Here is a 72,089-nt window from a genome sequence, read left to right as displayed (position 1 = left end):
TTCTAGATAATTATATTGTGAATATTGTTTGAAGTGTGATGTTACAGCTAGTCACTTTGCAAGAGGAGACTGATTATCATATTTAACCATGTGAAATAGTCTTATCATCAACTTCTCAGAAAATCTGAAATGCCATAGGGATGGGTGTCTCTCTAGCTTGGTTTGACAAAAACATCTAGTGATCAATATTTAACTCACTCTCAAGGTTTGTTAACAAACTTAGATGTACATTTTGTTTATCAACCACTTGGATGCAAAAATTCAAATGATATGTAAATCACAAAGTATGCTTATATTATGCTGGAAGAGGTTTTGTAACAAATGTCAAAAAAGACCAAATTCATTTCGTTTTTTGCCCTGACATCCACTATGAATAACATTACTTTGCAAGTCGACCTCACATTTCTACGACATCTTGTTGTGTTTCAATTCCTTAACCAAGAAAAATGCAAATCATTTGGCAAGGATTCTGAGAAGATATTGTTATAGTTTGATGGTGATGAGTTTGTAAGGAAGAGGGTTGCCTTATGGTTAATATTAGTTGACTATATTCCAAGTGTATTATCTTCCATCATGTCTTCTTGTTTAATCCTCTGATAATCTATCGTGGCTTCAGAATTAGTCCTATTCAAATGGATATACAAAATTGGCGCAACATTGGCAACACATCAACTGTGGATAAAGTTACCATTGAATTTATATAGAAAATTATGATTTGCCTTGGAGTTAACTTTTGATGATGTAATAACTTCACTAACATACAAAAAATGGAGATGTTTTAAACAATAACGTGCACACATTCCAGTTGTTCTACCAATGTTAATGGTTGGCCAAGTATTATCATATAGGCTTCCACTAGTAACTCACATTACCGAGTATTAAGGTTGGTTATGTCCAATGTTCGTCAGTAGCAAGCTTTTGCCATTAGGTCAACTGAATTTTCTTACATATATGTTCTTTCTTCTTAATATGTATTGTCCTTTTTTAATCCTATGAAAGATGCATATTGTTAATTTGTTGTCACACTGGTTCTAATAATTGGGGCTGCAGCAGGAAATTTTTAAGTCTAGAGCCCTTCAAGGGGATAAAAAAGTTCTCAATATTCTTTAAAAAGGATTGTAAGGAAGTTAAACTTTGGGACTGAAATGTGGTAAGAATCCTTTTTGGACTCTTGGTCCACCACTTCCTCCGTTATGGAATTTCATGTATATATATATATATATATATATATATATATATATATATATATATATAGATATATATATATATACCCCTTTCTTGTAACTAAAACATGAGAGTAAGGGGGCGTGTTAGAAGTGGTATAAGAGCTCCCATGTTCAACACTCGGGCATAATGGGCTCTATCATGGAAGGAATAAAATTCTAGAGATGTAACCCTAGAATATTGGGGACAAAGCTAATACCTGATCACAAAATTAAATAGTAGAAAGTTTGAACTCTTAAAGATAAGTGGGATTCAAGCTTTTGCACACTTTTGCTAACTATGAATATGAATAATTGTGGTGTCGATTTCAAAATTTAATATGGATGGAAAGATGCTTGTAGCATGATGGAAATTTTCATTTCATGTGTTAATTTTTTGCATTGACATCACTACTTATATGAAGTTGTGTACAACTCTAGTAGTGTGTTAGTTTTATTGTATTAGTGGTGTGCCTTAATACATTTAAAATAGGCATGCATGTGATTAAATATGTGGTATATGAGATTTTGGAAACACTTATGTCTCCCCTAGACATGTTATGTATACATATGTGGATACATTGGATGAATCCATAATTGCATGATTAGTGGAGCATTGTTTGGGAAGTTAGTAACTGACAAATGTTGGTTGGAGGTACTAGTGATAACACTATGGTCATGAATGGTATGCAAGTTATTACAAATGGAAGTGAATATTGATTTTTGTTGTTGTAAATTCTACACGCAAGGAGCTATTGCTCCGCGATCTCATGCTCGATTAAGATCACTAGACATAAAAAATAATGGATGTTAGTCCAATAAAAATTCCCAAACTAGATGGCCATACGTGCAACTTTGATGCAATTTCTAATGTTATAAAGGATGAGCAAGTATTGTTAATTTGTGGTGGGATGATGAAGGATTTTAACTCCTTAACTTAGGATTGCTAAGTTTGTTTTGTAGACTTCGAGTAGTTGACTGACATTCCTATCTCCAAGACCCTAGCCTAAGCTAATGTTGGTGTGCTACCAGCAAAAATAGAAGACGAGACTAGTCTATTTTATTATCACGTTAATTTTAAGTGGTTGTTGGTTAAACTGTTGGGATGCAGTGTGAAACTTAGATGGTGTGAATGACTCTTATTAGTAACCCTGATGCAGTTATATGCAAATTCTTCTTTTCACTTAAATGAATGCTAACTACATGAGGGTAAGAGTTTTTACACAACACACCAATTTATATTATAACTCACCTCTCACTAAATTATTTAATTGAAAATCCCCAAATTTATACAAATTTTAACCAAAAAACAAACTGAAAAGGAAAAGAAACTTTAAATAGTCCAAAGAAAAGTCCCCAAGCTAGAACACAAAGCACTCCAAAAGAATCAAAGCTAGGAAAACAAAACCAAAGAAAAAATTACACTCGAGCAATAAACAAGAAAACTGAAAGTGAGAAAGGAATTTGAATGTTAACAAGCTAGGGATGTACCACAATGGCTCATCAAAAGCCAATGTTCTACAAAGTTCAAAACTAGACCCTAGAGGCAGGAAGGCCTAAACAAAATTAAATGATAGTGATAGCAGACAATCAAGACACACCCAAATAAACTTTTCTAGATGACAACTAGACAACCAAACACAACATCACCAATTGTGATACAAATAAGCAAAGACAAGAGGAATCACTCAAACAAAAGTAATGAAAGGCCAAAGAAAGGAAACAAAGATGTAGATCCAAAATAAAAAACAAATTTAATCAGTCACTCAAGCAGCCAAATAGATCTAAAAATAAGATATCCCAATATGAGGACATTAGCCTCAACCAAACAAAAAAAGTCCTCAAATATGACCTTGAAGTACACAATCAGTGAAAAACCTCAATCAATCCAATCAATATGGCTTCAGACCAGAGATATATCAACAACTACCAACAACAAAAATCAACAATCCAATAGATCTTGTCAAAATAGGAAGAAAATGAATGATGGAAAGTCGAGACACAAGAAGATATCCTCTTAATAATGAAATATCCAATCCAAGAAAACTAGTCAAGAGAAACATATATGGAACAAACCCGAGATATAGAAAAAAGGCCAAGAACATGCCCAGATTAGGGGCTGGAAGTTTCAGAGGGAAAATTTAAAATTTTTAAGGTTAAAGATACAACCACACAGACGATTCATGCTTATTGTGGTTACAACTGTATGCTTAAAATATCATGGTAGTGGTATAAGCCTTACAAAGACATAGATAAACCTCTGTGCATGTAATTTGGGAAAAAACCCAATTTTTATAAAAAACTTGCACACAAATGGAAATAAAAGACCAATATTCAGAAGAAAAAAAATCCCAAAAACTGTTGCTAATGATCAGAAAAATTCGATAGATCCTCATAAGCCAGAATAGGAGAAAAACAAAGAAATCTTAAAGTGGAGCGGGCAAAGGAAAATAATGCTCTCATTGAAATCACTAGTTCCACTGTTGAAAATTATACACACAAGGAGATATTGCTCCGCAATCTCATGCCCGATTGAGATCACTAGACAACAAAAATAATGGCTAAGACAATCCAATAAAAATTCCCAAACTAGATGTCCATGCATGCAAATTCTATATAATTTCTAATTCTATAAAGGATGAGTAGTTACCTTTCCTCTTGCAAGTCAGTGTAGGGTTTTGGGCCTGATGCAAAATATTTGAACTCTAATTAAGAAATCATTTTCATCTTCTTTCGATCCAAATGTTTCACATAAGCACAAACAAACAGAGACAACAAGTGATCTTTCATAGAACATCGTCAACTCAAAACATCCATAAATTGCACATATAAATCACTATAAATACAACTATAAGGGGAAGGAACATAGATTTCATTAACCATATAAATAAAATTACATCAATATACCTCAAGCTTTCGTTCTCCTCTCCTCATCCCAGAAGAGTCTCCCCACTATAATGAAGAAGGAATCACAATAACATGAAGCCCTCAAATCTGAATCACAATGGCAGCATAGACTCTCTAAAGTTCACTCTCCAAACTTTGGGTATCCAAAACTAGCCTCACCCTCTAAGATGGCCCAGTATAAATAAGAAGAAGAGGACTACTAGGAGGATGAATGTAGATGATTAGGACCAAGAGAAGTTAGATAAGATTCTTAATAATGAGTCTCAACCAGATCAAATAGATAGGATAAGGTGATGAGTCAAGTTAATCTCCTAGGAACCAAAAATCTCTAGAAGAAGTCCCTCAACCGCATGGACAAAATGAGGAAACCTCAGCTATAACCACATGTAGAAGGTGTCCTCCGTGTGGTTGGAAGGTTCCAACCACGCGCACAAGTTGGGATCCATGTGGTTGTGGAAAAAACTGGGAAAAAGAGTGTATAATGCCCAAAAAAGTGTCAATAAGCATAATGACTCATCAGTACTAACCCTAGGGAGAAAAATAGGTTGATAATAGTTTCATATAATGGAATCATTTTGTGCTAACTTGATGTTTCCTACTGGATTTGTGATGCATTCTCCTTTGATGAATGTGAAAGTTTAAAAATGTGATGGATGTTAACTGACTCTTGAAGCTTATAGGTACTGCGACTGTTGGTTTTAGTAAGAAGGCTATATCTCTTGAAAGTGTTTTAAAATCTTAACTAAATGGTAAACGTGGTCTCGATAAAGAGGATAATTTAGATCATGCTAGTAGAATATATCGTAAATTGAACTCTAACATGTGCAAATGCAAGATGATAGTTATGACCATGTGCATATGTGTTCCTGAAATTCAACCCAAACTTGCATAGAGGTTATCTTTGGTTTGCAATCTATATATATATATATATATATATATATATATATATATATATATATAAATATATAGTTTCTGACAATCCTATGGATACATCATCAGCTTCAGGGAAATAGGTTGAGTTTACTTGCACATGGGAAGACCTAGTGATAGAGATAGGGAAAGGAAGTTGATTTTGTTACACATATGTATGCATGGTATGATGGTGGAGAGTGCCATGAATGTCAGACTCAGGACACTGAGTCAAGTTTTGGACTCTTTTACTTGATGATTGATGTGCTATGATTTTGAACTTTATTTGTGTGATTTGATTTATGGATATGCATGGCCATGCTATTTTTGTGTGTGGTTTTCCTTGAGGACTCCGATTATAGATTTTAATTTTTGTTTGTGATGTTTCCTTTGATTTTTCCTCTTGCATTACCTGTTGATTTTACAATTGTCCCTTGAGTTACATACTTGGTGTCCTTGGGGCAAGATGGTTAGGTGCAACAGACACTGCGGAATTCTAAGGAAGAGGTAATGTATGGTTCACATGGATAAGAAAATTAGTGAGGAAAAAAAGGTAATATGGAACACCATGAGGAAAACTAATGGAAACATGGAAATAAGCATATGTAAAATAAAAGGGTAAGTGGCATGTGATATGACAGCCAAGTAGGTTGGATGAGTCCATAAAGGTGATGGATAAAAAAATGGTAAAAGGGACTTCTCATAACCCTAATTTTAGTTGTACATGTGCTCTTATATTGTATACATGATTAAGTTGATATAAAGATGCCATTTTGACTAAGAGGCTTTGTCACAAGTCAATATCATGGAAGAATGATGGATGCACATAGTACAATGAGGAAAAATACACGTAGGAGGAGAAAGTTTTGTAGAATCCTATTATCTATTAGGTGGATCTTGAACAAAGCTATGGATTCCTGTATTGATTTGAAGGTGGAGGTATAAGCCTCTGGATTCCTTTATTGTTGTGTATATGTGCATGTGTCGTACATGTGTAAATGTGTATATGTTCTATCATGTGATATATGTGTTTGTGATATATGTATGTGGCATCATGTTATGTGTATGTGTTTTGGTGCTACACGTGTATGTATACATGTTTATTACTTGTATGGGCCTATGCATTGTGTACTATTTCTAGCTAAAGACAAGATAGCATCTAGATTCCCAATATTTTTGTTGACAAAAGACTACCTAGTATGGTAGTGATTACCTGGTTTGGTAGTTTCCATAGTCATGAGTAAGATTATATATATGATCATCAGTGGGTGGAGGTATAAGCCTTTGGATTCCCTTGATGATTCAAGGTGGAGGTGAACCTATGGATTCCCTTGATGATACAAGGTGGATCTAAACATCTAGATTCCCTTGTTACTTCATAAACCAATATATCATGACTGCAGGGTGGGTACCTTGGAAGTTATCCTAGAGGGTACCTAATGCCTTGGAGCAGCATGACGATTGAGTTGGTATCTTGACAATAGTCTGGAGGTTTCTTAGATCCTTGGAGCATCTACTTTGGATTGACACTTTGGCCGTGGATAATATGTTATCATTTGGGTGCTTGCCAGGATAGGCAATCAACTCCATGTGCATACAAAGAAGAAGTCATCAAATCAATAAGTATCAATACTATAGTGACCTTCTGAATTAATTAGACTTTGAGCATGATTTATGAAAAATTGGATTATTGAGCGAACTTGATGATATGTTCTAGTTTATGATGACTTGATTTATGCACTAACTTGGGTTGTTGTAGGAATTCTAGAAAATTCCAAGCTCACTGAAAGGATAGATGGCTAATAATGTATAAATTACATTCATTGCATTTTCCCTTTATGATGAGTCTCATGGGATTTGTGTTTCTATGGTGCATGAATAAATATGATATTGCTCACTTCAAATGAACAAGCTAGCCACAAGATGGAACAACAATAGTGCACAAGAGCCAAAGATTTTAGGAACATATCCATTATGGGACACTAGCACCAATGGTTCCAACTGATTTCCATAAGCATGTGATGATTGGTGGATAGTATTGAGGCAGGTATATTCCTTGGTTTTGATATCCCTACGATGTGAGGAAGCACAAAAGGGGGCATGACTAGATTGCCTAAGGGAATGGGAAGTAGAGAAGGGAAGGTTGGACGATAAATTGGCTTTGGTCATGAAAATAATTGGTTGCAGTTAGGCACACATTGAGGGTGTTCCCAGAAACAATGACCTGAGACATATACACTAAAGAAACAAGGAGTGCAAGGATAGTAGTGTTCGATATTGGAGGCATGAAACTATCCAAGGAAAGAGAATAAAATTCAAGTATGGACGACTACAAAAAAAGGGGGGACATTGGGAAATGGCTAAAGTTTAGGAGTGGTTGTGTGAGCCATTTTACATATATATTCTATAGTAAAAAGTTGAAATGAGTTGTATGTATAAAAATCCCTATCAGTTATGTTCAGTCGCTTGGTATTTTATTTTTATATTATATATGGCCATGGAACACTAGGGACAGTGTTCCCATAAGGGGGAGGGGTTTGTGATAGCCCCGATTACCTTTTATGTTTCTTGTAAAATTAAATAAATTAAACATGGTGTTTTCGCTTCAAATTGCACCAACAACACAAGTGTTGCAGGAGAGATAGAAGGCCCCCTAGAGACAGCTTCTGGGTTGATTGTAGACCAGTGCCTAGGACATCTTAAAGAGAGGAGTTCTTAAGAGATAAACTGTGACAGGTTTTTAGCACTCCAATTGTCACATAAAAAGGTAGTAGGATGGGATTGGTTCAATAAGCCTTCACTGAGGTAGCTTCAAGCCAACGCATGGATCCAAATGTTGGGAGTATATTGGGGCAATCTCAAAGAGAAATGGCTTCATCTGGTGGCCAACACCCAAAAATGAGACAAATCAATACTGAATTTGTAGTAATGGTGGAGAGGAGGAAGGAAGGGGGGGAATATATGCATAGGGATGTAACAAACAGAATCCTAAGCAGTAATGTTCCAGTCAAAAAATGGAATTCTATGTATAGGGCTGTAAACAACACAGAATCCTAAGCAAATATTTTCTAATATAAATATGGAAGAGGAAGGAGTTGGAATGATAGAAACAACAGAGTACTTATTGAGGTTTCAGGACTATAAAATGGGCACCTCTATCACCAAACAGTGTGAGAAAGGTTGTGCTCATACAGGTACTACAGGTTAATCCAATAACACAAGTAAATCTATAGTTGCTACAGGTACTGTAGGCTATTGAATAACACAAGTAAATATATAATATGAAAAGGCATTGTTCTCTATTTAGCAGCCAGGGTAAATCCATGAATCAGGGAGAAACCAACAATCTCATTACACTATTTCAGAGAAGGAAAAACAACTTATGAAATGAGATTACAGAAGGGAAAACATACTGCACATCGATCATGCTTGGAATCACCAGAGATTTTCATTCATCCAATATGAGTCCAACATACCAGTCCATAACATCCAGCACCACATCAGTCAAGTCCACCATGAATAAGAAAATAGAACCAAAATGGCATCTCAGAATTCGAACTGCTCGGGTGAGAAATTCTAGAACCAGCCAACCCTTGTTAAAGTGTTTCTTCCCCCTTTTTATAAGAAGAGGGGGAGCTGGAATTACAGTTTACAAAATATCTGAGCCAGATCTCTAGCTGTCTACTAGACTAGTTGTCTCGGTCCATGCAAGGCGTTGTTGCCCAAAACAATTACAATTGGGATTCGATCCCTTCTTGGAAATAAACAAAAATTAATGAATAGAGAAAGAAAATGGAAAGAGGAAGGATCAGGTGTCCCTCTGTTGTCCCTATGAAGGTATCTGGTCAAGCCACATCTCAACCGTGATGTGCTCCCCCTACTACTTGGTCGTTTTTTGTCAATTCTTCCTTTATTATGTGAACGACTGGTTCTATAGAATAAGGAGTGGGTCACTGCGAATGCCTATCGCGGAGTACGAATAGAGTGCGTCCAGGAAGTCCTTTGCCATGTATTGGAGTGGAGTTCCATGCCCAACCATTAAGTCTTGCTGAGGCTCCCATACTGGTTTCCCACCACACCATGCTTTATTCAATGCTCCAGTTGTCGAACCATACGCCTTTACTACCCTATATTGTGCTCTAGGGGCCTTTCTGTAATTGGGGCCTTTACCCTTACAGACACTGTAGAATGGAAAGTTTCAATGTTTCTTAGCCCCCTTGAGTTCAGCCCCTTATACTATTGTTTTCCTCATATGACCAAGGGCTGCGACCAGGGGCTTAGCCTTCAGGCGCTAAGACCTTTAGAATTGTGTCTGTGGGCCATTTTCCTTTGTTACTGAGAATTGCATCGTGGAGATATACCGAAACCTGCCTTTGATAACACCATATAGTGATACCTGCGATCGCTAATCTATGGGATTAGGCCCACCGACTGTATCACAATCACAATATGGGAGAGGGAGGGACCTTACATCTTTTTACATCACAGGCTAACAACCCAGATGCAAATTCCTCATGAGATATGTCAAATGTTGGGCAGTGGATCCCCCTATAGTATGTTTTTGGGGCTTGAAGCACGAATTTTGGTAAAAGTGTAATGTAAAGACCCCGCGAAATGCGGTCGCGGAGCGCGAGAGTCTAGGGTTGTCCGCCCTAAAACAATATAATTTAATGTATGGTATGTCGGCCTACCCATGTTCCACAGGCCATGGGATTGTATAAATAGAGCGAGGCTCTAAGTGTAAAGCAAGTCTTAGCTTTGAGGAGTCATATGAGTTTTGGGTGATGAATTAGCTCTGGGTCTATAAGTCCGAGTCATGGGTTGTAGTAGTAGGAAGAGGCTCTGCAGCTGAGTGCGTAGAAGCCTAGTAGAGTCTGCAACTGTGTGCGTGAACCCCTGCAGCTGAGTGCGCAAGGCGGAGTTGGGATTGTACTGGGACAGAGAATTAATAAAAGATAAGTTGATTTTGGAATATTCTGTGTCTATGCTTCTGTTATATTTATGCATCTCTTTACAGTTTATGATTGCACGCACTTGTTATGAATGTTGAATGATTAATGAGAATATTGGGCCCACATAATTAAGTTAAGATCTATAATAAAAGCACAGTAAGGAATAAGGATCTAGATAGCACCTCTTCGCGCTCTTTACAGAGCTATGTGGAAGCAGTTGCACAAGTTGCGAAGGACAGATGGCTGCGCGGAGTAGCGCAAGCGCACAGGATCGGTTCACGAACTTCCCAGACTTCATCAAGACATCCCTAGGGTGCGGAAACCTGGTTCCAACACCCTCCCATACTACCTCGGGTGAGACCTCAGTCCGCGCACCACGGACTGTTGCCGAAAGGGCTGGTAGTTTTGGGATTTGTTTGGCTAAATCACTTCTGAACCTGGGTTAGGCCCCAACAAGCCAACAAATGGTTCCATTGCCGGGACTGGGATCTGCCTAAGGGATGTCTGATGTCGTGACATTGGAACCCAACAAAGAAGGAAATTGAAGAGTGGTTGGAAAAGAAGCTTCATGAGTTCGTGACACAGGAAAACAGAACTCTGCAGGTATCCGAGAAAAGGTGGCTGGATCACTACGTGTATACGGAAATCCGCGAGATCTTCTTCTCATCCTTTCCTTCCAAACTGTACGAGTGGATCTCGAGGTTAGCCGACAACCAAGGAAGGTGTAAGCTCGACCAACCGTTAGTGTGGACTCCGGAGTTAGTGCGCAGACTAGAGGCATCAGAAGATAAGATCACGCAAGGTGTGGACCATTGGCTCGACCAAATAATAAGGGGGGTTATCACTGAGTTCACAGTAGACACGCCCGTGAGCTATAGCGAAGCAAAACGACGTTTTCTCAAGGGACCGCGAGGTAAGTACATTAAATCGTTAAATACTTGGATTAAGATGTTGTTATGTGAAAAGCGAGTTATGTGAATACATTAATGTTTGGAATGACGCGGAGCGGAAAGATCTACAAAGGTAGTGAGGGATTAGGAAACAGTTCCTTAATTTCACCTTCACGAGAGAGCGAGGAAGAGCTCGCTCGGGTCTCTCTGAGAAGTGCAGTCAGTTTGATAAGGCAGCGCATTCTACAGTTATCACCTCCACTTACGCCATCACCCGCTTCACCTACTTCACCTCCATCTTCACCAACTCCACCTCCACCAAACCCGCAGTTTAGCATGGCGAGCGTGATCAAGTTACCTGTATTCAGAGGAGTAGGGAATGAGGATCCGAACTAGTTCTGGATCGTGGTGAGAGCAGTGTGGGAAGCACATGGGGTCACAAATGACAACATTAAGAAGGCTACATTAGTGAGCTCGCTATAGGATCGTGTGTTGACATGGTATATCAGGCATTCCAATGATCACCCAAATGCAGGAATAAAAGAGATCCAGAATGTGCTGAACAAAGAATTTAGCCGGCCGAAATCAGAGACATAGTCAATCATCGGATTCAAAGAGATCGTGATGCTTCCAGGCAAAACCCCCTTTCATCTAGATCAGCGGCTGAAGAGTACAATCCGTGAGGCTAATATGACGCTCACAGATGCACAACATCGTGCATGGTTTGTGGTATCTCTAACACCACACCTGAGGACGGCGTTGTCGCAACAGAAACTTGCTACCTAGGCCGAAGCGTTGGAAATGGTGATGAGGTTGCATGAAACACCAATACAGGATCTGAGGCTAGGAGTTCAACAAATCCACGCGCAACTACAGAATCTCTGCCTGGAAATGCAGAGCTTGAAGCAGGATAGGGCACCACGGCCAAAGGCACGCGAGGAAGTGTGGTGCATAAAATGCAAAGGCCAGGGCCATGACAAGGACCACTATCCAATATTCGGAAACTACTTGGCAGGAGCGGGGCCAATGTCATTGGGACCGGAGGCACGGGCAGGGCCGAGTGTGGCACCCGCACTATGGTTCACAATCTGTCAGATAGGAGGAAAGCACACGACAGATAATTGTCATTTTTTACAGAAGCATACAACAGCACCCCAGCAACTGTTTTGTCATTTTTGTAGGTCAGTGGGCCACGACGAGCGTACTTGTCAGAGCTATGAGTTAATGATGGATCGAACCCCAGCCTATCGGATGCAAACAGAAACGTGAGCCCTCGACCCAGTGGCGGGAATGGCACGCAGTGGATTTCAAGGGCGAGGTCGAGGACAAGGAGGAATGGGGCCAGGAAGGGGCCGCGAATAGTTAATTTGTTACAATTGCAGAGGACCAAGGCACTACGCCCGTGATTATACCAACTCAACAAGAATATCTTGTTCATACTGTGCTCAGTTCGATCATGAACCAGTAGATTTTCCTACGTTGATCGCACACATGCGCGAGAAAGGAGTACTTCAACCTACTCCGACTCAAAATATTCAAATGATGAGGTCTGAACCACGCGAAGAACACCAAAATGTGAATATGGTGCTCAAAAGCAGTGCGACTTTAGGGGAGGATAAGGGGAAGTAGCCCGAGGAAGATACATGGGTTCACAAAGCCCCTACAAAGGAACTTCAGTCTGACTTAGAACGCACAAAGGAGACGTTCATGGAAGCTAAGAAGAGCTTCACAGAGGCCTCCACTTCAGGTAGTAAGGATCAACCAGAGAGAGGGATGGATCCTTCTATGCTTACTACCTTTTTGGAGACATGCATGAAATTTTTGCACGACAATAAGGCAGTTAAAGGACTACAGGAGCTGATAACTAGGTGCGCAGGGTCAGGGGAATCACGTGTAGTCTGGAAACTGGGAAACCATGCATTGTGCACCATGAGGGAAATGAGATTCATTGAGAAGATTGGCGAGTATGAAATGGACAGGTAATCCTAGACCTGGGTTCGGACGTGAATGTATTACCAAAGCAAACATGGGAACGTATGAGTAGGCCCGCATTACAGTGGTCCCCTATTTAATTATTGATGTGAAACCAATAGAAGATTTTTCCCATGGGGAGGTTGCAGGAGGTAACAGTTGATATCGAAGGCGCGAGCACACAGACGGACTTTGAAGTAATAGAGATTTTCAATGATAGCAATTTGTTTTCTGCGTTGCTAGGAATAGACTGGGCCACTGATATGAATGGAGTCATTAACCTGAAGAAGCAGAAGATGATATTCGAGAAAAAGTCCCTTCGCGTAGTAGTTTCGCTAGATCTAGCCGAAGGAGCACGCTACATCGAACCATTGTGCGACGATGAGCTCAATTGTATTTACTAGATAACGATGCAAGACAAGGATTGGGTGAACCCGACTACAGATGGGAGAATCTCATGGGAGCGCGACAGTTCCTGTACTTCAGATTCAGACGAAGAAATGAGATTGATTGTGCAGATTGGCGAGTATGAAATGGACAGGTAATCCTAGACCTGGGTTTGGACGTGAATGTATTACCAAAGCAAACATGGGAACGTATGAGCAGGCCCACATTACAGTGGTCCCCTATTTAATTATTGATGGCAAACCAACAGAAGATTTTTTCCATGGGGAGGTTGCAAGAGGTAACAGTTGATATCGAAGGCGCGAGCACATAGACAGACTTTGAAGTAATAAAGATTTTCGATGACAGCAATTTGTTTTCTACGTTGCTAGGAATAGACTGGGCCATTGATATGAATGGAGTCATTCACCTGAAGAAGTGGAAGATGATATTCGAGAAAAATTCCCTTCGCGTAGTAGTTTCACTAGATCCAGCCGAAGGAGCACGCTACACCGAACCATTGTGCGACGATGAGCTCAATTGTATTTACTAGATAACGATACAAGACCAGGATCGGGTGAACCTGACTACAGATGGGAGAATCTCATGGGAGCGCGACAGTTCCTGTACTTCAGATTCAGATGAAGAAGTAGAACGATGGCAGAACCGGCTGCACGAAGTGACAACGCTAAATTGCAACATGATGATTAGATCCTTGCATTGTGTGATGACAAAGGAAAGGGAACTGCCAACATATGATGGAGTAACAGTGGTGGATGAATTCCTGGACAAATTTGAAAGCGCAGTACCAGAATAGCAGCAATACGGTGCGCTGGAATGGACGTTGCATGCAACACCTGCACGATGTGTTATAGACATATTTGGGCACTGCAACCCCAATCACATATGTCCACAAACCAACGGCTTCTAAGTCCCTAAAAGTGTTGTTTTATACCCTAAAGGAGTAACGTCAGCTGGTTACATCATCTCCCAGAAATTTTCCATGAGAAACCACTCAAAACTGGTCAAAGCAGGACCATACAGACTGCCCAGTGCAAAGGGTGTGATGCATCTCACCTACCACATGCAAAAAGTGCGATGCATATTGGAAAGCCCTTCTGTAGGGTTCGATGAGCGAGAGTAGACAAATGGCACAAGCAGTTTGCTAGGTGGAGACCTTGAGAATCTTCTAGACGCTGCTCATTTGACACTTGCCTACCTGAATTCACCCAAGGATGAGTAAGAGATCATGAAATCTCCAAGTGAAACCAAGAACTATCAGAGACATGACACTAATCAAAATCCCAGAAGCTAACTCTCCCCCCTTACAAATATCTATAAATGGATCCCTCATCCCAGAGATCTAGAGGTTGGAATTGGGTAATTTGCAAAGAGGTGCTACTGGTTTCTCTTTGAAGAAATTGTTGGGTGATCTTGCTTTGTGTGAGGTGAAGAGGGCTTTCAATCTGGGAGGATGGCACTGGGTTAGACCAAGTGGTTGTAATCCTCTCTTCTACTACTTTTGCTAATAAAGCTATTTGAGTTTTCCTCCATATTCTTGTGTATCTCTGAATATTGTGTTCATATATGCATTTGTATGGTCAATATATATCTGATCCTATGTTGTTTACAGTGAAAGATCTCTATGCTTTGATGGTATTATGTTGCTATGAATCTACAGGTGCTCTTTGAAGCGGGACAAGTAAGGAAGCAGTGGCGAGATTCTGTCAAAGGGGAAAGGAAACAAGCAAGGAGCCAAGCAGAAGACTGAGGTTGGTACTCTCTGCTTCTTTCTCATCTCTCTCTCGTAAAGGAAAAACCAGTGACTTTAATCTATTTGTTTCTAAGATAGCTACCCGTCTTAGAGGGACTAGCAGCTCTGAATTCTGTGCCAGAGTGGCACGGAATTATAATATAGTAGAGGACCTGGCCCAATCGTCGTCCGCTATGTCGACACTTGAAGTACTACAAAATTGCCCCTCCCAAAAGCAAGCTTTATTATCAACAATAGGTGGGATTGACCCAGCGGATTCCAATCTTATGGCCTTTAATCATAAAGGATATGACCCGCAGTTACAAGCTCAACTCGCTTTCCTCATTCAAGGGAAAGCCCTCAAAAAAACTGTTCATCGAAAAATTATTGATGAGGGGGCATCTACATGTATTATGTCAATGAGTTGCTAGAAAACTTTAGGCTCACCACCCTTGTTGCGATCGTCGATGACGTTAAAAGCATTTGATGGATGAACATACACTCCATACAGGGCTTTAAGTAACTTGCAAGTCGAACTAGGGGGCAAAACAATAGAAATTGATGTTGAAGTTATCGATGGAAACCTCGATTACAACATCCTACTAGGAAGGTCCTGGATTTATGCTATGGCTGCCGTTCTATCGACATACTTCAGAAAGATTGCATTTCCCTTCCAAAGGGGAATTACAATCGTCGACCAACAAACATTCCTCCACAACAGTTCGCAAGTTACGGGAAGCATTCTGATGATCCACGGAAGCTCTCAGTCACTTCAAAATATTGGAGTAGGCCTACTAAAAGACCCTACATTGATGGGTAATTTTGCCCTACAGCTTTCGAACAACCTGGCGGAAGTGGTAACGGTGGGAACCTGCCAGGGAAAATTTTAAGAACCCCCCCTAAATTTACATGTATAATAAATGGGCGAATCTCCATGGTATATAGGAAAAATGGAAGGTGATTTTATCAATAATATGATATGTATATATAATTTTTTGGCGAATCTCTCACCAGGGATGGCGAATATTTTACTCAAATATAAAATCTTGTGTTTATTGAATACACAAATGAAATCATTGCATTTCTTTAAAATATCTTTTGAAATCAAAATTACCAAAATTACATATCGATAACCTAGTAGGTGTAGGATAAAATTCACCCGTGCCATTCACAGAAAGCGTGAGAAAAAACCTAATACTATATATAAAACCAAGAAAAATTCAAATTCATCACTTCTAGGGAAATCGTAACCACCCTGCCACCCTGCCAATACAAAAGTATGTTCCTGTTTGCAATTAGAAAAATTACCCAAATTACAATCTGTTTACTCCAGCATATGTTGGAAAGTTATAAAAGGATGACTAGTGCAATCAATCCATTCCTTTTAGCTCTAGATTTGTTTCAGTTTAAAACAGAAGTATACAAATATACTTGTCCAATCTCTATGCTTTAATCATTCACCTTAAGATGTTTTTACAATATAATTTCCTAAGTCTATTTAATATCTTCTTTATCATAAAAACCAACCTATATCCATCTTAACTCCACATCTACCACTCTTAGGGGGATGAAATCTATTTATCCCTCTGAGCACTTGGTAGACCAAGAATTAAGATGGATCTAAGAGGATAGAATTTCTCCTTTAAATAGTCTATGCTCACATGAATACCACGGTATTACCATGGGTCAATACCATGGGTTATCATAAACCTGGAGCTTAAAAATTACTATTAGTAATTTATAAAAATTAATAAAATTAATAGTTGATTTTTATTTTATTTTTTATTTTAACCAAGCTAAAATGTTTAACATACATTAAATTAAAACATCCATTTTTACTCTTGATCGGATCAAATATTTTTTCACTCTATGCTAGTTTGCATATCATGATATTTGATACCACTCGGGGGTTAGTAGATCCAGAGTAAAGATGGATCTATGCTGGTTTAATTCCCCCATTTAAATAGGCTACATTCCAGGTGAATACCATGGGTCAATACCATGTGCCATTTTGGTGAATACCATGGGTCAATACCATGTGCCATTTTTATTTTTATTAATACTAATATTAGGGTTAATAATGTTTTTTTGCATGGTATTAATAACAATCTAGTCCATGGTATTTGTCCCATAGTATTTTGCCCATAGGTTTCACCTAAATATAACGCATTTTTTGAGTGTCCTTAAATATAAGGTGACGTATGGAGTAAATATAAAAAAATGTTTTATTTGTTTACCATACCTCTCATTTATTTATATTTTTATTAATTTACCATACCTCTTTTACAAATATGGTATTTGGCCCATAGGATTCACTTAAATAAAACCTCCTTCTTGAGCCTTCATAAATAGAACTAAATAGAACGAGGGTTATGGACTAAATATAAAAAGAGGTTTTATTTATTTACCATGCGTCTAGTTTATTTATATTTTTATTTATTTACCATACGTCTAGTTTATTTATATTTTTATTTATTTACCATACCTTTTGAGTAAGTATAAAAAGACGTTTTATTTATTTACCATACCTCCACTTTACTTATATTTTTATTTGTTTACACCCTTGCATGTATATAAGGTGACTTGTGGAGTAAATATAATTTTTTTTTTTTTATTTACCATACTTCTCATTTATTTATATTTTTATTAATTTACCATACCTCTTTTATAAATATGGTATTTGGGCCTTTGGCCCATAGGATTCACTTAAATAAAACCTATTCTTGAAAATGTGCGAATGGAAGGTTGTAACTCCTAATTTCAAGGGCTAAATTTACCTTTTTTACCCTCTCCCTTAAAAGAACCTATTCTTGAAAATGGGCGAATGGAAGGTTGTAACTCCTAATTTCAAGGGCTAAATTTACCTTTTTTACCCTCTCCCTTAAAAGAAGGTGGGCTATTTGAGGTGATTTGTAAAAATGTACTATGATACAAAATAATCGCCCACTAAAAATTTAAAACCCCTTAATTTCGCCAAAGGGCGAACATTCGCCCCTAAAATCACCCCTAGAACCTGCAATATGGTATCTTCTATTTAGAAGATGTCCGAACACAATATTAGCATGGATTGTCACCAGGTGTTGCCTCCAAGCCCAATAGAAATATTGTAGCAATCAATGTTCTCGGCATGGGAGGAAAACCCCAATGAACACTCATCAAGCGTTTGGGTAGATAGGTCTAAGGAGTATGGTACCTCTTCAGATCCTTGGTCGCAAGTACATTCTACAGACGAAGGAATTGTTCAGTCAATGAACATACAGGGGGCACCATGGGAAGATTACCACCATCGTTCCCATCTTCCGGATTACAACGAAGATTACCCCGACAACCTTAATCATCCATCAGTCTTTGATTTTCTATCAAATACTGTAAATATGGTGGATTCCGAGCGAAATCTATCCAATATTGAAGAAACTATTGCCATAAATATCTCGACCAAACCAGATGTTGTAGAAAATATTCATGTCGGCAAATCTTGTTCTTCTTCAGAACTGGAAGTATATTACGCTCTCTTTCGTGAGTTTAGAGATGTCTTTGCATGGTCATATGAAGAAATGCTAGGCATTGACTCGAGCATAGTTGAACACGAAATTAAGATGTATCCAGATGTCAAACCAGTAAGACAATGGCTTCGGCAGGTGCACCCAAAGAAAGCCACTGCCATCAAGGCAGAAGTTGAAAAACTTCTTCATGCTGGTTTCATTTACCCAGTTCCTCTAACTGATTGGGTATCGAACATTGTTCCTGTGATGAAAAAGCAAGGAACAATTAGAGTGTGTGTCGATTACAGGGATGTAAACCAAGCTTGTCCAAAGGACAACTACCCTACACCCTTCATCGACCAGATAATTGATGAATGCGCCGGATGCGAAATCTTTTCGTTTATGGATGGATTTTCCGGGTATAATCAAATAAATATCTACCCACAGGACCAGTCAAAGACTGCATTTATCTGTCCGTGGGGCACATTCACGTACCGTAAGCTACCTTTTGGTTTAAAGAACGCAGGGGAAACTTTTCAGAGGGCAATGAATTATGCCTTCCATGACATCAAGAACATCATTCAACCATACCTCGACGATCTTCCGGCTCACTCGCGAAAGCAGACCGATCATCCACAACATTTGAGAGCAATATTTCTATGTTGCCGACACTACAAAATAAGACTCAATCCGCACAAGTGTGTGTTTTGCGTCGGTTCTGGTCGTTTACTTGGCTTTGTAGTTTCAAAGGACAGAATTCGTCTCGACCCATGCAAGGTTCAGGCAATCATCGATTTTCCTCCACCTTCAAATTTTCTTCAGATTTAGAAACTCCAAGGGAAAGCAAAATTTCTGAGGAGGTTCATTCCCAATTATGCCGAATTTGCTAAAGGTTATACGCGTCTTTTGAAAAAATAAGTACCATTCAACTGGGATCAAGGTGCGCAAGCTTCCTTTGATGCTCTAAAGGAATCCCTAATAAAAGCATCATTAATGTACACTCCTGATTATCAAAGAGACTTTAACTTGTATCTGGCTGCAGCAGATACGACCATCGCAATGGTTTTAGTTCAAGAAGACAATGGAATCAAACATCTTTTTTATTATTTAAGTCGAAACTTAAATGATATAGAAAGCAAGTACTCATATGTTGAAAAGCTAGCTCTCGCTATTGTTCAAGCAATACAGAGATTTCGACACTATGTTCTCTTTCGAAAAACTACCATTTTGTCAGATTGCAACCCCATGACTTACATCTTGTCGCGACAGTTGCTTGGGGGAAAATATTCAAAGTGGATAGCAATTTTGCAAGAGTTTGATCTAGAATTCGTAAAATCCAAATCAAAGAAAGCTCTAGTTTTCGTGGAGTTACTATGTGATTTCCCATCGTCGTCCAACGATTCAACATCCAAAACAACAATCGTGGATGAATCTTTGTTTCTGATATCTTCAAGCAATCTGTGGTATGGAGATATAATCATTTATCTCCAAACCCAAACATATAGGTCTAATACCTCTCGCTCAGAACAACGACGTACTCGATACCAAGCAAAAGACTACATGATCGTCGGTGATATGCTTTACCGTCATGGTGTCGATACAGTTCTGCGAAGGTGCCTCACCCACGAGGAGGTCGAAAAAGTCCTGAATGATTGTCATTCAAGCGCATGTGGGGGGCATCAATCTAGTTATGCTATGGCACAAAAGATTTTACGAGCAGGATACTTCTGGCCAACAATGTTCAAAGATTGCATAACCACAGTCAGAAGTTGCCATGCTTGTCAAATCTTTGACCACAAAACCAGAATACCACCCGCACCTCTGTAGCCAGTAGTTGTTGTTGGGCCATTCACCAAATGGGGCATAGATTTCATGCAATGTAACCCCACCTCGGCCGGGGGGCATGGGTATATCATAGTTGCAGTTGACTATTTTACGAAATGGGCCGAGGCGCTGCCTACATTAAACAACAGCGGCGAAATGGCCGCTCTTTTCTTTTTCAATCATGTAGTCGCCAGGTTCGGCGTTCCACAAGCTATAGTCACAAATCATGGATCGCATTTCCGCAATCACATGATGGTTGAATTGGCTGCCAAATTAGGACTGTCCCACGACAACTCTACTCCGTATTATCCGCAAGCTAACGGGCAAGTTGAGGCGATCAACAAAGTCTTGAAACGCATGCTGCAAAGGATGATTGGAGTCCATAAACGGAGTTGGCACCTAATCCTGTACTCAGCCTTGTGGGCATACCAGACATCGGTAAGAAATGCGACCGGGTTTACACCCTTTCAGCTGGTGTATGGCCTGGAAGCGATCTTACCAGTTCAGTGTGAAATTTCGTCTCTCAAGCTCGCAGTTGACCTCCTCCCCAGAACTTCAAAGGAAGAGGCTCATTTCTTAGAGTTAATCCAACTGGATGAAACTCGTCGTGACACCACCTTGGCTAATGAAGCACATAAGAAATGGGTCAAAGCACAATTTGACAAGAATGTCAAACCCCACGTTTTCTCAGAAGGTGACCTGGTCTTGCTTTACGATCAGGAATCCGATAAATTGGGAGCAGGTAAGTTCCAGTCTTTGTGGATGGGTCCCTACATTGTTAAGTGTGCATTAGCAAAAGGAGCCTACGAGCTAGTAGATTATGACGGGATTCCACTGTCGCAACCTCGAAATGGGTTGTACCTTAAGCGTTACTATGCTTGACTCGGCATGGTAACCTCTTCATATGCTTTTGTTACATTTTTGTTTTCGTTAAGAGTGATAGTTTTGGTTAGGTAATCCACTTTTGCATTTTGTTGCAGATGTCGAACCCATTGGAATCATTTGTTGGATATGCCGACGGGGCGAGTCGTAGTACGCGGAACCTATCTTCTGCAGCTTGGGCCATCTTTGATCCAAGCGGCGAGTTAGTGAGTTTCAGAGGGGTGTGTATTGGTCAATCAACGAACAACATCGCTGAATATAGTGCGTTGATAGAACTCCTCTCTGATGCCATCATGCATGGCATACGCTGACTTATCGTTAGGCTAGACTCACAGCTTGTCATTCTACAGCTTACAGGCATCTATTCCGTTCGGAATCTAGCTATCTATCGTATGTTCCTAAGGGTCAAGATTTTGGAAAGGTAGTTTGATTCTATTCAATATCAACATATTTCCATAAACTTAAACACATTAACTGATTCATTAGCAAATTATGTGTTAGATAGAAATTTGTAACATTTGTAAAAGGAAAGCATTTTATCAATAACTGCATCAGGATCATATAACTTAACCAAAATAAAACTCCGAAAATCAAAAATATATATATGACTGTTTATAGTTTGTACATAGTGTTCTGTGTCCAGGACAAAATCGGTCATATGACCCAAAAACTCAAAATGCAAGGGGGCACCCTAGTCTAATGATGCTGGTGATAACTAGTCACCGCCTGTGCAATCATGCGTAAGAGCCTAGTCCAACGGCTTGGCACGCCAGTGGTATGGCACTGTAATCTCAGAGGCAGCTCATCGGTCCTCACGTCAGGAATACCAAGGGTGAGACCCTCGATCTGATCCTGCAACACTGCAAGGGTCTTGGATACATCCAGGTCGCGAAGGATGGCCCTCCCTATAGCCTCTCCTGCTGGAACAGCAGCTACTGCTCTCGGACACACTACTGGTCGCACAGGCCCAATATCTACATAAGCACATGAGTTTTGATTAGTCTTGGTGAATATTTGAAGAACACAACAACATTATAAAAACAATAAACAGAGATATGGTCAGAGATTTTCACCTATGGTACCCCACTGCTCACCAGCCGGCAGCACCAAGTCTGGGTCACCCCGAAAGTCCATCCCAGCATATGGATACTCATCATAAGTCATCTGCTAATGGTTGAACCACTCGAAGAAAGCATCAGAGAATGAAACCTGTGATTGACCAACATTTCTGGCCATAAGGTCGACCCATCTCTGCATCCGTGGCTTAGTCGATAGTGGCAAGCCAAGTGAGATGTACTGGGGTTGCATAAGTGGGATCCTCTCCAAGGCGAAAACTGTTAGAATAGAACCATAGCCAAAGTTCTTATATATTTTGGTTTTCACCTTGGTGAGCTATTCTTTGATCACTGGAAGTATTGCATCACACCAGTTGAATACCTTGGGTTCGAGACATTCCAAGGCATACTGCATATAGGACCTGTTGGCCAAGTGAAGGGTCGTGCTACCAGCCAGTCTAGCAAAGGTAAATAAAATAGTCCTCAAGGACCGGTCTATGACATCTCGGATACTGATCTTTCCGTCCCTGCTCGGCTGAGATCCTTCTCTACAATATCGGCGAATATAATCCCTCACAGATTCACCCCCACGGGCGGAACCTGATAGTGAGAGAGGGGTGCCATGCCTCGATAAACCGGTCAAGAAATAGATGTCCTCAACAGTCATGGGGATGGATTTGCCTCTTATTTGGAACACTTGGTCGGTAGGATCCCATGCATCGAGGAAATATTGCAACAAGTTGATTTGTTGCCTCATGCTAGACATGCGGAAGAACTTGAGCAAGCCACAGTTCCGCAATGCAGTTACTGTACCCGGATCATGAAGGGAAACCATGTCCTCTTCTTCATGCTCATGTTCATGCCATGTAACAACCATTTTTTCTCCAATGAATCTCTGAAAAACAAACAAGAGAAGAATTAGGATCCTGATTTGGCAAAAAATAGGCAAAATTTCCATGAAAAATCAGTGCAAAAGTTTTCCTCCTTGCGCCCATCGCACCCTAGCTATGTACCAGGTGAGATGCATCCTAACTGGCCAGTGGCCAGCCTGGGATGCATCGCACCTTTCGATGTATACTAGGTGCGATGGGGGCAAAATGAAATGTTCAAACCCCAGGGGCCCAGAAAAGCAGGAAAACATGCTCAGAATTCAAAAAGGAAAGAATGCAATTGAAGAGCTCAGGTTTAGCTCCTACCTGGTCTAGACGGCGCCGAAAATCATCCACAGAATCTCCCAGAATTAGCTGATGAAAATCAAGGGGAAAGCACCTCTAGAGCTCCAACAGTCACAACTCCAAATGAAATGGAAAATGAGGGGTAAAAAACTATTTTAGGTTACTTTTCACGTAATTTAAGTAGGGTATTATATTTTTAACTCATTTTTCAAGCATATGTCCTCATTTCTAATAAGTTTGATGGAGCAATTGAATAGGTAGTATGACCGTCAAAAGAACATAGTGTTAACGGTGAATCGAATATCAATGACCATTATCACGAGCAGTTTTACGCGAAGTTCAAGATCGTTCAAAATTAAACCTAGCAATGAGCATATGTTCCACCAGAGTTCAAACTCATTAAAAAATGAACCCACTTCCGGTAAATAACCATTATGAATGATTATCATCAGCTTTTGAGCCTTGGTCGTGTTCTTACCATCACCTCCACTCTGTTTTAGCCAATCATTCGCCTCCATTTGATTATTTACCCCTTTTGAGGAACAACTGCGACGAGTGATCCTATTAGCCACCTTATTTACACTGCCGTGATTGGAAAGTTCCAAACCTTACCTGGAACCAGCTGCTATCTGAAAACATCACTCGTTCCTAAAAAAACGAGTCTCCTTTAAGCTCTTTTAATTTGACTTGTAAAATATGAAAAGATTGCCGAGTAATTGGCCTCTCCAGCTCGTTAAAGTGATTGGAAGTGCTATCCCTCCTCTAGATTTTAATCTTTTTGGACCTGAGGGATTATTACACAAAAATATCGAGCGTTTGTCTTTTTCGGCTCGTTAAAACTATCAAAAAGTCATCCCTTTTGCATTGTTTTATACTTTTTCGGACTTAAGGGATTATATTACGAAAAAGGAATATTGGAGTTTTCTTTCCGTCTCTTTTCAGACTCTCTAAAATTGAAAAGGACTGAGTTATCCTTGTCGTTAAACTCATTAAAACAATAGTGACAAACTTGTCCATTCAGACAAGAGCGAGTTTCACTGTCGCTAGGCTCGTTAAAACATAGCGACGGGTTTGCCCGAAGGGAAAATTATAGAACAAGCATATGTTATCCTCCTCAAGCTTGACAAAAATAAAGAGGTACTGGTCAGAAATGACTGGGGAAAATTGGGAAGAAAACTTGAAGAAACTTTATTGGTAGCAGGTCGCTCTTGAACATGACACTTTCACTCCATCACCATGATTGAGTCAGGTTGGGTTATTCCGTTCACCGGTCATATCACCATTGGTCCACCGTACCATCCACTTTTGGGGTTAACGCTACCAATCCATTTCAGTGTCGCCGATATGTTTAAGAGAAGTCACTCGGAGAATTCGCCTACCCAGCTTGTGTCTCATCCGCTATAATACCCTCACGCTTCATTCTTTCATGACCGCCACCATGAACCTTGTATCATCAGATCATTTTCACTTCTACAAAATCATTTTCTCCGTTCCGTGTCGTAGATGCGGGATCCATTAATGCCCTCCTACGATGGTTCACTTCTTGTCGACATCAGCTCATTACCCAAGAATCCGACCTAGGGACGACCCTTCCAGTACTTTGAAGCTTGCATGCCTCAATGGCAAGTTTCTCATTTCCGACGACAGGTTTACACTAATGGCCTTCGACCAAAAGATTTTGTGTGGTGTTCGACATCAACTCATGTATTCACACCACGTGAATTCTACTGCAGTACCTTCAGGGTCATCATCATCATCGGTGATTCCTCTCACGTCTGTTAACAGCTTACATTATTGGCTGGTAATCAAGCAATGTCCTTCCATGTTCGACATCAGAACATCTTTTCACATGGATCGACTTGTACATTCGGTCGAAGATTGAACGAGTTTTGAAGACCTCGGATCTAGTTTCATCCATCCGGGCTGCGATATATTTAGGAAAATAAATACATCAAATGTACATCATTGCTGCATAGATAATCATCCAAACTAAGGGATGATGGCTCTACCAGAATCATCAGTCTGCACACAGATGGTTGTCTGTCCTATGTACATGAAAATGAATTTATCAAGCTGAGCATGGGAATGCCTGCCTCAGCTATATCATGAAAATAATTATGAAGATAATGTATTGCATTGTATCTTATTACAGGTCACCTTCCAGTGCGAAAAACCTCAGATCCTCACTATAAAGCATTTCACCCGACATCAGAAGATTTACTACCTCATGCTTTAGGGGGCAACTGTTATAGACATATTTGGGCACTGCAACCCCAATCACATATGTCGATAAACCAAGGGCTTCTAAGTCCCTAAAAGTGTTGTTTCATACCCTAAAGGAGCAAGGTCAGCTGGTTACATAATCTCCCAGAAGTTTTCCATGAGAAACGACTCAGAACTGGTCAAAGCAAGACCATATAGACTGCCCAGTGCAAAGGGTGCGATGCATCTCACCTACCACATGCAAAAAGTGCGATGCATACTGGAAAGCCCTTTTGTAGGGTGCGATGAGCGAGAGAAGACAAATGGCACAAGCAGTTTGCTAGGTGGAGACCTTGAGAATCTTCTAGAAGTCGCTCATTTGACACTTGCCTCCCTGAATTCGCCCAAGGATGAGTAAGAGATCATGAAATCTCCAAGTGGAACCAAGAACTATCAGAGAGATGACAATAATCAAAATCCCAAAAGCTGACTCACCCCCCTGCAAATATCTATAAATGGATCCCTCATCCCAGAGATCCAGAGGTTGGAATTGGGTAATTTGCAAAGAGGTGTTGCTGGTTTCTCTTTGAAGACATTGTTGGGTGATCTTGCTTTGTGTGAGGTGAAGAGGGCTTTCAAGCTGGGAGGATGGCGTTGGGTCAGACCAAGTGGTTGTAATCCTCTCTTCTACTACTTTCACTAATAAAGATATTTGAGTTTTCCTCCATATTCTTGTGTATCTCTGAATATTGTGTTGATATATGCATTTGTATGGTCAATATATATCTGATCCTATGTTGTTTACAGTGAAAGATCTCTATGATTTGATGGTATTATGCTGTTGTGAATCTACAGGTGCTCTTTGAAGTGGGACAAGTAAGGAAGCAGTGGTGAGATTCTGTCAAAGGGGAAAGGAAACAAGCAAAGAGCCAAGCGGAAGACTGAGGTTGGTACTCTTTGCTTCTTTCTCATCTCTCTCTCGTAAAGGAAAAACAAGTGACTTTAATCTGTTTGTTTCTAAGATAGCTACCCGTCTTAGTGGGACTAGCAGCTCTGAATAGACACTAGATTTCTTGATAACACGATGGTGGAGTACACATCAGGAGACCATTGTAAACTGGCGCGAATGTAGAAGGCGGATGCACTTGTGGTTTGGAAGTCTCCAATGTCAAACGAGAGCTAGGCAGCTAGGACGAAGCAGTTTGCACGCCCACCTGTGTCGATGGGTGTAGACGTGTGCTATGCAAACACATCCCAGACTACAGATTGAAAATCAGAACCAAACGCGGTGACGCACACCACAAATATTCCACGACGGAGCATTCAAAAAGCTATGCGGAATCATGAACAGAGTTCACTAGGCGAGACGAACTGACTGGGACCTGCACGTACCAGAGGTTCAATGGGACTATAGGGCCATAAGAAAAAACCAGAGAGAGAAAATTACCCCAAGACTAACGAGAAGAGATGAAACCAGGAGAGCAGAGAAGAATCCCCATACCACAGCTCCCGCAGTTGAGACAGGATGCGAGGACCTGGGTAAAGGAATCAGACAGTTACAGGAAGCCATTCGGTGAGGGAGCTTGAAACTTTGCAAACTCGACGAAGATTAGGTACCACTAAGGAATAAAAACATGACATCAAACGAAGAAATCAGCAAACTGGAAATAGAAGTCATGCAAGCAAGCTACGCTGAAAAAATAAGCATGATGGGACAAGGTCTAGCCAGCCATACTACTGCATTAGAAGAAGTTGTGACCCTACTACCATGGCTGCGACCCCACCTTACTAAACAAGGGAGTGTACCATACAAAGAAGAATGTGCCACACTGGTGGACGCAAGGGTAGTTGAGGGGTGCTTGCGGCCCGGGCTAGTAGGAAAATTGAAGCCTTGCACCGGGGGTGTGACCACCTGACTATTCGTAGGAAGCACAGTCTCAGCATTCCAAGCAGTTGAAAGAGAGCGCGAGACTATAAAAGAGTCTATATGGGAGATGCGCGAGCCGGAGGTTGCGCGTAGGATCGTGACATCACAAGGGTCCTGACCGTGAATAAGGGGCTACGCTGCTGCGTGGGCAGGCTGGAAGGTGATCATTGGTGTCACTGTTCATGACAAGAGGTCCAATTTAAGGCAAAAGGGAGTGGGTAGCGGACAATTAAGACACAAATTAAGAATGAGATTTGGGACGATCTGCCGCCAAGAAGGCATTAATGATGTAGAAGTGGGGGAAGGGTCGAATTCAAATTCAAAGGTCGCTATAAAAACCCTAGGGCCAGCTCCAAAGCAACACTTGGTTGTTTGAGAATTGAGCAAGTACAGAGCATTGAGCGCTGCGTACTCTTACCATCCTTAAGTGTAGACATAATGACAGCTGCTAGAACAAGAGTGTGATTCGCCGAAGTTACCGCGGAGCCCCGTATGGCCCATGAGGAGCCTAGAGAGGTGGTAGCTGCGCCAAAAGTTCCAAAATCACCACGCATGCCACGGCCACAAAAAGACAAGCAAACAATGGGGCCAGTTCGGGTATCCCCAAGAAACCCACGGTTTGGAAAATTGTCAATGGCGGAGAAGGGAAAAGTTGTCACCATTGAAATAGCAGAGGAGGAGGAAGACTTGCAGGCCCTGATTACCCAAATTGAGGCACAAGATGATGAGGCAGAGGATGTCTCCCAAAAGCATTTCGCGATGAAGTTACCTCCGTACATCCCCTCGTGGAAGGGGAAAGCCAAAGTACCGAAGGACCTGGAGGCCACAAAGAGTGCACTCCAAACCCCGCTCCTCCCCGATGATATAAGATTTGAAGGTCCACCGTTGGGATGAGTACCAACTATGAAGTTCGAAGATTGGGAGCTCATGGATAGTGAGAAGTTCCCACACTTGGTTGTGGAGAAGTTAGTAAAATAGAAATGGTTGCGCGGTGTGGAGAAGGCTGGGTTACTCCATCTATGATGGATACCCCACTACCACCACGCGCCTGTCACCATTTTTGTCATCACGTAGCTGCTGTGCCTTTTGCATGATGAGTATCTCTGGCTGGAGGAGCTAATTCCCATCACGGCCAATCTAATCCACCGAATCTCTCGACTGCTGGTCAAAGGAAATGACCCCGCGGCCATAGCAGGAAAAAGCAACGACTTGGGCCTCGCAAAAGCTATGAAGGCCAAGTATAAACTAGAAAAGAGAAAGCGGGGGTACGCAATAGCCAGTATTAAAGACCAAGGGGTGCGCATAGCCACCCAGCTACTGGCCAACAAGCTAATGAGGAAATGTCGTGCCAACGAAGTACCAGAATCTGTGATTGCGTTGGCAGAGCAATGCGCAGAGGGGGTCCAATTCAACTGGGCACAGTTCCTATGTGATGAATTTTTTATGAACTGTAGGGAGGCCCAGGAGCAGGGTAAGACCTTCCACTATGCGTGGTTGCTCTTATCCATCCTGTTGGTTGCAGGGGAGCTGCCAGTGGACAGTCAGTTTCCCGCTACTGAGGGTGACCTGCCCGAAGCCGCGAGGTACACCTTGCTATGGGCTACAAAAGACGCGAATAGGATTCACGAGATAAAGGTGTTCTGGGTGTTCATGGAGGCAAGCATCTAAACATGGATCAACCGCAGGTCGCGCTTGTCCCCTACAGTATATAACAACTTGCAAAGCGCGGAAGAATTCAAGGTGGATATGCATAACCTGTATATCCGGGCGCGCAAGGATCCAGCCCGAACATGGGTGAAGCTTCTGTTCATTGCAACGGATGATGCAATCTTCGATGTGATGGCGTCATGGTCTCCGGAGTGGCGCGCTCTGGACTTGGCGGAACTAGAGAAGATCGCAGCGCAGCAACGAAAGAAGGACACCAAGCTGCGCCTCACGCAGCTGGCTGAGAGGACGCACCGGGAACAAGAAGCAGCCACACGGTAGAAGGCAGCTGATGCAGCAGCAGCAGCACAGACAATAGAAACCACAACCGCGCCCACCAGAGAGGCCGAGGAAGGCCAAGAGATGTCCTCGGAGCAGCAGGCCGGGGAAGTAGACAAGGAGGAGGACCGCGCAGATCCAAGTACGACATCAGCACAACTCAAGCGGTCGTGTGATCCCAAGAAGACAGGCCCCAGGAAGAAAGCAAATGCCACGAAAACATCTGTTGTTGGGAAAAGTATCTATTCATAACGCCCTTATCCCACTCTAAGGTGTGATAGTGCCTTAGCAACAAACAAGGAAAACTACTTGAGTATTCTTCTTTATGAAATGTAAATGAAGAGGAAGGATGTAACTAACCTGTGTCTTTCGCTAGTTTGTTGATCCAATCGCTCCTCTCTTCAATAGTTCCCAGCTCTCTGCTCCCTTACCGGCCCAGCTTCACCGAATTCCTGCAAGATCACAAGAGAGAGAAACTACACGAAGATATAGATATACATTCATAAAAAGCTCAGGATCAGTTTAAGCTAAACATGCAAATATAACAAAACATCATTGATACATAGCATGTAGGAGAAACTCAAATAATATTATTGATATAATAAGAAAGTCCAAGAGGAGATACAACCAAGTGAGTCCCGATCCAGCATCTACCTCCCAGCAAAGGAATCCCTTCCTCTCCTCCAACAAAGCATAAATCACCCAATGTACTAATCTCAATCTCAAACCAACAGCAATTCTCTGCAAAGTACAAAATTCCAGCCTCTGGATCTCTAGGATGAGGGATCCATATATAGATGTAAGCAGAGAGGATGAGTCAGCTTATGTTTTGACTTGTGGCTTCTCTCTGTCAGTTATTGCTTCCACTTGGAGACTGAGAGCCTCTTACTCATCACTTGGTCGAATTCAGTGAGGCAAGTGTCATTGGAGAAGATTCTGGAAGCTTCCATGGTCTTTCCACCTCGTTGAATGACTCTGCCACTTGCCATTTCCTGCTCAACGCACCTGGGTAGTGCATTCAAGTGCATTGCAATGCACCTAGCCAGTGTATTTGGGTGCTTTGCAACGCAGGCAGCTAGTGGAGCTTCTGAATTGATCCTGATTTGACTAGTTCTGAGTGGTTTTTGGTGGAGAACTTCTGGGAGAAGCTGTCATTGGTTGACCTTGTTCCTTTAGGAGCTGTAACAACATCTCTAGGGACTTTGGATCCCTTGAATTATGGACATTTCATGCTCATAGCTGTAAGGCACAAAAATGTCTATAACAGTTGCCCCCTAAAGTATGAGGCCGTTTATCGGGTGAAATGCTTTATTAGGAGGATCCGAAGTTCTTTCAATGCTGGGAGGAGACCTGTAATAAGATACAATACAATACATTATTTTTCATACTGTTTTCATGATCTAGCTGAGGCGGGCATTCCCATGCTCAGCTTTATAAATTCATTTTTATGTACATAAGACAGACAATCGTCTGATGGTAGACTGATGATTTTGATGAAATCATCATCCTTTTGGTAGGATGATTATCTATTCTGCAATGCTGTACATGTCAATGTCTTTATTTTTCCTGAATATATATCGCAGCCCGGATGGATGAAACTAGATCTAGGGTCTTCAATCTCGTCCGATCTTCACTCTAAGTACAAGTCGATCCATGTGAGAAATGTTTTGAAGTTGAACGTGGAAAGACATCGCTTGATTACCAGTCAATGATGTAAACTATTAACAAGCGCGAGAGGAATCACCGATAATGATAACGACCCTCAAGGTACTGCAGTACAATTCACGTGGTGTGAATAAAGGACTTGGCGTCGAACACCACGCAAAATCTTTCGGTCGAAGGTCATTGATGTATACCTGTCGCCGGAAGTGAGAAACTTGCCATTGAGGCATGCAAGCTTCAAAGTACTGAAGGGGGTGTTCCTAGATAAACTTCTTGGATAATGAGTTGATGTCGACAAGAAGCGATCCGTCAAAGGAGGGCCTTAATGAATCCCACATCAATGACACGGAACGGAGCAAATTATTTTGATGGAGGTGAAAACGATCTGATGATATATGGTTCAGGGTGGCGGTCATGAAAGAATGAAGTATAATGTATGGTAGTGGATGGGACACGGTTGACTCCTCTGGATGACTTCTCTTGAACATATCGGTGACACTTACATGATGGATTGGTAGCATTTACCCCAAAGGTGGATGGTATGGCGAGGCCATTGGTTGAAGGGAAAGTACCCCTAGAGTCCTTTGGGCTGAGACTCTACCAGACTGAAAATTGCTTATACAAAGAAACACACACACACAGCCATCTTTTTTACTTTTAAGCAAATTCTAATGTTTAGGGTACATACCTAAGGTCCTACGTCCGAGAAGACCGTTAGGGTGCAAACCCTTCTTGGAGTTCCCTTCTTCTTTCTCTGACCTGCAAGACAAACAAATCAAAGAACACAACAGTACATGTATAGAAGTTTATGTATAAATCATCTTTATGCTATAAAGTTAGTTATAAATAATCTTTAAGTAACTACTTTCATAAGAATTCACCACAAGAATCTCATAAGCATAAAGAAAGATTATTCGGGAACAAAGATGTGTTTCTTTATATATAAAGGCAAATAAAGTACATATATCGGAAAGATATCACCTGAACACCTTCAGCAGGCTCCAAGCAAGCTTCCTCCCGGATTCGTTCCAGCCTCCAGCCTTCAACAAGAGCTCCTTCCAAGTCTTACTCAATGATGATGTCAAGGATGAATGATCACCAATACACATGGAAACAAGGGTTTCCTATGCAAAATGGGGGAAGTGCAGGATGCACCAAGGACTTCAGACCTGGTCTAAGGGAAAAATCTCAGCATAATAATCTTGCTCTCCTTTCTCTCTCCCCTTGGCCTTCCCTTTGATGTCTTTTTATACCCTCTCCAAAGTAGTTTTTTAGTTAGGAGTTGGTTGGGAACAGTTGGGCCACGGGCACTAACAGGTGATCCAGCAAGTAAACCCGCGATCACCGCCCGAAAAAGAGGAAATTATATTTTTTTAAGTGTTTTAATAGATACACGCGGGTTGGGTATGACAGACCCGCGTGTACACGCGTTTAACACAGGGCAAAGTCGCGTACAGGGAATAAAACACTGTTTTTTAAATTTTTGGACCAGGTCTGGAAGGAGGGGTTGCCCTAGGCCATAAGTGCAGCATCACAAACCATAAGAGTGAGATTTGGAGCTATAACAGATGCCCCCTAATGTATGAGGTCAGAAGGGGAACATGATGGCCGAAATACATTAAGTAAGTACAAGGAAAGGAACTCTGCCGAAAAACCGAGGAGGACTTCACCAGAATTCAGCCTGCCAAGCCACCGAAAGGAGATCAGAAAGAAACACTGTCTGAGGCGGGCATACCCATGCTCAGGAAAAGTAAAGCATGTCCGCATATCAAGTACAAGCGGATCCACTAAGTATACAAGTATAAATGACTGTAAAATACATAATGGATCATCTGACCATAATGAGTAAGTACAGGTCTGAATATCACATATAAAACTGTCAATGATGCTGAAAGATGCAACGGATCACTGAAATCAAAGACTGATCCCATAAGGTACCAACTGAACATGATGGAATAGGATGGTACTACACTGCAAACTCAGGTGCCAGCATATAGAATGTCGCCATGACTGACTGCAACATATAAGGTGGAATGGTATCAACTAGCAGCAACAGGAGCAACTGTCAAGTGAACCAATGAATGCTGATACAACCTGAGGTCTTCACCGACCGCCGTGGTACATTTCTACACCATGGGAATAAATGATCTGAAGTCGACCATGTGAGAAATCGTTTGATTACCGGTCATTGATGTATACCGTTAACAAACGCGAGACTACTCACCGATAATGATAATGAGCGTCAAGGTACCCAGTACAATCTAACAAGTGTGAATAGATGAGCTGAAGTCGAACACCTGTAAGAATCTATCAATCAGGAGACAATGATGGTTTCCCACTGTCGATAGCGAGGAATCTGCCACTAATGACTGCAAACCCCAAGGTACTGCCAAATGGACTCTAGATCTTTGCCCCAGAGCAATGAGTCGGAGTCGATAGGGAAAGATCTGCTAGAAGGAAGGCATTAAGGCATCCTCCATCAATCTAGCGCGAGTGTAACCCGTAGGCCAATAATGTGGAAGGAATCGGACAAAAAAGATGTAGTAACCCAACCGAAGTACGTTTCCGGCGTACACAAGATGTGGCTAGCGCACGGCAGAAACCCTCTGAACCAACCAATAATGAAAGCTGACACAGAGGCGAGGTATCCACCAATAGGGTCAAATGGAAACCAAGGTACTGCACGAATCCCAATGTGTGATAATGTATGCTGATGTCGAACACAAGGGAAACCACTCAGTCAAAGACCCATGATACTGATCGATGCTGAGCACAAGGTGACCTATCAATAATGAAAATAGGGCCAGGGTGCGGTCTCTAGGTCTGCCCTCAGAGCAATGTGTCGTCGTCGATAAGGACAAGACCCGCCAGCAAGAAGTCAATGGGGACCTTCTCAAACCGGCACGAGTGAAGGACCAATATAACTGATGTGATGATAGACATGACACTGACAACCAGGGATGGCCGACTGAAAAATGAGTCAAGAGACACCGCAGAAAGGCCGACTCAGGGTAACTTCCCTTGAACAAAAGCACGACTCAATGTGACTATGTGGCAGCATATAATGAATCTGTATAAGTTCGTCATGCAGGAGGCACGAGCGAACCCTCCATATGATTGGAAGAGATAACCAATCGGGGGAGAACTGACTCGATAACAAGGTTATGGCTTACCTAAGTCAAACTAAATCCCACCCATGCGGAGGAGACTTTGTTTTGAGTGCTTTGTTCAAGGGCGACACGACTGACTCTAGCTGCCAACAATAAATGGAAATAATGTCCCTGTTCCCGCTCTTTTTGGAATATTTAATTTTTTTGTCTTTTTCTGATAAGCCGGAAAAAGAATAAAAGAATGCTATGGTACAGTGGAAAGAACGAGTGTCGGTGAAACAGATGCTCTAGTTCCTGGGAAAGGAACGTTCCTATGCTCAATGCAGGGAGGTGAAAAACTGGTCAGTGACACTCAGAGGTATGTCCCTTCCACGGATCTGGGTATGTCAAGCTGCAGAGGTCAAGGGTATGCAAGGTTGATTTTTTGCAGACGTCATGGTCAAAAGTGGGCTTAAACACGAGTCCAAGTGAAGCCGGCTATAGGCCAAAAGGTGCAAATGGTCAACATGCAATGCAGAAGTACAACTCAACACACATAGGAGCCTCTAGGGTATAAGGCCAGAACGAAGTGAAGAAGCAAGGAAGAATGAGTCTTCAACGCATAAGTCATGGCGGGACTACAGAGGACTCCCGAGCCTACTCAAAACGAAGCAGCATGGGCAACAAATGTCAGTGAGGTGCTAACTAGGATGCCCATGTAAAAGGATGGCTCTACCATCATGTCATGATTTAAAGAATCGGCGAGTGAAAATGGCTTGCGAACCATAACATGATGGGGTCGACCCTACGGCAGATGTATCGGTCAAATGGAGGCTAGTATGCATAATGCAACGGAAAAATGGTGTCCCTAACCTATATGCCAGTGAGAACACGATACCTGCCATGACGGGTCAGCAGTCATGGAACCGTCTCGAACCGTCGAAAAATGTCCAAAATGTCCTGAAAAACAACTCAATCTCGACATTCCAAGCTCCCAAGTTAAAAGTGACATGAAACCAAACAAAATAAAATTTTGAAAAAATTTTGCATTTTCAAAACTTATAAAAAGAAATTTTGGACTTACCATTTTCACCGTTTGACTTGGAGAGCAAATTGTGGAGCAAAAGGAGCAAACTTTCCCCGTGACTTATTCAACCGTTCAAACTTGCCGAAAACTTCCAGGTAAGCACTAAACTTGTCTTGCAATCAATTGTGATAGTTTTTAGGAAGTTTAATTAATGTTTCACCGTTAGATTTTTGCAAAAAATTGCTCTGCGGCGTACACGCGGGTTGGATGTATATAAATCGCGTATACGACGGCCCTACACGCGACTGTGTATAGGGTAAACCGCGTGTGCGCAGCGAAAAATTTTTATATAAAAAACTAATGGATGAAATTGATTTTTTCTTCCAGGATGACTCTCACATGGCGTGAAAGAGAGCACTCAGCTGTAGATAATGAAGTTATGGAGAATGATGAGGCATTAGATGCCTTACGGGGATGCGGATTGTTAAAATTCTTTAAGTTGCCGAATATGAAAGCAAATGTGCGTCTGCTCGAGAGACTTATTGATTACTGGGATGTCGAGGAAGAAGCCTTTATGATTGATCAAATGCCACTCAGGATAGAAGTGGAAGATATATATTTCATCACGGGCCTTTCCCGAAGGGGAGAGGTAGTCCACTCCCGGGGCAGGACCCGGAATAGTCTCAGCGTAGACGACTATGTACAACTTTACTGCCCAGGTCATCGGAAGGTCGGGAGTCAGATCTCGATCCCACACGTGGCGAGTTTGTCACTGCGGATAATCCTGTTCACCATAGCTCGAGTGAACGGGTCATCTTCGCTACATCAGGCATCACGAGTAAACATGAGCGTAGCAGTGGACTGTCTCACCACGGTGTTTGACTGGTGTACTCCCCTACTTGCCAACATGAAGGAGCAGCTTGCTTCTATCAGGAAGGGACAGACCAAGAACTTTGGGTATGGGACCATTTTATGCACATTTTTCTTCGAGAAGGTTCCTGCACTCCGCCCCAGGGTAGCAGTTCCCATCAGTAGTCCACGTGATCCACGTATGGGCCGGTGGGCTGACTTGATGAAACGTCTGGGGGGTGGGGAAGTGCCCAGGAATGCATTCGACGACGACTTTTTTGCTTGGTGGGAGCAACAGATCATCGCCATAGACGACTACCCCTATGCTGGACTGGATTTCCGAGGAGATCCTGACCTAGTGCTGCCACCAGATGCAGCATGGGGCGAGATCGGTAAGATTTTTTTTTTTTATTTTTATGATTTTATGATTTTTAGGATTTTTCAAGCATAATGATGAACTTTGAAAAATATATATATTTTTTTTTTTTGATGAGATTCAAATGACTGATATGATGATCATGTTCCAGACATTGGGCCTGTGCGACCAGATGGATTCCCACGGCACGGACGGCGTGGCGAGGAGCCGAAGAGGCGGCTGCGGATGCGGAAAGGACCCTTGCCAACGTCCAGCGACACTTGGCGAGATTGAGCTATCAAGTACCGATGGCCGAGATAGAGGACCTTCCTCCAGATATGCAGCGTCATGTGGTTGGGATGCCACGTGACTGGGTTCGCGTTTTTCGGCGCGTGGCCAATGCTATAGTTAGTTATTTAGCTGCTCATCCAGAGCCGAGGCATTAGATATGCCTGACATGATTATGGGCATTTGAGTCCCAATTTTGTATATTTTTGGACACACATATGTACACTCGAGACGCTTTGCGATATATATATATATACAGTTTGACTTTTTGATGCATGATTTTATGATGATGAATGATTGATATGCCAGTCTAATGCTTGATTAGCGATAGAATCAGCTAACCAATTTTGAGATCTTGGAATGTGCAAATAATTAATGTAAGTAAATGATCTTTGCAACAACCTCACCCTTAAATATTGGCGATATAATGATGGATCTCTAACCCGATAAATGTTATTTAACTGAGACACTATCAATTGAGAATCAAGATACACTACCAACGAGTCGATCCCGTAAGAGATTGCCTCGGATAATAAATTGATAACAGCTGTATACTCGGCCATATTGTTTGAAGCAGGACCGATACACACGCCTCTCGATGTCATCAACTGACCAGTTGGGTAATAAAGTACCCAAGCTGCGGAAGCAAGATTCCGAGTGTGCCGACTAGCACCATCGGCGAATCCAAAATAAACCAAATCATCCATCAACACCTGCCAAAGCAGACCAAAAGTGCTGATATCAGAAAAACGCTCGATAAGATATGTACAAATATACATAAAATACAAAGAAGCCATTGCCTGGTAAAACTAAGCAAAATACTTCTTTAAATAGAGCCCATTTCGGGGCTCCGCCAGCTTGTTTCCTTCGAAATCAATTAACTCATACGATCCTTTTTCTAAGACTCGTTTGATAATGAAAGGACCGTACCACATAGGCTTGAATTTGCCTGCCCCCAAGGCGTCCTTATCTTGGTCATAGACCAAGACAAGGTCACCTTCAGAAAAAACACGAGGTCTGACAGACTTATCATACTGAGTTTTGACCCTTTTCTTATGGGCCTCATTCGTCGTGGCGGCATCTCGACGCTGCTCATCGAGATGTTCCAGATGAACTAGGCGCTCCTCGAGACTCGAAGTCTCAGGAAGAAGCTCGACAGCCAATTTCAGAGATGGAATTTCACATTCGACCGGAAAGATAGATTCCACCCCGTAAACTAACTGAAAAGGAGTAAAACCAGTAGCCGTTTTAACGGAGGTTCGGTATGCCCAAAGAGCCGGATACAACATAATGTGCCAATTGGACCGATTTTTATCGATTGTCCGTTGGAGTATCGTCTTAAGAGTTTTATTGACCGCCTCGACCTGTCCATTGGCCTGAGGATAGTAAGGAGACGAATGCTCTTGACGGAAACCTAATTTAAAAGCCAATTCGGACATTAGCTGATTTTGGAAATGACTGCCATGGTCAGTGACAATCTCTCTTGGGATACCGAATCTTGAGATAACTTGATTGAAAAGAAACAAAGCTGCCGTGTCACTGTCGTTCTTATAAGTAGGCATGGCTTCAGCCCACTTCGTGAAGTAGTCTACAGCCACGATAATGTACTTGTGATTTGCCGCTGAAGGCGGATTACAAGTCGTAAAATCAATACCCCACTTAGTAAAGGGACCGACGGTGACAACGGGAAAAAGGGGAGCTGGATGCGCGCGCATCTTGCGAGTAAAAATTTGACACGGGTGACAGCGTTTTACCGCTTCCACACAGTCCTTAAAGAGTGAAGGCCAAAAGTAGCCGGCACGTAAGATGCGCTGGGCTGTAGCAAGCCCGGATAGATGACCACCACAAGCTCCACTGTGGCAATCATTAAGAACAGACTCTGCTTCCTCTAAGGTTAAACAACGTCGAAGAATTGAATCAACCCCTCGACGGTATAAAGTGTCACCAATGATAACATAGTTTTTAGCCAGGTGACGTAACTTGCGACGTTCATCCTTGGAGGAAGTAGAGGGAAACTTCGAAGTCTGGAGATAAACAATGATATCTCCATACCAAGGGTCTTGTGAAGAGATGAGGAATATATGTTCGTCGGGTAAACTTTCCTCATAAACAACATCCTCTCCACAAGGAAGCTCAGAAATTAGCTCCGCGAAGACCATAGATTTCTTAGACTTGGCGGACAAGAACTCGAGGTCGAATTCTTGTAAAATGACTATCCATCTATTATATTTGCCCCCAATCACTCGCCTACTGAGGACAAATTGGAATGGATTGACCGCCGCTAAGACAAAAGTTTTGCGTAGCAAAATGTAATGACGGAGCCTCTGGACAGCATGGACTGCTGCCAAGGCCAACTTCTCAACAGGAGAATAGCGGAGTTCAGGGCCTATCAAGCCTCGGCTCAAATAATAAATCACGTGCTCGACAAGAGCATCGTCTTCCTGAACTAGAACCATACCAATGGTAGATTCTGCTGCAGCGAGATATAAAAGGAAGTCTCTACCGTAATCCGGTGGACTCAAAAGCGGGGCAGAGACTAATGCCTTTTTCAAAGCATCAAACGACCGCTGCGCAAAGTCGTCCCACAGGAATGGAACTCCTTTCCGTAGCAAACGCATGAACCCTTTAGTGATCTCGGCATAGTTTGCTATAAACCTTCTTAAGAAATTGGCCTTCCCTTGAAGACTTTGAAGTTGACGAATTGAAGACGGGGGAGGCAACTGAACTATTGCCTCAACCTTGAAGGGATCAACCCGAATCCCTTCATTGGAAACTATAAACCCTAACAACCGACCTGATGTAACCGCGAAAACGCACTTATTAGGATTCAACCGGATTTTGTAAAAACGACATCGCTCAAAGACTAATCGAAGATGACTAGGATGATCAGTTCTCTTTCGAGAACGAGCAGCGAGATCATCTAAGTATGCCTCGATGATATGTTTGATGTCGTGGAAAGCGTAAGACATGGCCCGCTGGAAGGTGGCTCCAGCATTTTTAAGACCGAAGGGCATCTTTCGATATGCAAAGGTACCCCAGGGACATATGAAGGCAGTCTTATGCTGATCCTCAGGACGAATAGAGATTTGATTATAACCTGAGAAACCATCCATAAAGGAGAAAATCGCATTACCCGCACACTCGTCAATAATTTGATCAATAAATGGCGTGGGGTAATTGTCTTTTGGACAAGCCTTGTTTAAGTCCCTAAAATCGATGCATACGCGGATTGTTCCTTGCTTTTTGTCCACAGGGACTGGATTCGAAACCCAATCCGTAAGAGGAACAGGGTATATAAAACTCGCCCTTAGCAGCTTCTCAACCTCAGCTTTGATAGCCGCTGCTTTCCTAGGGTTAACCGGCCGAAGCCTTTGACGAATCGGTTTTGCGTTTTCGTACGTCTTGATCTCATGTTGGACTATAGAAGGATCAATGCCGGGCATTTCCTCATAAGACCAAGCAAATACATCACGATATTCCTTGAATAGGTCGGTGTAAATTTGAATTTCTTCAGGGGAACACTCACTTCCGATGAAGATATTCTCGATGATGTTAGGATTTTTAGAGATGTTTATAGGTATCGTTTTTGAGATTACCGACATATTACCTTCAGCACGTGTGTGTGTTGGAGCCAAAGGGTTCGATACCGTACAAACATCACTACCAACGAGCTCGGAGAATCTAGATTCTACTTCCTGCAATGGAGGAAGAAAATATGAGCGATGGTGTAAGTCTTCCCAAGGTCGATCTATACCCATCATAATTTCGAGGATTGCTTCTTCAGAAGGTAGAACCGAATCTAAGCAGTCCAAGGCAGAGTTAGAATCAAAGCTCCAAGCGGGGGCCACATGACCATCTAGCTCCTCTTCGGAAAAGGGAGTAGAATGGTTATCTGCAGAGTCTACGATAGCCTGATATCTAAGCTCAGCTGCAGATATAGGAAACGCCATTCCATTAACTTGCCCTTCAACTAATGTGGTCGTAGGTGAAGGCAAGGTCCAAGGGTCGGAAAAATGATGAGTTCGGAAGAACCCCTCTCGAGAAGATTCCTTGGATGATGAAATAGCATTGATTCTTGCAAAAGGAGAGGGAAGATCAAACGTACCCATCAATGAGGAATACATCCCTACTCCTAAATTCTCAGTCGGCGGGCGAGGGTTATCCACCAAAGGAACAGTAGAGTCGGAGGTTGCTTGAGGATCGATTGGAGCATAGTCCAATTGATCAACCTTAACGATTTTCCCCTCATGAGGAAAGCAAATGACACGAAACAAAGTCGAAACAACGGCTTCCATCTCGTACACCCAGTTCCTTCCTAATAGGAGATTATAGTCTAGGTTAGCATCTACGACTTCAACTTCGATATTAACGACCTTCCCTCCAACACATATAGGAAAGGCCGGGATAATCCCATGCGGCTTGTGAGAATGGCCATCAAATGCAGTTAAGACGGTTGGTGAAGGAACAGCCGAAGGTGAACCAATAGCCTTCCAACATGACATGGACATGACGCATGTGGAAGCTCCTTCATCTATAACGGTGCGAAAAATATTGATTTTCCGGTATGTTGACTTTACCTGAAAAGCCATATGATGAGGGAGTCTCTTTTTGACACTTGACATGTCGAAAGAGAGCACTAGAGAGTTAGCTGGATCGACTGCTCCAATGGCGGAGAGTAAAGCACTTCTCTGAGACGGACACGACTGGAGAACTTCCAAAGCGGACATAGCACATGGGCTTTGAGCCAAATCCTCCACAATGGAGTAATTTTGAGCAGCTCTAGCATTGGGGTTAATTGTCGCGCGTTTGGCGGAACCTTTCGGTATCCTAGGTACAGTCTCAACAGGAGGTCGCTCAATATGAAGGTCATTACTTCCGGGAACCGTTTTATCCTTAGATGTTTCGGCTTCACCATAATCACGTGACCGAGTAGTCACGTTAACGTTTGAACCCATCATAAAAACATTTGATGCTTTTTCCCCTTCCTGGTTGCCCCCTGAGGAGGTCCCAGGATTCGAATTCGCGCCAGCAAGAAGTTGCTGCCCTTGGGGAAACGGGTTAGTCAACACAGCTTGCGAACTAGAAGTCCCTTGCTGTGCTAACAAGCGCTGAGCGTCTTCGATTTTAGGGCAAAGATGAGTTAGATGGTCTCCACTGCATAACTTGCAAGGAAACTTGACTTTCTTTCTCGACTCACCCTTACCACCACCAGCGTTGTTGCCGGATTTATTTGCATCGGGCTTCCCATCCGAGTTCTTCTTTTTACCACGTCCTTTCTTTTTCCCATCGGAATTTTGATTTCCTTTGGGGTTATTGGATTGGACGGCGTTAATGGAAGAATTTTGGGAAGCAGGAGGATTAGACATTGTGACTTGGTTGTTAGGAGCAGTTTGTAATGACAACTGCTGCAATTGATTCAACAAGTTCACTGTAGTCGAGTCTACAGACCCCACGATACCATCCGCATGCGGACCTGGCTTTGGCTTAGCTAAATCAACCTTAGATCCAGGAGCATCTGGCAAGTACTTTTGGAGGATCCCAGACTGAGAGTAGATCAGTTCTAACTGCTGGGCCCTGAAAATGGCTTGCTCCTCAGAATAGACCCCAGACATGGAGACATCCTTGGAGATCTCAGGTTGCAAAGACTTCAAAAACCACTCTAGACGGTACTCCGGAGGGATTTCGGCTTTAATGAGCCTTTTTCTCCGTCTCCATTCCTGTATGTGATCAGAAATGTGGGTTGCCTTATCCTGACGAAAGGTAGCCAGAAGTTCAGTTCCGGCATCATAGCGGACAGGCAACTGAAAGTGATTCAAGAAGATATTAGCTAAGTCTGCGAACGATGTAAAGCTGCCCCCTGGCAACTCTATGTACCATTTAGCCGCATTACCAGTCAAGGTGCGCTGAAAAAGTCTCAACCTAACCGAATCTTCGATGAGGGAGTTAGATGAGCACCACAAATGGAATGTGGTTACATGATCGCCCGGATCTTCACCACTCTTCCCTTCGAATTTTGGGATGTCCGAAGGGAGTTTGGTTGGGACCGGAGGCCAGGCTGGATTGTATCTGATAGGGTCGTTCGTTAGCTTAGTGAGATCTGGCAAGTTTAACGTTGCCAGAAATGGAAGCCTAGGAGGACCTAGGGGATTCCACCCAGACTGGGCAGAACTCCCCAAGTTCTGAAAAGATTGTCCTGGGATTTGAGAGGCACCAGGCTGCCCCAAGTGACCAGTAGAACCAGCTGAACCAAAGGGCAAGCCTTGTGGTCCAGCAAAATTCGGAGTTTGACCAACTCCTGCCGTATAAGCTCCATAGCTTGCAAAGTTTCCTCCTAAAGAATTGTAAGGAGTCGATAACCCCTGATATGGGTTCCAAGCCGAAGCGAGGGGAGGAATACTTTGAAACATGCTAACCGTGGAATACGGCCTACTTCCTTGTTGACCGATGAATGGATTCGCAGTTCCTGCGTTACTAGCCCCAGGGTTATTCCAACCTTGGAAAGGATTGCTGCTTTGTCCTATTGAAGAAAAAGGCATGGATCCTACCGTTGGGTTGGAATGTGGAATATGACCACTTCCAAAAGGAAAACCCTGAAATGAAGCCGATCCGCCCATCATGGACGTAGCGGCATTGAACGGAACTGACGGAATACCCTGTGATTGGGTGCCAAAAAGGAAGGAACCAGTACTAAAAGCATTGGTTTGGGCATTTCCACTCGTGGACGGAATGGAGGTAGACCCAACCAAAGATGTGCTAGCAAACGATCCGAACAAGGAAGCGGAGGGGATGGAAATGGTTCCTCCCCCTTGCACCGATGTTGGGGTTTGCATAGTCGCAGCACTCGTGGAAGCCATGCTTCCAGTAGTGATCATAAATGGTAAGCGCGTAGCGTAACCTGGACTCGCTGGTCTATATAATGGAGGCCCAACGTATTGCAATACGTCTGGGTAACTAGATGGTAGTGGAGAATTTGGAATCACTAATGATTCTGAAAGTTCTTCTACCTCTACGTTATCCTCCGCTTGAAAGCGAACTTGAGAAAAGACTGGAGCGTCCCTCTCTTGTTCAAAAGTACCAGGCCTTGCTTGGCCGCTAATATCCCCGAGAGGAGGATCAATCCCCGATGCGTCAGCCGGCGTGGGACGGACCCCACCGGTAGTATTCCCTCTGCGCCTTCTAGGAGAAGGCTCTAAACTAGGTGGCGAGAGACCACGAAGTCTTCGAGACCGTCTTGGAGACCGGTCAGCCACTTTGAATTTTTTTTAAAGATCTAACTAAAGACTCAAAAAAATTAAAAGCTAAGCCGACTAGGAGCACAGAGCACACAGTATAAAGTTCCTAAAGATACAGCCAGTCAAACAACTTTCAAGTATTTCCGCTCCGGGTGATTGAGACCGGACACCAAAATACGAGAAAGTGAATCAAAGGGCCTTCCGAGGATAGTCTGGGATGATGAGGGCCCAGTCCTATCAGCGAAGGTATCAGAGGAAGTTACGCTGACCTCCTAACAACAGTCTGCGCCGGTGCAAGCCCCCAAGCTTCGCAAGGGTGCCCTCCGGAAGTACTGTCGAGAGTGATACAACGTCGACCTCAGGTGCCACGGGATTCCCCTCCGCAGCCACCTATGCAGATCCCTAGGAGAGGCAACTATGGGTACCAACTCGTCGCAGAAGCCAGGCAGAACAGTCGTGAGGTAAGTTCGGACAAGTAGGAGAGGGGGTATCTCTCTTCCCTGTCTCCACAGACCCTCGTGCTTAACTCCCAGATCCGGAGTCTTCCTGTGCTCCCTAACGCTATTGGATTTACTCTCTTTAATCAGACTCTTATGTTTGACGTTTTGTGTGGCCTTGGAGAGTTAACTCTCCACTCGCCTAATCCAAGGCCTTAAAATCCTAAACTTGTTGGTGTAATAACTAAAACAAAAAGTTCTAGTGGATTTTAATTAAGCGCTTGATTTTATTAGGCTGTTCTTTAAGTCAAAGGTAATGGAGGTGAAACTTGTGGTGTTTTATGGACGCAAAAGAAATTAATAAAACCTAGCTACATGCACATGCACTTTTGTTTTCGATGAATAGCAATTTCTATGAGGTTCAGAAGGCACTTGTAATATAAACAAAAAATTTTCCTTTTTCTTTTCAGACTCCACACTCACAAAAACTAACAAAACTAAATATGCCTAAAAAGAGATGCAAATCTTTCCCTAATGCAAGAACTAAATGTGGATGCACAATTCAAAGACTACTCTAAAAACAAAGAAGGAAAGTTGCTGCTTTACCAAATTTTGTCTTGCCACTGAAATGCTTAGATAGAAGATGATTTGTTACTAATCATTTCGTCCAAACAATAAAAACAAGTTTTAAGATAAAAAACAAAGCACTTTCACTTCGCAAAAAAGGAAATCAGATGAGAAGCAAGTTTAAGAAAGCGAAACTCAAAAACTTTCAAAAGATTTTCTTTCAATCAAACCAAAAAGTCTTTTTCAAAGGAAAAACTCTCAAAAATACTGACACCAATGATTGATAAACAAGCAACCAAACACTTTTGTGAATTGACACCAATGAAATGATGAGAACTCAACAAAAATAAAATGTGTTCGAAGTCGCTTTTGACAATCAAAAGCAGCAATGAAAGTCCAAGAAATCAAAAGACAAGTTTCAAGGAAATGGTAACAAACAACTTTCCCGAAATGAAGGAGCAAATGGTCATAAAAATGATTTCGTTAAGCAAACACAAATGTCATGAAAACAAAATGGACACAAAGATTTTAAGACAATCTTCCCACTCTGCCGAAACAGAGCAATCAAGATTCTTAAACAGAAACCTTGTGTGTCAAAAATCAATGACGCTTGCAATCAACGAAAAACAAGACTAGCACTCCTAGAGAGAGTTCGAAACAAGATGCCCCCTGTTAAACAGAGAACTGTCACTGGGAATTGACTGCTTTAAACTGACCCAAACCACCAGACAGACATTCAGCCAAAAGAAAAATTATAAATCTTGAAAATTATGTGATATACGCGCCTGCAATTATTTGCAGAATGCGTGTACACGCGACTGTAACTAAGGAAACCTGCGTATACGCGGGTTTACTTAGTGCAACTTGCGTATATACGCTTCTGTAATCCAGAAAAAGTGCGTATATGAAGTGTTTCAAGAAAAATAAAAAACACAAACTGAAAAACTGGAACAGCTTGGAGTTCAAGAAAATATCAAACAGTCAGAACCAACAAACAGAGGGACTGAGCCTAGATTGGCTTGAGGACTACCCAAACTAGGAACAACAAGAATGTTGTCCCCAGCGGAGTCGCCAATTCTGGTTGAAGGGAAAGTACCCCTAGAGTCCTTTGGGCTGAGACTCTACCAGACTGAAAATTGCTTATACAAAGAAACACACACACACAGCCATCTTTTTTACTTTTAAGCAAATTCTAATGTTTAGGGTACATACCTAAGGTCCTACGTCCGAGAAGACCGTTAGGGTGCAAACCCTTCTTGGAGTTCCCTTCTTCTTTCTCTGACCTGCAAGACAAACAAATCAAAGAACACAACAGTACATGTATAGAAGTTTATGTATAAATCATCTTTATGCTATAAAGTTAGTTATAAATAATCTTTAAGTAACTACTTTCATAAGAATTCACCACAAGAATCTCATAAGCATAAAGAAAGATTATTCGGGAACAAAGACGTGTTTCTTTATATATAAAGGCAAATAAAGTACATATATCGGAAAGATATCACCTGAACACCTTCAGCAGGCTCCAAGCAAGCTTCCTCCCGGATTCGTTCCAGCCTCCAGCCTTCAACAAGAGCTCCTTCCAAGTCTTACTCAATGATGATGTCAAGGATGAATGATCACCAATACACATGGAAACAAGGGTTTCCTATGCAAAATGGGGGAAGTGCAGGATGCACCAAGGACTTCAGACCTGGTCTAAGGGAAAAATCTCAGCATAATAATCTTGCTCTCCTTTCTCTCTCCCCTTGGCCTTCCCTTTGATGTCTTTTTATACCCTCTCCAAAGTAGTTTTTTAGTTAGGAGTTGGTTGGGAACAGTTGGGCCACGGGCACTAACAGGTGATCCAGCAAGTAAACCCGCGATCACCGCCCGAAAAAGAGGAAATTATATTTTTTTAAGTGTTTTAATAGATACACGCGGGTTGGGTATGACAGACCCGCGTGTACACGCGTTTAACACAGGGCAAAGTCGCGTACAGGGAATAAAACACTGTTTTTTAAATTTTTGGACCAGGTCTGGAAGGAGGGGTTGCCCTAGGCCATAAGTGCAGCATCACAAACCATAAGAGTGAGATTTGGAGCTATAACAGCCATGGTGATGTGACCGGTGAATGAAACAACCCAACCTGACTCAGGCACGGAGTGGAAGTGTCATGTTCAAGAGCGACTTGCTACCAATAAAGGTTCTTTGAGTTTCTTCCCAATTTTTCCCCAGTCATTGGTGACCAGTACCTCTTTATTTTTGTCAAGCTTGAGGAGGATAACATATGCTTGTTCTATAATTTGCCCTTCGGGCAAACCCATCGCTATGTTTTAACAAGCCTAGCGATAGTGAAACTCGTTCTTGTCTAAAGACAAGTTTGTCGCTATTAATCTTTTTAACGAGTCTAACGACAAAGATAACTCGGTCCTTTTCATTTTTAGAGAGTCTGAAAAGGTACGTAAAGTTAACTCCAAAAGTCCTTTTTCGTCATCTAATCCCTTAGGTCCGAAAAAGTATAAAACAATACAGAAGGGATGAATTTTCGATAGTTTTAACGAGCCGAACAAAACAAGCGCTCGATCTTTTTGTGCAATAATCCCTCAGGTCCAAAAAGATTAAAATCTAGAGGAGGGATAGCTCTTCATGTCGCTTTAACGAGCTGGAAGGCCAAAACTCGGCAATCTTTTCATATTTTACGAGTCAAATGAAAAGAGCTTAAAGAAGACTCGTCTTTTGAGGAACGAGTGATAAAATGGGTAGCAGCTGATTCCAGGTAAGGGTTGGAATTTTCCAAGCACGACAGTGTCACAAGGATGGCTAGTGAAATCACTCTTCACAGCTGTTCCTCAAAATGGGTAAACAATCATATGGAGGTGAATGATCGGCCAATGGAAAAGTGGAGGTGACGGTGCAAACACGACCAAGGCTTTAATGGCTGATAATGTTACATTCACGGTGGTTATTTACCGGAGGATAGTTCATTTTTTAACGAGCTTAAACGCAGGTTGAAACACTTGCTCGATCTTATGTTTATTTTTTAACGAGCATGAACTATGTGCTAAAACTGCTCGATTATCCAGTCATATGATAAGAATGTCTCATGTAAGATGCTATTTTTTATGGAGCTTGCGCCTTACAAAGCTATGCCCCACATCCTTTCGTTATGCAAGTTCAGAAACGACTAATCCTACGAGTTTAAAGGGTTAGACCTACAGGTTTAAAGGGAGGACCTAAAAATTTAAAAAATAAATAGCCGCCCCTTGCTTGCACTCCGAAAGGTTTGCATGCCCCCAGGTATAAAGCAGAGTTTCGAGGTCTCCCTCTATTCGAGCTGGCAAAACATTTGCTTTATCAGGAAGGGTCACCCTTTATTCGAGCTGACAAAACATTCGTTTTATCAGGAAGGGTACTACCTCTTACAGGTTACCCAAAGATTGTTCTATTCATAGAGCAAACAAAACACTTCTTCGGCGATGTCTACCGAGATAAACAAAGGTGAGTGACGAAGCCCGCCAACTCACATAAATTTTGACAAAAGAATCTTGTTCTAGAATAACCCCTCTTCCAATCATGGACGGGGTACAGACTAGTCATATTCTCCCGCGGAAACCTACCTTATACCCGAAGTTTTCCTACCGAAGTAGACCAGGACGCGTGCCCCCTAGGTTCCAGCCATATCCCTCCGAATTACTCGCGCTCATTGGGAGGATGGACCGTGGGTTGAGACATTTCTTGCACGAAGAGACCATTTAGGGATGGTATATGACTATTCGCGATGCGTGATCTAGGAAATGAAAGCTGGTCCACGAGCTTGACCACTCCTCCTTCGTGCGAGAAACACATTACTCTAAAGAGTGAGGAGACGATGGCTCCCATGCAATATATATAGTCTCGTCCAAGGAGTAGGTTATAATCTAAGGGTCCTTGAATGACGATCATGTTCATTTGAACGGTCTTCCCTTTCAATGTTATGGGCACATTGGGGAGGATCCCTAAAGGTCGACTGGTTCCTTTATCAAAGCCTGTCAGATTTCTCATTTCAGGCAAAAGCGATGGTGAACCAAGTGCTTTCCAAGCAATAGAGGAAACGATACTCAAAGATGCCCCCTCATCAATGATGGTGCCAGCCATGACCATTCTGTATATTTGGACGATAATTCTGAATGGTATGCTTGCTGGAAAACGAGGTCTGCCTAGTTGGTTCCAGTCGAAGGAGACAACTAGGTTGCTTGGTGGTGGGACCGAGTAGACGGCCGGGTATCGCTCTGACGAACTTCCTTCCTGCGATAAAGGAATGGGTGGATTGCCCCCGTGCTCGTCGGAGTCTGTGTTGATGAAGAGAATTTGGATGGTGTCATCTTTATCCTCTTCAGTGACTGCAACATTCGAAGATAAAACCTCTGAAGGCAAGAACGGGTCAACTGCCGCCTCGACCTTTTGACTTTCGTCGGGTATGGATTCAGTTGGTTCATCTTCAATGACCGGCACTTCAGCTGACCACTTGAGCGGGCCAGCTAGATTCTCAACTAACGAAGGACTTGGCAAGAGTTTATTATATCCAGGAGGGAGTCGTAACGGTGAAACCGGACGATCATCCAAAACTCTTTTAGCTTCGTCTAAGAAGGGACAACGGTGGATGGCATGATTTCCTTCGCACAGTTTACAGGGAGATCTAGCTCTCCCTTTTTGTCCTGGGACTTCACTTTCGCTAGTTGATGGTGTGCTTTCAACATGGCTATCAGAGGTTGACGCCACCGGATTGTGCAAACGGGGAGACCAGTCCCTTAGTATTCGAGGGATGTAGGGACAATCTCTGTGAAAGTGGTCTCCCTTGCAAATGACACATGGCGATTTAGGCCTCGTCAGTGCAGTGTGTGGATTTTCATTAGACGACACTCGTTTGCCCCCAGTCGCTTTTGGCTCCTTCTTCTTCTTCTCTTTCTTCTTCTTTTCCTTCTTCTCCTTAGGAACTTGACTTTTGGCTTTGCCAGCCTCATCAAGCGAAGAGGAAGGAGGAGAGGAAGAATTAGAGGAAGTAGAAGGCTGGTGGGTAACTCTGGACTGGTCTAACTACTGATTCGACTGTTCAGGAATAGTGGTGTTCTGAACGACATTGGTTGAGAAGAGCCAGACCGGCAAGCCAATTGTCAGTCTTGGAAGCAACAATGTGGCCATATGGGGTGCACCAACATCTCCCCAAGAGGAGAAGGGACTAGGATTTCCACCAAGGGGAATTCCTTGGTTGGTAGGCTCCATTTTCTCAACCTAAAGATCAATGCAGGAAAAAGGGTATGAATATTCCGTTTAAAATAAATTTTAACGACGCTTGGACACAACTTGCTTTTTCAATTTTAAAGAGTCGAGAAAAAGCAAAAGATGACTCTAGTCTCCTTCGATTTTTAATGAGCCTGAAGTGACAAGTGCTCAGATGGACCTTTTCCTTTAAGGAGTCTAAAAAGGAACGAAAGGGACTGCTCTGGAGTTCTAGGTAGAGGGTGTGCCAAACCAATCGCAAAACCGTAGAATACTTTTTAAGGTACGGGCGGTCAATCTTTCCGAATGCTGTGTTCAGTGCACTGTGATCAGTAGGGCGGCCGACACAGCTTCCTATGGATAAAGGTTTTATGCCTATAGGGGTCTCCCAATATATACTCGACGGTACGTGGGAGCACAATCCGTACTGGCACTTATCGTCTCTCAGGAGGAATCACCCAACCATCAGTGAGGCCGACAGTAACCAGGTTTTACGACACCGAAACACGTCTCTAGCCTAGACCTCTATGTTGTGTGTTAAGTTACAAAGCGTTGTTAAGTTCATTCAATTTATTTTAGGTTGATCTTTCTTAGAAGTTTGCCTTTTTGGATCACCACGAGATATAGATACAATTCCTAAATGCAGTCTAAAGATGATAAGCAAGCTTTTATCTCTTTTCAACAATGAAAATCCTAGCTACAAAGGGGAAAAGAAAGACACAATCTTTTCTCAAAGAGCATAGAGCACACTGTAGATGCACTTTTCCTAAATCAAACCATACAAACTATCAATATGCAAATGCACAAATGCATGTATTTTTTTTCACTTTCTTAATATTGATGCCTAAAAAGAAAGTTGTTGTACAAAATTTGAATTCGATTTCAAGTGAAAACACAAACAAGTTTCTTTTTGAAATCAAAAAGACGATTACGACACTTTATGATTTTGAAGTAAACACTTGTTTCGACACTTAGAAATTCACAAATTCAAACCAAAAGACAAAAGTAAAAGCGCAATCAACTGTCAACAGCAACAAACTTTACTCCTAAGATCAAAACGACACTTATGACAGGTCTAGATCTAAGGGCGACAGTATGACTAGTTTACTTTTGTAATGGGAAACTGCAAATGATGTAACAAATACACAAAAACAAATACAGTTTCTTTTATACAACTGAGGCAGAATTAAGGCAGAGAAAAGGGGTTTTCAGATAGGTACACACATTGATAACAGGCTGCAAAAAAACAGAGATAAAACTGAACACAAGGATGCAAAGAACCACAGCTGCATAGGGAAAAGGCTGATCAGCGCACCTGTTGCACAGAGAAACTGAATTGCAGTGCAGGTAGCCCTCTCGGGACCTGCGTTGAAATGCAGAGTCTCTTCACAGAGCCTGCGCTGAAGCAGAAACGAGAATTGTCTCCGGGTTCTGGGTCACGGTTTACAGTTTGATCTGAGGTTTTTGGCCGGATAAAAGCTATCAATAAGGTACAATTAGAAGGATGATTTAAAGGAGGACTAAGAGCTATCACAAAGGGCAGTTAGATAATTTGTGGATCAGCTTGTTCAGATCATAAACAGGCCCAATGAATGGACTAGAGTAGCAGATCTCTACTTTGCATTTGTAAATGGCAAATGCAGTTCGATTCGCCACTCCTAAGTTTATGAGAAGAACAACAATAGAAACACAAATAAACTAACTAGATACGATCCCCAGCGGAGTCGCCAATTTGTTGTTGGGAAAAGTATCTTTTCAGAATGCCCCTATCCCACTCTAAGGTGTGAGAGTGCCTTAGCAACAAACAAGGAAAACTACTTGAGTATTCTTCTTCATGAAATGTAAATGAAGAGGAAGGATGTAACTAACCTGTGTCTTTCGCTAGTTTGTTGATCCAATCACTCCTCTCTTCAATAGTTCCCAGCTCCCTGCTCCCTTACCGGCCTAGCTTCACCGAATTCCTACAAGATCACAAGAGAGAGAAACTACACGAAGATATAGATATACATTCATAAAAAGCTCAGGATCAGTTTAAGCTAAACATGCAAATATAACAAAACATCATTGATACATAGCATGTAGGAGAAACTCAAATAATTTTATTGATATGATAAGAAAGTCCAAGAGGAGATACAACCAAGTGAGTCCCGATCCAGCATCTACCTCCCAGCAAAGGAATCCCTTCCTCTCCTCCAACAAAGCATAAATCACCCAATGTACTAATCTCAATCTCAAACCAACAGCAATTCTCTGCAAAGTACAAAATTCCAGCCTCTGGATCTCTGGGATGAGGGATCCATATATAGATGTAAGCAGAGAGGATGAGTCAGCTTATGTTTTGACTTGTGGCTTCTCTCTGTCAGTTCTTGCTTCCACTTGGAGACTGAGAGCCTCTTACTCATCACTTGGTTGAATTCAGTGAGGCAAGTGTCATTGGAGAAGATTCTGGAAGCTTCCATGGTCTTTCCACCTCGTTGAATGACTCTGCCACTTGTCATTTCCCACTCAACGCACCTGGGTAGTGCATTCAAGTGCGTTGCAACGCACCTAGCCAGTGTATTTGGGTGCTTTGCAACGCAGGCAGCTAGTGGAGCTTCTGAATTGATCCTGATTTGACTAGTTCTGAGTGGTTTTTGGTGGAGAACTTCTGGGAGAAGCTGTCATTGGTTGACCTTGTTCCTTTAGGAGCTGTAACAACATCTCTAGGGACTTTGGATCCCTTGAATTATGGACATTTCATGCTCATAGCTGTAAGGCACAAAAATGTCTATAACAACATCCGGCGACCCGAACACGCTCACAGAAGGTGATCTATTGGATCTCAGCAAACGATTCAGGAAGTCGCAGAGGACGCGCTCCAGGGATTACGGATGGAGCAGAGCATTGTGTTGGGGGCGCTTAGCATACAACTACAAGGTTTACAGTACAGCACCACCAAACAGGCACCCTAGCCCAGCATGTCGCAGTAGGAACCAAGGTGGCCGAACAGCTATTGCACGACTGTATGGGTAACACCTTCATCTTGCCTGAAGGTGCGTTAGCAGCAACAAGCAAGGATGACCGAGCTGCGATGAGCAGCATGATCGGCATCGGTTTAAACTTGGCTGCCCTACCATGTGAAATACTGTACCAGCTGCAAGATGGGGTCATCGCCGAACTCCGTGCCCGGGAAGGCCAAGCGATCTAGGTCCTGCATGAGCAGAAAATCAACATGGACTAGCTCAGCATCCAGAGGGATGAGTTGATGTTGCAGGCTAGCAGATTGGAGTAGGCCATAGAGGATGCATGCAGGAGCGTTCTAGAGTTGGCCATGTCGGCAGAGCTACCAGCAGCAGAACGGGTCCATAGATTGGCGGCCGAAGTCTGCGAGGCCTAGGAGGAAATGGAAAAGGTTCAATTGGAGCTGAACCTGCAAATCGCCAAGCTGTGATTGAAGGCATAGCCCTCCACACCCCTGGAAGTCAGAGAGCAGTGCACCCACGCTATCCAGATGGGGTTGGAACAAATTGGCTAGGCAACCCAAGGGTGCACCGGGATGTTGGAGCAAGCACTCACCATACTTACGCACCTCCAGGAAGACCCGAACCTACAATGCCTAGAGGCAGAGGCGCATGAGTTGTAGCAAGAGTATGACAGTGTCTGGGGCACCGTGCAAACGGTTGCCCTTACTCAAAGACTCGCCAGACTACAGTAGGCAAGGGCACTGAAGGACCGATTAGACACCGCGCACCAAAAGGAAGCCCTACTTAAAGCACGCATCCAGCCATGGATCGATGAAGCATTCACAGTCACAGCTACCATTGAAGGGAAGTTGGCACAGATGCAGGAATTGTATATGGTCAGACAGGAATGTGACCCGGCACACGAAAGTTCAGAGATACGCATGCAACAAGTACAACAGGTAGCGAAACAGTGTGTTGCGGACACCCAAGCCGCGCGTGACCTGCTGGATGGACTTCGTGCAAGGATCACCACACCAGCAGAGTGACTCAGGATGAGTCACGATGATTGTGTTGGGGGCATGTTGGGTAGCGGATCCCCCAATAGTATGTTTCTGGGGCTTAAAGCCCAAATTTTGGTAAAACTGTAATGTAAAAACCCCACGAAATACGGGCACGGAGCGCGCGAGTCTAGGGTTGTCCGCCCTAAAACAATATAATTTAATGTATGGTATGTTTGCCTACCCATGGTCCACGGACCATGGGATTGTATAAATAGAGCGAGGCTCCAAGTGTAAAGCAAGTCTTAGCTTTGAGAAGACATATGGGTTTTGGGTGATGAATTAGCTCTGAGTCTTGGGTTGTAGTAGCAGGAAGAGGCTCTGCATCTAAGTGTGCAGAGGCCTGGTAGAGATCGCAGTTGTGTGCGCAGAGTTGCAATTGTACTAGGACAGAGAATTAATAAAAGATAGGTTGATTTTGAAATATTCTGTGTCTATGCCTCTGTTATATTTATGCATCTCTTTACAGTTTGCGATTGTGCGCACTTGTTATGAATGTTGAATGATTAATGAGATATTGGGCCCACATAATTAAGTTAAGATCTATAATAAAAGCACAGTAACGAATAAGGATCTAGACAGCACCTCTTCACGCTCTTTATAGAGCTACGCGGAAGCAGTTGCACAAGTTACGAAGGACAGATGGCTACGCGGAGCAGTGCAAGCACACAGGATCAGTTCGCGAACTTCCCAGACTTCATCAAGACATCCCTAGGGTGCAGAAACCTAGTTCCAACACCCTCCCATACTACCTCGGGTGAGACCTCAGTCCGTCCACCGTGGACTATTACCGAAAGGGTCGATAGTTTCGGGATTTGTTTGGCTAAATCACTTCTGAACCTGGGTCAGGCCCCAACAATCCAACATCAAATAAAATATCGCATCCGGGATGATTCCCTGCATATCACAATCGCAAGCCTTGAGAATTTGATGTAGGATCGCTTTAACCTTTGTGACCGTTGATCGTCGATCTACAGTGGGTGACATCATCATTGCCATGTGTCAGCCTGTGAGTGGTGACACGCTTCACCCGAAAATGCCCCATAGGACCCCTGAAAATTCCCAATATTAGTGACACGTGTCCTCCATACTACCACGTCATTTCTGTATTGGCACGTCATCACTATATTTCCACATCATTGATGATGTCAACTGCCATGTCATACATACGGGCCAATGGGATCGCGCCACGTGGCCCCTTGGAGAAGAGAGAAAGGGGGTCGCCCCTTCTTGTTTTTGCATGCATTTCCTTCATTAAATGATTTCTGCCCTACCCAGTGATTTAACACTAAGTGCTTGAATTATCATCAATTTGCAATATTGGTGTGTTTCACCCCCCACAATTCCTTAAGAATGGCCCGCCGCAGCACTGCGGGACTGCAGGATCGCGAGATTGCGAGACTGCGGGACTGCAGGATCGCGGGACTGCGGGACTGCGGGGTTGTTGATATGCGGGATGTGAGATGCGGGACCTGCGGGATGCAGGATTGCAAGATATATTGTGCTCAAGGCCCCTGGCCTTCGATATGTGATACACAGCTCTGCTCGTACCCACCAATAGCCGATTTGTGATATCGGTGATCGACTGATCGCTGATTCCGCTGCATGTCTTGCTGGCACTTCTGAAAAGTGTCGATTTACGATTATGATCAGCCCATGGTCCTGTGACATGTGATTTCCCTTTGTCCTTTGGTGTTTTCTCTTTGTTTTCCGGGCTTTCCAAGGGTAACTTCAACATGCTCTATCGTTTGATCTAGAAGTCCATTATTGGACATAAATATACCATTGGAAATATATTTCCAAGCACTATGAAATGGAGAGGGTCCGACTAAGCTTTGAGAGCTTTTGTGGCTTGGGAAATGGCTTTAAACTTCACTACTTTTCTGCACTCTAGCCAACTGATAAGCATATAAAGCAGTGAGTGACAACACATGGGATAAGTCAAAGGCACACTGATTCTAGGGCTAAGGAGGATATCTTCTTGGGACATACTTTGGTTTTCTTAGTACATTCAAGGAGGCTGATATATGGAATTAAAGGGGCAATAGACACTATAATTATTGGCCTAAAAGACTTGGTAGGCATACACCAAAACAAACCAGGATGACAAGGCTAACCAATTCAAAAAAATGTGGGAACAAAAAGGATAGATGGACAATGTTGATGGGCTCACATGGTTTGGGCCAAGATGGGGAAACATCAAATGGGAAGTGGAATCGAGTTGTGACAGGAAAAATAAGGGTGGGTCCCACATAATTTTTTTTACACACTCCCCAGGGTGAAGCTCTGGATATCCAGGGGCGAGGGGATTTTTAGCTATCACTCTCATCTCTGTGTAGGACATATACTGCCCAATAGTTAATTTCTTCCCTGTCAAGAAGTATATGGGGAGTGTGTTCAATATTAGGAAGGGAGGACGAATGTAGATGCATGGGACTGTACAAGGAATACAAGAAAATCATATATTAGTGAAACCCGAATGGTTTTTGGAGGAAAAATAGATTAGAGATCAACAAAAAAATGAAAAACTTGAGGTGGGTTTTTTCGCCATCTACTAGATAGAATCTTTTTCCCTTCTATTACGGGAATAAGTACCCTAGGGATTTGGGTTAGAACCCGAACAGAGCAGAAGTAGACTACAACAAGAAACACTCATACAACTTAGGAAAAATGCTTATATAAAAAAACTATGTAAGAGCGACAGTACCCAGATTTCCTTCGTTCGAGTAGGTCCTACAGGGTTCAGATCCTCTCAAACTCCTGATGTTCTTCAGACTTGAAAATCATTCAATTCGAACATACATAACAGTATATAAGTAAAGCATATTCACGAAATTTGACTTTATATCATATAAGCAAATGATTGATCATACATCAAAACAACATTCATACATGAATTACAACATAATTTGATGAACAAACAAAGTTAATTTCGGAAACAAGACAACATTTCTTTTATTGCAGTAAGCTATAAATAACATGGAGAGAATTCACCTGAGTCTTCTTCTTCTGGCTCCAAGCGAAACCGTCCTCTGGATTCGTCCTATCCCAGCCTTCAACAATCTTCTTCCATAACCAACACCATGATATCTCAAGCAAGAGGGAGAATATCTATAATCAAGGAAACAAGGGTTTCCTGAAGCTTGGGGAAGTGCATGAGGCATAGGGATTCATCAGACTCAGTAAGGGATAATCTCAGTATAATAACTATATCTCATCTCCTCCTTTAGGCCTTCCCATAGAAGTCTATTTATACTTCTCCCAATTAGTTTTTTAGTTGGGAAACAGTTAGGCCACGGACAATAGGAGGTAATCAACAAGTAAAACCCGTGAACTCTGCCCCTAATTAAGGAAATTTAATTTTTTAAGTGTTTTAACACATATACATGGGTTGGGCATTGACTAACCCGCGTATACACGCTTTTATCTCATGGAAAAGTAGCATACAAGGAATAAAACACTGTTTTTAATATATTTGGACCAAGTCTAGAAGGAGGGGTTGCCCTAGGCCATAAACCAAACATCACAAATACCAAGGGTGGTAAATGGTGCTATAACAGATGCCCCCTAATATATGAGGTTAGAAGGTATACATGATGGCCGAAATGTATTAAGTGTATGGAAAGAAGCTTGTCGAAAATGAGAAGGACTTCACCAAAATTCAGCCTGCCAAGCCATCAAAAAGAGATTAGAAAGAAAATGGTGTCTGAGGCAAGCATACCCATGCTCAGAGAAAGTAAAGCATGTCCACATATCAAGTACAAGTGGATCCAATATGTATACAAGTACAAAGAACTGAAAGTACATAATGGATCATCTGATCGTGATCGAAAAAGTACATGTCTGAATATCACATATAAGAAGACGATCAATGATGCTGAAGGAAGCTGATCACTAATGTCAAAAACTTATCGCAATAGTACCAAATGAACATGATGGAATAAAATGATACTACATCGCAACTTAGATGCCAGCATATAAGATGTCGTTGTGAAGAACTGCAACATATAAGGTGGATGGTGTCAATTAGCAGCAACAAGAGCAACTGACAAGTGAACCAAAACATGCTGATGCAACCCGAGGTCTTCACCAACCACCGCGACACATTTCTACACAATGGGAATAAATGATTTGAGGTCAACCACATGAGAAATCATTTGATTACTGGCCATTGATGTATACTGTTAACAAACCCGAGACTACTCACCGATAATGGAAATGAGAGTGAAGGTACCTAGTCCAATCTAACAAGTGTGATTAAATGAGCTGAAGTCGAACACCCAGAAGAATCTATCAATCAAGGGACAATGATGGTTTCCCACTGTCAATAGTGAAGGAATCTGCCACTGATGACTGCAAACCCCAAGGTACTGCCAAATGGACTCTAGATCTTTGTCCCAGAGAAAATGAGTTGTAGTCGATAGGAAAGGATCCACTAGAAGGAAGGCATTTTGGCATCCTTCATCAATCTAGTGCGAGTGTAACCTGTAGGCCAATAATGTGGAAGGAATCGGACAAAGAAAGATGTAGTAACCCAACCAAAGCACGTTTCCGGCATACACAAGATGTAGCTAGCACACGATAGAAACCCTCTGACCAACCAATAATGAAAGATGACACAGAGGCGAGGAATCCACCAATAGGGTCAAATGGAAACCAAGCACTGCACGAATCCCAATGTGTGATAATGAAATTTGATGTCGAACATAAGGGAAACCACTCAGACAAATACCCATGATACTGATCGATGCTGAGCACAAGGTGACCTATCAATAATGAAAATTAGGCCAGGGTGTGGCTCTAGACCTGCCCTTAAAGCAATATGTCACCGTCAATAAGGAGAAGACCCGCCAGCAAGAAGTCAATGGAGACCTTCTCAAACCGGCATGAGCAAAGGACCAATATAACTGATGTGATGAAAAACATGACACTAACAACCAGGGATGGGCGACTGAAAAATAGGTCAGGAGACACCGCAAAGAGGCCAACTGAGGCTTACTTCCTGTGGAGTACTAAAAAGGTATGTTTTGATGATCATTTCAGTGGATTTTCAGTGGAACTTGTGAACCTTTTTGCATCATGAACTTGGAAAACAATAAGGAATTATAGCAAAACATGTGAGATTAATATGCAAGACTTAACCGCTGATAATTGTCATTCTCCTGTGCAGGAAAGGGTGAAAATGAGAAGCTGATGTTCCAAAGAAAAAGACAAGAACAGGGTAACTGTTGTCCCTTTGACGGGGGACCGAGTGCAAACAAGGCTAAGCAGATCAAAGCGAACCGGCCCGGAAAAAGGAGGAGAAGACACCAGCTCGGCAGAGGAGAAAAGAAATGATTAAGGATTAACAGTTTGGCGAATCCCTCAGGATCTTTGATCCTTAGGGATCGCTGCTTTATTTATCTTGTTACTTAGACATCTCTGCCATCACCCTTATATAAAGGGACAACACGGTTAGCTTTGGGGATTATGCTTTTATGTAATTTTCTGTTAAAGATCAAACTTTGATCATCGAGTCTCATTGAGAACTGGTTCATTGTACTTTTGTTTTATGCATTAATATAACCTTGATGATTATCTTATCTCTGCGTCTGGATTAACTTAAAGCGATGTACCCTTGGAGGCTAAGGGCCCGGCCCCGGAGGACACTTTCTTCTGTATCACTACGATTTGATTTCTGCGTGGTTTACTTATCGTCGTTATTTGGTAATCTGATATGCTTTATGAGTTGACATCACATGCTCTGTTAAGATTAATCCATTAAGGTTTTTACGGAAAGAATTGTTGTATTGAGTCTGCATTATATTACTGATCCTTTCAGAGTTGATTGAATGTTAATAGTCTTGACCGAATATTATTACTGTTCTGTTACAGAGCTTTTGTGCTGTACATTCATGTTACAGAATTTATCCGAAAGTTGTGTTCTTTACGATTGTTGGATTCAGGAGTAATGCTGTTCCATTTTGAAATGCAATCATATTCCTGTTAATTAAGATTGATGCTAGATCAGATTACTCTTCAAGCGTGTTGTGCGTGTATATGATTTCCAAGCGTTGTTCCATAACTTATCAGTAATTAGTGCTGTTCTATTAGTGTGTGCTGCTTGATTTGCCTTAAGAATGAAAGATTGTTGTTTGATTACGATGAGTGCATTTGAGTTAGTAGATTAAGTTTGATTACTGCTCGCGAGACTTAGTTGTTTGATTTCTGTTCCATTTCAGAATTGTTGTTCCATTTTAGCATTGTTGTTCCATTCCAGATTTGCTGTTCGATTTCTTATTTGCTGTTCCATTTTTCTATCTGCCGTTTCATTTACTCGCATTTGTTGTTTTGGTGTGAGAGACGATCTGTGGCTGTAGTGAGCCTCGGCATTTACTGTCTAGCTCCCAGACCTGTGGTCCATGCTCTAATTTCCTTTCCATCAGTTTCCAAAGGGATGGGCTATCGCTGCCGAACCCTTGACTAATAAGTTGCCCAGTTTCTGAGTGTGTGATTTATTCCTTTGAAGTAACTTAGTTATAGACAAGCATCCGTTTACTCTTGTATTTTTGAACACTGTACTACTAGCATTACTCTGAAAAATGATATCCTCAAACTGAGACACTCTTTGAAATAACAAAACGCTCCTGGATTGACATATTAATGTGAGGTAATTAGAGGTGAAAGAGACCCTTTTTATAGCTCTACATTTTGGCGTCGTTGCCGGGGAAAGAGTGTAGCCATTTGTTTTTTTCAGAGTAGTGTACGAACCTGCTAGGGAAGAGTTGGATCTTAAAAACAGAAGGTAAGAACCTGCGTACGGAGCATGTAAAAGCCCTGCTCCACTGTCCGCTTTCCTAACAGATTTGTTGTTGCTTTGTTTGAATAGAATTTAGTAGTTCATTTGAGTGCATGACTAAGCAGAAAAAACCAGAAAAGAATATCAAACCTCCACCCAAACCTGAAAAAGCTAAGGGGCCGGTGACCCTTGGCCGAACGACCTTCATAGACGAAATCTATAAGAAAACAGAATCTCAGCCATCAGTAGGCCCCAGGAAAATCATTTCTAAATAGCCTACTAGTTCCCTTCAGGCCACATGATCACCATCTATAGCCTTTGCTGAGGTGCATAGTCAAACTGAAGAGCAGGACTTTCAAGAAATTGAAAATTCTACTCCAAAACTATTGGAGGAAGGGAATTTCAGCAACTTTTGTGAAGGAGAAGGAGAAACAGGGGAAACCGAGGAACCAAAATCTCCTATTGGAACAAATCAGCCATTAGATAGCCCAGATAAGGGGAGCGCTGCAAGAATCATTGTTGAAGGAACCCAATCTCCTCAGACATCAGGTATTCTCATTATTCCAGATAAAGGAAGTGCTATTAAAACTATCCCTGTCAAAGCCATTCCCTCTCAACCTAGGAATACCCTCCTAGATATCCCATGAGGTTATTGGCATATATTCGATCCCATGGCTCAGAACAAGCCAAACACTCAAACCTCTACATTACAATACCCTATAGTGGATTCTGCAGCAAATGCGCCCATGAAAGCTATCCCTCTTCAACATATCCCTACATTTCACGGTCTCACATCAGAAGATACGAATGCATTCTTATTCGAATTCGATGTGTTGTGCAGGGGATATGATTACACCATCGATCCCCAGAAATTGAAATTATTCCCCTCTACATTAAAAGGGGTTGCTTTAAGATGGTTTATGGGACTAGGTGGTGGGGTCATCAACAATTGGGATCAAATGAAAGAATCTTTCTTAAAAAAATATCAGGACTATTGTAGGTCTAGAGAATTAAAGGACGAAATATTCCAAATGACAGCCAAACCGAATGAAACATTAGAGAAGTATGTGGAACATTTTCAGTACAATCTACAAAGATCTCCTTATGCATCACTACCTTTACTTGATAATGTGTTAAAAACTGCATTGATAAGGGGCATGAAGGAACAATGGATTGAAACATTAAACATCATGGGAAAATGGGATATTTATCAAGAGAATTTTGTTGACATCATTGATTTATGTATCAGGAGTTCGAGAGGCAGCACAAGAGTAAAACCGGCAGAATATGATCGGTTTGTAAGAGATAATAAAATACCAACAGAAGGAGTAACACGTGTAGAGATTGGGAATTTATTGGAAAATTTTAAAACTGATATTCTAGGGACACTAACTACACAACTTGATATTATGCAAGCTAAATAGAAGCAGATGGAGGCAAAACAAAATTTCGCGATCTTCTGTCCCCGATGCAGGAAAAAGCATAGTCACAAGGAATGTCCACTGGATACAGTCCAAACATGTGCCATCTGTACAAAAGATCACCTTACGGAGAGCTGCCCCTCACTTCCTGGATTGAAAGTAGTATATAAGGAAGCAGAAGAAGAACCAGAATCGGTGTACTTGATCAACCAGCGCCGCCAGTGGCAGCCGAGACAATCTGGTATGTTTCTAGACCCAACTTCTTCTTTTTAGCCTCCATAGTATAATGCTCAACAATATAGTATGTGGCAAAGTCAGTCCCAACCCCCATTTTCAAAGTGGTCACCACAGTCATTTCCATCTTCAAACCCATGGCTGAATCAGGCAAGCCAATCTAGTTGGCCGAATTTCCCTTACACTCCACCATATTGGCAAAATAGCCCATATCCTCCACAATGGACTCCCCCTACTTCACAAAGTTCACCCTGGCAGACAAACTGGCAAAGACCGATGCACCAACCAGTAGGAACTATTCCGCTCCCTCAACCTACTCTGCCAGCCTTACAACAAAATCCTCAGTCTAATCTGAGACTGCAACTCCCAACCCAACCCAACCCCAATCCAAATAACAGACCAGTCCAATCTCTTCAAATTATAGAATCACCAGAAATAGGACCCGACCTGAGGGAGTGTAATGATCTTCAGTTACGATCTGGATGTATTATTGAAACTGAGGGAGATAAAACAGTTCATATTGAAGATCAGTTACCAAGAGAACATCAGTTGCAACAAGAGGATGTAAATAAGCAGCAGACTCAGATTCAAGCAACCACATCCTCTCCTCCATTCCCAGAACAATTAGTCATACCTCGACCTTTACAGTATCCTGACTTCGACATTTTGGGAGAATTACAAAATCTGTACATAAAAATCCCATTCCTCCAAGCCATTCAAGACATTCCTATATACGCAAAAACTATCAAAGAATTGTGCATAAAGAAACCAAGGAGGAATATAACAACTAATCCAAGAGTCCAAGTAGTCAGTACTTTATCTGATTTACTATCCGGGAAAGAAACACCCATTAAATATGAAGACCCAGGAAATCCAATTGTAACTGTTCAAATTTATGGTCAGACCCTGTCTAATGCCTTAGTTGATCTAGGAGCTGCAATTAATATTTTAACAACCACTACTTGCCAAAAGCTCGGCATTACATCTGTAGAACCCACCTCTACTTTGTTAGAATTGGCTGACCGATCTGTGGTTAGACCAGAGGGTACTCTACATGATGTCATGGTCTCTGTAGATTCCTGGGAATATCCAACTGATTTCCTGGTAATTAATCCAAAAACCCGACTTGATGGAAACCCGCTAATCCTAGGTAGACCTTGGCTTGCCACTGTCGATGCTTACATTGGTTTCCAGCAAGGAAATATGACCATAACCAAAGGACCAAATATCAATAATTTAGTTCTATATCCTCCAGTGCAGCCAAGTGTCACAATAATTAAAACTAACAAACACCTTGTATCATACCTTACTGATAACATTAGATCTCCATTAACTATACAAGAGGCACTTGATTTTAAAGATCAAACAGAAGATGATGCCATTAATAACTTCATTAGTCAAACTGAATCTGGATCCTGCACATAGTGTCACATGATAGAAGCAACATTTGATAATGAATTAGAAGAAGATCCTCTAAAAGATACGCATGACCAAACAATACCTATTACTTCTGTTGCAAATAGTAAAATTATGGAAATTGAACCGGGAAAAACTTTAAATGTCAATGCCAACCTCACACCTGAACAAGAAACAAAGCTCATCCATTTGTTAAGAAAATATCAAGAAGCATTCGCATGGGATTACCTTGATATGAAAGGAATCGATCCCCAATTGTGTACACACCACATTTATATAGAAAAAGATGCCAGACCTATTCGTCAACCGCAAAGGAGACTTAATCCTCATCTAAAGGATGTGGTAAAAGCTGAACTTTAGAAACTTTTAGATGTCAATTTTATCTATCCTATTTCTGATAGTAAATGGGTCTCTCCGCTTGTGGTGGTACCAAAAAAGAATGGGAAATGGAGAATTTGTGTGGATTACAGGGAACTAAATAAAGCAACACAAAAAGACCACTTTCCTCTCCCATTCATAGACCAAGTATTAGATACTTTAGCAGGAAAGAAATTCTTTTCTTTCCTAGATGGCTTCAGTGGATACAATCAGATTCAGATTGCCCCTGAAGACCAGGACAAAACTACTTTTACTTGTCCTTGGGGAACATTTGCCTATCGAGTTCTACCTTTTGGCTTATGTAATGCTCCTGCCACATTCCAAAGGGCTATCCTTAGCATTTTTGCAGATTTAATAAATGATGGACTTGAAGTATACATGGATGACTTTACACCATATGGAGATGATTTTGATCTAGCACTAGACACCCTAGAAAAAGTCCTACAACGTGCATAGCTACCAGGCTTTGCTTAAGTCATGAAAAATGTTACATGATGATGACTGAAGGACTTATCCTAGGAAACTATGTTTCAGTAACCACCATTCAGGTAGACCCGGCCAAAATCTAAATACTTTTGCTTATCCCCACTCCTACTACTCAAACAGAGGTATGCAGCTTTCTTGGATTTTCTGGTTATTATAGACGATTTATAGAACATTATTCGCACATTGCTGCACCTTTATATGCACTAACTGGTAACGTTGATTTTCTTTGGACAGAAAAATGTGAGCATGCTTTGAAGGATTTAAAGAAGCTCATATCCACAGCCCCAGTCCTTCGAGGACCAAACTGGGATTTTCCATTTCAGATATCATCTGATGCCTCAGATACAGCCATTGGCGCAGTCCTTGGGCAGGAAGAGGATAAAAAACCATATGTTATCTATTACATCAACAAAAATTTATCCCCTGCTGAATTAAATTACACTGTTACTGAAAAAGAATTCCTAGCTGTAATACATGCTGTCAATAAGTTTAGACATTATATTACAGGCTATCCTGTTATCTTGTATACAGATCATTCTGCCATAAAATATTTAGCAAATAAGCCTGTCACAAATGCCAGAATAACTAGATGGTTGATTTTATTGCAGGAATTCGATATCACAATCAAGGATCGGCCTGGCAAAGAAAACCCTGTAGCCGATTTTCTCTCAAGAATGCCAAAGCCAATCGATGCAGCAGCAGTTGAAGATCAGTTTCCGGACGAACATCTGTTTGCTGTTGCCGTTCAAACACCCTGGTATGCAGATGTTGCCAATTACCTCGCAGTAGGTAAACTACCAAAACACCTAACCCCTAATGAACGCAAACAGATTGTTCAGAAGAGTACTCGATTCTCGTGGATTGGGGGCTATTTGTTTCACACAGGGGCAGACATGCATATCAGGAGATGTGTTCGAGAAGATGAAATCTTTGACATCCTAAAAGCCTGTCATGATGGACCATGTGGTGGACACTTCGCTGAGCGTAGAACTGGACATAAAGTATTGCAGACAGGATATTATTGGCCCACGATTTTTAGAGATGCAAAGAAATTTGTCCAAGCCTGTGACAGCTGCCAGCGAGCAGGACGTCCTGGTCAAGCTGACGAGATGCCTCTGAAACCACAGTTAGTCATTGAACCATTCGAGTGATGGGCTCTTGATTTCGTTGGACCCATCAACCCATCATCAAATCAGAAAACATATATCTTGGTGGCAACAGAGTATGTCACCAAATGGGTTGACGCAGAAGCATTGCCAAGAGCCACAGTGGACTCTGTCATACAGTTCCTGTTCCATCTATTTGTACATTATGGCCTTCCAAGGGAAATAATTACAGAAGGAGGACTACAATTTGCTCGGAATAGATTAGCTACAACACTCAATAATTATCACGTCCAGCATAAAATCACTACTCCATACCACCCACAGGCGAATGGACAAGTAGAAAGCAGCAATAAGGTAATAGAATCAATCCTAACGAAAACCATTGCGTCACATAGGCGTGATTGGGCTGCCAGACTACCTGAAGCACTCTGGGCCTATAGAACAACATGGAGAAGCACCACTGGTTACTCACCTTATCAATTAGTGTTTGGAAAACAACCCATTTTTCCCATAGAATTTGAAATCCAAACATTACGAACAACACAGGAAGTTGGCTTAGATCTAAGCGAGGCACAGATTAATTGACTACAGCAGATCAATGAGTTGGATGAAATTAGGCTCTCTGCACTTCAAAATACAGCATTGATTCAACAGCAGCGAGCTAAATGGCATGATGCGCTCATTAAAAACAAAGTCTTCCATGAGGGAGACTGGGCTCTGTTGTACGACTCTCAGTTTGAAGACTTCCCTAGGAAACTCCAGACTCGTTGGTTGGGACCATACGAAATCCAGAAGGTACATGACAATGGGACCCTTACTCTAATCACCATTGATGGTTCTGGATATGCCTTCAAAGTAAATGGCCACTGAGTTCGTCTCTATCGTAAACCGCTCACTCGGGAGTCCTTCTGCCAACAGCTATGCCGAGACACTGATATGGAGATTTTAGGAGAGGAAGAGAAGTCTTCCTCACCTGTAATTCATTAAGGAATTCATTTCTTTTTACAATTTGTACATAAGTTCTTTTCTTTGAGTCGTTCTTGTACATATGTTTGAACTAATGTTTTCCTGTCATTTTTTGCTGTTCCTTTTCTTTCTCAAAAGAACAGCATTTCGATTTTTGCCATTCCATTTCTAAAAGAATGGCATTTGTGTGTTTTTGCTGTTCCTTTTCAAAAGGAACAACATTCTTGATTTTCTGCTATTCCTTTTCAAAAGGAACAGCATTCTTGATTTTCTGTTGTTCCTTTTCAAAAGGAACAGCATTCTTGATTTTCTGTTGTTCCTTTTCAAAAGGAACAGCATTCTTGATTTTCTGCTGTTCCTTTTCAAAAGGAATGGAATTCTTGATTTTTTTGCTGTTCCTTTTTCAAAGGAACGACATTTGCTTGTTCTGCTGTTCCTTTTCTAAAAGGAACAACATTTTTATTTTGTTGTTCCTTTTTCAAAAGGAACGGCACTGCGGTGTGTTTGCTGTCCCTTTTCCAAAGGCGCAGCACATTTTTGATTTCTGCTGTTCCTTTTTCAAAGGAACGGCATTTTTGCGTCTTTTGTTGTTCCTTTTTCAAAGGAACAACATTTTTAATGGCTGTTGTTCCTTTTTCAAAAGAACGTCACTTCGAGTGTTTTGCTGTCCTTTTCCAAGAGTAGCATTTTTTTTTAATTTTTCCTGTTCCCTTTTCAAAGGAATGGCATTGGTGTGTTCTGCTGTTCCTTTTTCAAAAGCAACGACATTTGCACTTCTATCTATGCTCCTTTGTTGGAACACCATTAGCATACTTTTTCTCTCCTTGTGAAACAACCCATTCCTTTTGTTGACTTAAATTGAGGATGCTCCTTGCTCCTGTTCTTTCAAAGTCTTTAAGATACAGCTATGCACTTATGCAATGAACACAAAATCACAACATACTGAAATCCGAAAGTTATAAATCGCTATTTTTATAAGACTCTGTATTGGTAAGAGGACAAAAGGAAGGACACACTTATTCATCATCTTTTTTTGTCATTGTCTTACCAATTTTTCTTTGATTGGTTATCTTTATCATGACATTCCCTTTAATCCTCTTTGATTATTATTTAGGAATAAGAGCAAAGGGTTTATATCTTCCTATTGAGATGATAAGACTTCTTCCACCATTCCTACTCTTAAGGAGTGTTGAACCACCCTTTGTGTATAAATAAGGAAAAGTGCTTTATGAAAAAGAAAAAAGTAAAAAGATGAATTATAAGTTGTCAAATGCAGGATAGGGGGTCTCATCAAGAGCCAGCCTACCATGATCATGAGGATGGAAGTGAAGTGGAATTCCCACTATGGCCACCACACTAGGGATATGGTCCAAAAGGTATATCAAATAAACAAACCTTGGAACAGGAGGTCTCATCACGAGCCGGCCTGCCCACTTTTCGCTCCTTCCTCGTGAATGGCATTATGGCTAACTGGTTACCAAGCCAGCATAATGGCCTAAACTTTGACATTACATTACTTAATATACACATAAATGATCATGGTTCCAGGGGTGAAATAAACAACTCTGCCAAGGTTATGGACACCTGTCGGCAACAGAGCACTGTTAATGGTATTGAAGTCACATTGGTTACACCAATAGGTAAGATACTAATACTCTTTTGTTTCTTATATCCTAGGAACTAATCATATATTATTTCCTGACTTATATATCGCATGAACATTTATTACCACCAATCATGGCAAAGGAAGTGACAATGACCACTTGAGATTTGGCAAGTACGACAGACGTCCTATCCCCCAGCCTCGCATCATATCACAGCAGCCTCTTATGTAATACGCGATCCAACTTTATGCCTCGATTTTGGTAATTCGTTGTTTTTCTAAACATGGCATATTTTCATACGCTGTTCCTTTATGACTCTGTTGCAGATCAGGTGCTGCTCCTTTATTTGACGGCTGGGACAACCTGTCACATTGTGGGGGGGGAGGTTAACCTCATTATTCCCCAGATTATGTGTCAGCTCACTATTCGGGAAAGATAGTGTACTAGGGTATGTCACGGCTTAACCACATGATATTTCTACTTTTTACACAAGTTGCTGTTCATAAGCCATTTCTGTTGCATACTCTGTGTTTTTTCGAAATCTTGCGATTATTACCCTCTCTGTGTTTCAAACAGCACAAGCAGTTGTTGTTCCATTGAGAATCCACAGTGAAACCATGGGAGGAAGGGAAATTCGAAGGGAACCTCAGGTGTTGACAGTCTCTGCTGCTGCCCGGGAGATCCTGGAAAGAGCAGGGTGGCTAACTTATCTCAACCGCTTGCAGGAGTCTAACGAAACAATGGCAATTGAATTCCTGCAGAATCTGCAGGAGGATTACTCCATAGTAAGGGGGAGACAGATAGCAGTCACCGATGATATAATCGCAGAAGTCTCGGGACTACCAGCCACCGGACCTGTATGGACACTAAAGAAGGAAAGACTACAGAAGATTATAGAAATCTTCCAGGACGAAGGCCAGAGCTTGACGATTAAAGGGAAGGGAGTTCTGCCAGCAACGCTAGGAGAGCCCTGGGCAGAATTAGCAAGAACCGTGCAAAGCTACATCACCTGCGAGGGTAGAAAAGACGTGGTAAGACCATGACATCTTAAACTCTTAGCTGTTCTAAAGCAGAAATGCTCTGTAAATCTGCCTGCACTTTTGAATTCATTACTTCATGAAGTTGCACGAAGCTTTAAAAAGGCACAGCATGTAGAGTCAGTTGTTAGTCACCACGGGTTAATTCGACTAATTGTTAGTCATAGCCTCACCCAGCAGCAAAGCAGCTGGGAAGAGCTAATTGTAATAATTGAGGGAAGGGCAACATCACCATCCCCAAAACGTAAACATACTACAAGCACACCAGAACGTCCAGAAGAAAGCAGAGAATTAGTAAAACAAAAACATGTTGCTAGTACATATGAACGTCCAGAAACACGCCAGGAATCGGCAAAGTGTAAGCATGCCACCGGTACACCCGAACAGCCAGAGAAACGCAGAAAATCAGTCTGGTTAGCTCGGATACGAGGAAGGCTGGAAAATCTCTAGGAAAGCACCAGCCAGCTAGTGGAAATTGAGGACGAGCAATCCTCACAGCCAGAAGTAGAAGTAGAGCAAGCTGAAGGAGAAGAGAAAGAAGAGGCCGAGCAATCTGAAGAGGAGGCCGAGCAATCTAAAGAGGAAAATGAAGAAGAAGCTGAGCATTCTGAAACAGAAGCTAAGCATTCTGAGGTAGAAGCTGAACAATCCAAGCAGGAGGAGGAAATGGGATAGCAGGAAGGTAGCCCACCACAGGACCCAGTGGGAGAAGATGAATTGGCCGTAGTTTTGGCCAATATGGGTGAGTATGGCCAACCTTCCAGTCCAGCAGACCTCCACGACAAACCCCAAGAGGAAAATGCATCTGAAAAACCACATGCAGAAGAGGCAAAAGAAGGAAATCTGCCTGTTCCTGATGAAGAAGAGATAAGAGATACTGAACGGGAAAAATCCATTCCCAAGGCACCAGAGGAAATTTCGGAGGAAGTAGGAGCAGAAAAGGAAGTTGCCCAGGAAGTGACGGAACCCGTTAAGGTTCCTACCCCAGAACAGCTAGAGCAGAACAGCGAAGAAACACCCTAGGAGAAAGATCCAAGGACTAGTCACGGCCCAAATCGTAGCAGACAGCCTGTTGTTCCTTCTAATGAAATGCTAGAAATTAAGGAATTGCGAAAGGAACAACAGAGATTATTGAGCATAATAGCCCAGCTCCACCAGCAGATCAGGATCCTGAAAGCAAGGCAGAGGTTAAGGAAGACGGCAAGGAAGAAAAAGGTGACAATTCCAGTAAAACTCCGCAAGGCAAAAAGGCGGAGGACTAAAAATCGCCCTGCTGTTCAAAACCTTGCTGAAAATCCAGCTGCTGTTCCAAACGATGCTGAGGAACAGACTGTTGTTCCATTTGAAAAGGAACAGCAGCAAACTAATATTCATGTTAAAATAGAAATGGATGATATGATGACTTGTGACAAGGAAATCCAGACGGAGGCACCACCCTCAGGGGTGATAAGGGTTCTAAACTCAAAAAAACGCAATAAGAAAGTTCAGGTAAAACTCCTGGCCTCCACTACTGCATGGAGAAGAGATCCAAAGACAGTGACCTTGCGTAAGGGATTGAAACAGGCTCAGCAAGAAGCAGAAAGGCTTAGAGAGCAAACGGTCCCTCGCGAGAAGTATGAAGAATTACAACAACAACTAAGGAACGTCAATCAATTTGAAAGCCAGGACTTTGAAGGATGGCAAAAGGAACAAGAGAAAGTTGCAAAGGTAACTCATAGGCTAGATACTGTTATCAAGCAGATGGATACCTTGTGTTCTTTATACAATGACGTTTTAGCATGTAGGGCCCCTGCCAAAAACTATGCTCTGTTTTTACTGGAACGGTATTTACAATTAAAAATAAAAGCTGTTAAAGCAGGCGCCCCTATACAAATTAACACTGTCAATGACTTTATAGACTGCTGTAAACATTATGGGGTGAAGGTCCAGAGATTGCTATGTGAATTCTATTTGCATAACCTCGTGCTAGATCAGGAGACTGAGCTAAACCCTGGCCCTTTTGTTGGAGACATCCAATTGCAAGCATTCATCTCATTCGGGGTTAATCAGATTAAATGGCTCAAAGCCTATAATACTTTCCAGAGGCAGGAAAATGGCCTAGATTTGTGGGTAAGGGCTGAGCCTAGGGACCCAGTGTAGTTGTGGAAAGCACATAGAAACCTCATGAGGACTCCGGGTGTCATTGAAACATTAGGACCCATGCATGAGGCACTCATTCGACAAAGTTTAGAATATTTTCTTTCTATCAAAGACCTCGCCATTGATGCAGCCAAATTTCGGTACCGAATCTCTAATCCAAACATCCAGCTCAGGGAACCGTTTAAGTATGAGAATTTTGAATTAGCTGCCAACCGTTTGAACCTCTATGGCGAAAGAATTTTGAGAGCAGGGCCATCCTGGTTAGGATATAGATTCCGCAGT

This window comes from Pinus tabuliformis, chromosome 4_1 (genome assembly GCF_031772625.1).
Source record: "Pinus tabuliformis cultivar Carrire ecotype Pingquan chromosome 4_1, CPIR1, whole genome shotgun sequence".
Classification (NCBI taxonomy): domain Eukaryota; kingdom Viridiplantae; phylum Streptophyta; class Pinopsida; order Pinales; family Pinaceae; genus Pinus; species Pinus tabuliformis.
Note: the sequence above shows the minus strand (reverse complement) of the source record.